Here is a 71,655-nt window from a genome sequence, read left to right on the forward strand (position 1 = left end):
TTTTTTTTGCTTTTTGCTTTTTCGGTTGAGTGTTTTTTGCTTCTTTGTATTTCAATTCTTTGACTTGATTCTTGTGTTCCTCTATTCTGTTTCTGGGTCTCTGTATAATATTTTTTATTTCAGTCAGTGTATGTTTAATTTCTAGTTGGTCCTTTTTCATATCTTCGAGGGTCTCGTTATATTTATCGGCCTTTTCTAGGATATTCTTAAAAAGTCTTATAACGGTGGTTTTGAATTCTATATCCAGTCGTTTGTTTTCCTCCATTTCTTTCGTTTGTGATCTGATTCTTTGACCCCGCATTTTCACTGAATCCCTGAGTTGGTAAGGTAGATATTTGTGCTAGGTTTCCAATATGGCCCAGTGGGTCTGCTTCCCCAGTTAACCTGAGGTGGACACTCTTGGTGCACCCCTTTGTGGACTGTGTGTACAGCCTTGTTGTAATTAAGTCTTTATTGTTGTTGGTATCACTGGGAAGAATTGACCTCCGGGCCAGTTGGCTGTAAGGATCAGCTGTGTCTATGCTGGGAGAAGCCCGGTGCTGGAGACAGCCCTATAGGATTAGACTTGCCAAATTGCAATAGCCTCTGTGCTCAGCTTGGATGGGGTGGAGTCTAAGTCTTGGCTTCCTGTCAGCCCCGCCCCTGCGCGCATGTGCGCTTTCAGTCCTCCGCCTTCCCCAGCTCGAATCTCCGCCTGAGAGTCCAGACTCCCCCCACAAGAGCGTGGGTCCCCAGGGGCTCGCCTGGAACTGGGGTTCACTGCAGTCAGAACTGGGGCTCGGTGCAGTCAGAATCCTCTGACTCCCCTCCACTAGGGAAAGCCTGTGGCAACCCACACAGCCTTTGTGCGCACCGGCGCGGCGCGTGTGCGCACTTTCAGTCCTCCACCTTCCCCGGCTCCCGAGTCTCCGCCCGAGAGTCCAGACTCCCCCTACAAGAGCATGGGTCCCCAGGGGCTCGCCTGGAACCGGGGTTTACTGCAGTCAGAACTGGGGCTCAGTCAGGATCCTCTGACTCCCTTTCACTAGGGAAAGCCTATGGCTACCTCCGCAGCCTTTGTGCGCACTGGCCCGTGTGCGCCTTCAGACTTCTGCCTTTCCCAGCTCGCGGTCCGAGGCTTCCTTCCCCCTTCCGCCAGAGGAAGTCAGCCAGGCTCTCAGCCGCCCTTCCTCTCTGCGCGCACAAAGCCCCTTTGCCGTACCTCCAATTCTCTGTGAGCTTTTCTCCTTCCTTCTAGTTGTAGAATTTTCACTCAGCCTGCTTTCCTGTGGTTCTGGATGGTGTCCGTTCTGTCTTTTAGTTGTAGTTTTGAAATTGTTGTGCGAGGCAGCAGTTTAGGTGTTTACCTATGCCGCCATCTTGGTTTCTAAGAAGGTTTTAAAATATTTAAATTAACTTCCTTGAAACTTAAAGTGTGATATTAAGGACACATTCCCCACTGCCGTGAAGCATGTGTACCTCATAGATAGGATTTGAACTTCAGTTACTGACTCAGAGTGACTTGTCAAGATAACCATTTGAATGAGTGATGTACTCTCCCTAGATAACCACATGTAGCCCCTTGCCCTGTTTGAGATTAACATGTGTGCATGGACGTAATTCATTGATAGCCACCTGGACTGCTGTGGGTGCGGTGCAGGTTTTAAAAATGGGGTCCAGACCAGCCAACGTGATCGCCTGTCAAGACAGCCACAAAGGCACGTCCTTTTATCAGTCCAGCAAGCAACGCCGCTCCAACTCCTCTTCCTGCCAGATGACAGAAGAACAGCTAGTACCTCCTGATAGAGACGCGACCGAGCTTCGGGTGAGGAACACCGGCTCCCTGCATCCAGACCAGAACAGACCAGCTGCCGGACCCCAGAGGACAGCACACAGAGATCCCATTTAAGCCTGTACCTGAAGCACCAGGAATTGTGTAAGTAATAAAGTGCTGTGAGATTTGCAACTGCATATGTTTCATGTGGTGTAATTCCTCCGGCAGTTAATTGAATTATTTTGTGTACGCTTAAAATTTAAATTAAAAATTCTGGTCTTTTTGATCCTAAGCCTGCCCTTGATCCTGCTTGTGTAGAGTAGCCTCTTTGCCAGCAACTTGAATGTCCCACACCTGCATGGTTAAAGTTTATCTCAAAGGACGCCTTAAATAAACACTCCAGATCCTTTCCCGGGATCTACTTGGAACATTTTCCAACTTTGCTTTATCCTGCCTCTCTAATCTATCACCAAAGGATTTCATGTAACCCACCTACATCCCCTCCTTTGATTGCAATGTATAAAAATGGATGAAAAAAACTCCATTCTCTGGAGCATTATCCCAATACGTTGAGATTTTGCTTCCTGACAATTGTCGACAGTTTGGCTCAAATAAACTCACAAAAATTCTTTACAGGTTTGAATGTTTTTACATTAACATCATCAACATCATCTCATTGCCTGATTACTAAATGACAGTGGCTGACTTCTGCAGACCTCCAGGGCTCACCTAGCTGTATTTCATTCCCAGCCTCACCCTACCAGTGGTTGGCAAACTGCGCTTGCGAGTCACATGAGGCTCGCGAGCCGCAGTTTGCCGCTCTGTTGACTAATGAGTTTGCCAACCACTGACCTAGACTCTCGATTCCAATAATTACAGGCTGTTGTTGTTCCTTGTGATTAAGCCCCTATCCCAGTGGTTGGCAAACTCATTAGTCAACAGAGCGGCAAACCGTGGCTCCCGAGCCGCATGTGGCTCTTGAGCCGCAGTTTGCTGACCACTGCCCTAGCCCCTTCTCCTTTATAATCCTGTCCCCTGCATCTTGTGGTAAGATAGGATTTGAATGCTTATAAGCGCACTGTCTTCTTGGTTGGCTAGCCTTCTCAATAAAAGACTTATATGATTTAAAAAAATCACATGATCATATCAATAGATGCAGATAAAGCATTCGAAAAAATCCAACACCCATTTTTGGTAAAAACTCTCAGCAAAGTGATAATAGAGGGACCATATCTCAATATAATAAAGGCCATATATGACAAACCTACAGCCAACATCATACTCAATGGCCAAAACCTAAATCCATTTTCCCTAAGAACAGGAAAAAGACAGGGATGTCTGCTTTCACCACTCTTATTCAACATAGCACTGGAAGTCCTAGCCATAGTGATCAAACAAGAAGAAGAAATAAAAGGCATCCAAGTTGGAAAGGAGGAAAGAAAACTTTAATTATTTACAGACGACATGACATTGTACATAGAAAATACTAAAGATTCCACCAAAAAACTACTACATTTAATAAATGAATTTGGCAATGTAGCAGGATACAAAATCAACACCCCAAAATCGATGGCTTTTTTATACACCAATAATGGATTCCCAGAAAGAAAAACTAAACAAACAATCCCATTTACCATTGCAACAACAACAACAAAAAATTAAGATACTTAGGAATAAACTTAACCAAGGAGGTAAAAGACTTGTACTCCGAAAACAATAGGACATTGAAAAAAGAGATAGAGGAAGATATAAACAAGTTCATAGATTCATAGTGAAGCATTTGGAAAACTGCTGTTTGAAACTGCTATTTCAACTACTCTGTTATTCTTAGACAGTCTCTTATTCTGTAGGTCAACTCTGTTATTTTTAGATAGTCTCTTATTCTGTAAAATAACTGTTTTAGTTTGAATAATAGAAAAGATAAACTTAACTGTCTGACCTTGCAAGCTAGCCATCTAACATAAGGGGCTGATGCACTGATACTGATGCCAGGTGTTTGTATAGATATGTACTCAAGGTTACAGGTGTCTGTATAGATATGATATGTACTCAAGGTTACAAACTGTCTGCAAAAATAACTTACACAAAAAACTAGAAGGATATAAAAAGGAAATACTCCTTTCTGTGTTTGTTCAGAATTTGACAGAGGTAATCTGCTCTGAACCCACACGCAATAAAGATGACTCCTAACTAATTGGCTCATTAAGGGGTCTTACCTAGCTCGCTGATTCGAGATACAACAACAGAATTAACATCATTAAAATGACCATACTACCCAAGGCAATCTACAGATTCAATGCAATCCCTATTAAAATACCAATGACATAGCCCTGGCCGGTTTGGCTCAGTGGATAGAGCGTCGGCCTGCGGACTGAAGGGTCCCGGGTTCGATTCCGGTCAAGGGCATGTACCTTGGTTGCGGGCACATCCCCAGTGGGGGGTGTGCAAGAGGCAGCTGATCGATGTTTCTCTCTCATCGATGTTTCTGGCTCTCTATCCCTCTCCCTTCCTCTCTGTAAAATATCAATAAAATATATATATTTAAAAAATAAAATAAAATTAAATTAAAAAATACAATACCAATGGCATATTTCACAGAGCTAGAACAAATACTCCAAAAATTTATATGGGACCAAAAAAGACCCTGAATAGCCACAGCAATCTCGAGAAAGAAGAACAAAGTTGGAAGAATCACAATACCAGATATCAAATTATACTACAAAGCCACCGTAATCAGAACAGCCTAGTACTGGCACAAGAACAGGCATATAGACCAATGAAACAGAATAGAAACCTCAGAAATCGACCCAAGCCATTACGCTCAATTACTATTTGACAAAGGAGGCAAGAGCATACAATGGAGTCAAGACAGTCTCTTAAATAAATGGTGTTGGGATAATTGGACACATGCAAAGAAATGAAACTAGACAATCAACTTACACCATACACAAGAATAAACACAAAATGGATAAAAGACTTAACTGTAAGTCGTGAAACCATAAAATACTAGAAGAAACCATAAGCAGCAAAATTTCAGACATTTCTCATAACAATATGTTTACAGATACATCTCCTAGGCCCTAGGGCAAAGGAAACTAAGGAGAAAATAAACAAATGTGACTACATCAAAATAAAAAGCTTCCGCACAGCAAAAGAAACCATCAACAAAACGAAAAGGGAGTCCACTGAATGGGAGAACATGTTTGACAATGATACATGTGATAAAGGGTTAATATCCAAAATATATAAGAAACTCACACAACTTAAAGAAGACAAACAATCCCATTAAAAAATGGGCAAAAGGTGCTCGCTTCGGCAGCACATATACTAAAATTGGAACGATACAGAGAAGATTAGCATGGCCCTTACGCAAGGATGACATGCAAATTTGTGAAGCATTCCATATTTTTTAAAAAACAAAAAGAAAAAAAATGGCCAAAGGTCCTAAATAGATACTTCTCCAAAGAGGACATATAGATGGCCAAGAGACATATGAAAAAATGCTCCAAGTCACTGATCATCAGAGAGATGCAAATTAAAACAACAGTGAGGTATCACCTCACACCTGTCAGAATGGCTACCATCAACAAATTAACAAATGACAAGTGCTGGCAAGGATGTGGAGAAAGGGAACCCTAGTACACTGCTGGTGGGAATGCAGACTGGTGCAGCCATTATGGAAAACAGTATGGAGTTTCCTCAAAAAATTAAATATGGGACTGCCATTGGACCCAGTGATCCCACTTCTAGGAATATATCCTAAGAAACCCAAAACACCAATCAGAAAGAATGTATGCACCCCTATGTTCATAGAAACACAATTTACAATAGCTAAGATCTGGAAACAGCACAAGTGCCCATCAGTAGACGAGTGGATAAAAAGCTGTGGTACATTTACACCATGGGATACTATGCAGCAGTAAAAAAGAAGGATCTCTTACCCTTTTAGACAGCATGGAGGGACCTGGAGAGTAATATGCTAAGTGAAATAAGCCAGTCAGAGAAAGACAAGTATCACATGATCTCACTCATTTATGGAATCTAATGAACAAAATAAATTGATCAACAAAATAGGTCCAGAGACAAAGAAACATAGAACAGACTTTGGAATCTGAGGGAAGGTGGGGGAGGGTGGGTGGGTGGAAAGTGACCAACCAAAGAACTTGTATGCATATATGCATAACCCATGGACACAAAAAATAGGGTGCTGAAAGCCTGGGATAGGGGGCGTGGTGGTCTGGAGGGGGTAAGTGGGGAGGGAAAAGGGGACATATGTAATACTTTCAACAATAAAGATTTATAAAATAAATCTGTAATAAAATAAAATTACAGACTATTTGGAAATAATAATAAATAAACTATATATGGGATATGCTCTAGGGACTACACAGAGAATAACAATTAGCCTTACATGTATTTATTAGAAAGCAAGAGAGATACAAAATAAATAAGGTCACAAAATAAATAAGGTCACAGGCATATACTAGTAAATCAAAATGTCAAAACAAGGGTAATGAAATGACCTCCCAAAAAAGTAGAAGAAAAAAAAACAAAAGATAGCCCAGCCAGCATGGCTCAGTGGTTGATCATTGACCTAGGGACCAGGAGGTCACAGTTCCATTCTGGGTCTGGGCATATGCCCGGGGTTGTGGGCTGTATCCCCAGTGTGGAGTGTGCAGGAGGCAGCTAATCAATGAGTCTATCTAATCATTGATGTTTCTATTTCTCTCCTCCCTTCCTCTCTGAAATCAATAAAAACATATTTTTTAAAAAAACTAAAAGATAAACAGATAAGACTGGATACAGAGACCCAACAGCAGACTAGAGGAACGCAAGAATCAAGTCAAAGATTTGAAATACAAAGAAGCAAAAAACACTCAACCGGAAAAGCAAAAAGAAAAAAGAATCCAAAAAGTTGAAGATAGTGTAAGAAGCCTCTGGGACAACTTCAAGCGTACCAACATCAGAATTATGGGGGTGCCAGAAGAAGAGAGAGAGCAAGATACTGAAAACCTATTTGAAGAAATAATGACTGAAAACTTCCCCTACCTGGTGAAAGAAATAGACTTACAAGTCCAGGAAGCACACAGAACCCCAAACAAGAGGAATCCAAAGAGGACCACACCAAGACACATCATAATTAAAATGCCAAGAGCAAAAGACAAAGAGAGAATATTAAAAGCAGCAAGAGAAAAACAGTTAATTACCTACAAGGGAGCACAGAGGATTTGAAGTTCACCCATGACATGGGAAGAGGAATTTTGAGCAGGATCTTGGGGAAAGAGCATGGATTGGCAGACAGAATAGGTGGTTAAGGTGCCACAGGCAAAAACGTGAGGGTGGAAGTGCATGTGTTTTTCTGGTGACAATTTGGAGCCAAGAATAAAAAGAGAGAAGGTAGGAAAAGCTAGGATGAGCACCGAGAGGTGGAGATTGAGGTGACAAAATCCCTGGATGGGTCTGAAGATGAGGGAAGACATTTTATTTTCAAACTCAGGCGCGGAGGTGCCTCTCCAGTCGAAAGCCCACCTCTGTGCTCACTAGTGTTTTTCTTTTTAATATATTTTTATTAATTTCAGAGAGGAAGGGACAGGGAGAGAGGAAGGGACAGGGAGAGGGGAAGGGACAGGGAGAGATAGAAACATCAGTGATGAGAGAGAATCATTGATCAGCTGCCCCCTGCACACCCCACAATGAGGATCCAGCTCCACAACCCGGGCATGTGCCCTGACTGGGAATCAAACTGTGCCCTCCTGGTTCATAGGTCTATGCTCAACTACTGCGCACACCAACCTGGCTCTGTGCTCACAAGTTTATCTTAAGCTGCTCTAACTGCCCGTTTCTTTTGCCACCTTTCCTTGGCAGAAGAGAAAGATTAAGCTCTGCACGGTATAGTTCAGTTGGTTGGAGACTCATCCCATGCACCAGAAGGTCATGGGTTCGATTCCAGGTCAGGGCACATACCTAGGTTGTGGGTTCGATCCCTGGTCAGAGCGTGTACAAAAGGCAACCAATTGATGTGTCTCTCTCACATAGATGTTTCTCTCTTTCTCTCTTCATCTCTCTAAAAAAATCAATAAGCATATCCTCAGGTGAGGATTAAAAATAGATAGATAGATAGATAGATAGATAGATAGATAGATGATAGATATAAAAAAAAAAAAAAAAAAAAAAACAAGAGAAAGATTAAATCATCTACTTGTGAGTTTGGCATGACTGTATTCCGTCTCCACTGGTGCCCCATGCTGTGTGGAGATGGCCTTTACGCTGCCCCTGAATTCCCTCAAATGACTTCATTGTGAGGCTGATGGGCACCAAGGAGAACCTGCCTAAAGGACCCAATGAAGAAGCTGTCAAGGGTGGGTTCTCCATGGTCAAAGGGTAGGAGGGTCTTTCCCTTCCCACTGAGAGCCCCCTGCTAGTCCAGCTTTCGTCGTTCTGGATATAAACCTTTATGCATCTCGTGAGGCCTTGGATGGACGTGCAGGCACTGGCAGGTGGGGTCCCTCTCACATCCCCCCAGGACTGTGTCTGGGGCCGCAGAATGGACTCTGCCTGCTACCTTTGCAATCTTGCATCGGTAGCCTCCCCTCTCCCTGGGAAGCCTGGAGGACCCCCAGGGAAGGCAATGAAAAGCCAGGATTAACATTTCCAAATAGCCCCTCCACACTGTTGCCATCTTTCTTCAGCCTGAATTGCTTCAGGTCCTTCACACTGTCAAAGGGTTCCTGGTTGCTACGAGAACAACGTCCTCCTGCCCCGTGTGGCATGAGAAGACCTCGGTGATTTGGTCCTATCTGTTCTTGTCCAGCCTCCCCTCCCACGGGAGATTTCCATACACTGCCCCAGCAAGCCCACAGCCTGTGCTAACCACATGCTAGCCACATCCCTCCCTCAGAGTGGCCACCTCCTCCTAGGACATCTCTGTGCATGCGTAAGCCCAGGATGCATGCACCAGATGCTTGCCTGTAACAGGTCGCCTACCCCACCTGGTCACCCAGAGCCCAGCACCTGCACAGGCCACCGAACAGCAGACATTTCTGTGAGTCCCTGGGGCTGTGTGTCCTACAGGTGCTAGACGGCCATGTGCCACGACTCGGGCCCGTCCGGAGGAGGATGTCAGTGCGGGTTGCACCCAGGTGACTGGCACCTTGATCCACTGCACTCCTCTCTCACTGATACCGAAGTTGCACAATGACCTCTGGCACAATGGGGCACACTGGGTTAATGGCTGCTTCTTTCCTGAGCTCCATCCTTTAGAGAATTCCCAATGCAGGGCATCATTTCATTTCCAAGTTGTGTGTGACCAGCTCCTGCAGCTTTACTTACAGCAATGACCCCAGTAGTCTATCTTGCGCCCTGGCCCTGCAGAGGAGAGTAGAACTGATTAAGTGTTGGGCACCAGATCTTTCCTAACCCTCACTTAGTGATGTTTCAGGCCAGTCTGTATCTTTTGCTGTGATGATGAGGAGGGAGGGGCCCGCTAGCAAGGTCAGCCTGCCTCCCTGGAGCCCCAAGCCCCAGTCAGCCAGCTGAGCATCCCCCTCCCCACCGCTCTGCAGTCTGCAGTCTCTACAAAACTCCCAGGCACCTTTGCCCTCTTTTTAAGCCCTTGGAATGACGTTTTCCATGGAAATTTCATTCATGATGTGCCTCACAGGGACAGGATGTGACAGGGACTTCCTCCTTTTGTCTATCTTTCTTGGTTTTTGTAGCAAAGGGCAGAGCAAGCAGCGGGTGTCTTAAGGTGGAAGGTGGGTGGGTACTTGCCACACGTGAGCTGCCCCTCAACTGGACCAAGACTCTTCACAGCAATCATCTCCTTTGCCCCAGAGTTGGGCTCGCCAGGACTCGTCTGCCACTTCGGACCCTCCGCTGCAGCCTGCCAGGTACATGGCTCACTCCCAATGCCTGTCTAAGCCTCCACATTTCAGAACTGGGAAGCAGAAAATGGTGGCTTCTTGAGAGAGCACAGGTTGGCCCCATCTTCCCAGCAGGGCCTGGCTGCAGAGAGGGGTGTTTGGAGTGTGGCCATGGGGAGAGGCAGCTCCACCTGAGGAGGCGGAACCGGATGCCTCCCGCTTCCCTCCAGCCTCGCTGAGGGTCCCTTCCTGGGGAGGTTCATGTCTCTCGGAGACTTGGGGTAGAAACTCCCTTGTGGGCCTATGGAAATCAAATCAAAGCAAGCCCGTGAGCATGGATGGATCGATCGATAGCTTGTGGAGGGCCAAGGTGCAAACCCTACTCCTGGGCTCACAGCTTAGGACACGGGGCCTGGGAGGAGGGCGAAGCTCGCCAAGAGACACTCAAAGCTGAGGGACTGGCGATCTCCAGACCGTGGCTGTATTTTAGGAACTGGGCATGTAGGAGGAGCAAACTGGGACGGGTTGTGGGCCGGGGATGCGAGAAGGAAAGGAATGAGGGGGACTTGGGCTCCCCCTGGGCAGAGGGGGCGGCATTGTGCTCCAGTGTGCATGAGCCTTCCTCCTCCCGGGTCCCCAGGAGGGAGCAGGCCGAGCTCCCTGGAGAGCAGGGAGAATGTACCCACCCACAAAACTTAGCTCCTGCTGAACCCTTGTCTGCCCATCCTCTCCCCACTGGCTCCTCCACCTTCCCTGTTCCCAGGCCTTTCCCCAGCAGAACCTCCTCACCCGACCCAGAACCTGGAATCCATGCCCACGGTGGGGGTGGGGGGTGCACAGCTGGGGGAGAAGTGTGCCCTTGCGGGGTCCTTGCTCTCCAGGGAGGACAGAGCCTTAAAGCAGAGGCCAGGAGGGTGAGCTCCAGGCGGCAGGTGGGGGAAGGGTGCCCCCGAGGTGCTGAGTGGGTGGATCTTCCTGAGCAGGGTGCAAGGGTGGTTTCTTTCCCGGGTTCTTGTCCAGGTGGATTTGAAGAATGAAGCCACAGACAAAAGGGGGTAGATGAAAACAGTAGAAATTTATTGGAAACAAGTACAGACTCCCACGTGGGGAGAGGTCCCACGGAACCCCTTTTTCTAAGGTTTATAAAGGCTGCAGTTCTTTGTTTCTTGATGCTGCCTTCCAGGTGGTAGAATATCAACTTCAAAGCTCACACCCCACGCAGTGCCCCCCTTATTCTCTCCCACTTCAGTGGCAGAATTCTCTACCTGCTGTGGAGATCTGTCTTCCTCCTTCTCCCATGTGTCGGCATTCTCTATCCCCTGTGGAAGTTTGCTTCCTTTCTCCCCACCCTGTGGCTTTCCTATCTCCTGAGAATGGGTGTCTTCCTCTCCCCTTATCCTGTGACACCTTTTGTTCTCTGTAAATTATGTCTGTTGGCAGCTCCAAGCCCCCACCTATGGGCTCCAAGCCTTCCTCCCACAAGGACCCTCTTTAGTTCTAAAACTCCCTAAACCCGCCTATTTACCCCTAAAAACTCCTTTCAGTACCACAGGGCATTCAGCCCTCTGAAGTCCCTTCAGGGAATTGCCAGACTGTCTCCCTCTGAGTGAAGGCTTCCCAGGCACATCCTTGTGTGTTGGGAGCAAAGATACCATAGGGCATGTGCCTTCTGTTCAAGAAGGTGCTGCTCACAAGCTCTAAGGGAGACTCGGTTTTGAGGGAGCTTTTAGATTTTTACTCATTGGCTGGTGGTTGGCTGGTTGGTTGGTTCATTGGTCTTTGGGCTGGTGCCTGGGGACTCAGTGCACAAGAGAGGCTGTCAGGGCAAGTGCTGTGGCCAGGGGGTTCCTACAGGGGTCATGATGGGCGGGGACAGGAGACTGAAGGTGCACACAGTCCTGACACATGCACAGCTGATGAGGAATTCAGAGAAACGCAGAGCTTGAACCCCCCACTCCACCACCACCTCTTGCGCAGGCTGGTCAGCTGGCCTCCTTGTGCCTCCATTTCCTTGTCTGTGGCAATAATCTTAATACTCTGGTGTAGGTAAGTGATTGGTAGATACTAAGGTCTCGATTTGTGCTAATTTTTTATTACTCTGAGAGAGAGAGAGAGAGCTCCCCTTCCAGCCTTGGTGACAGAAATCACATGGGTGTATCACAACAGGCACCTGCAGTCCTACAGTAATTTCAGGGTCTGGAACATGCTGATGGCCCCAGCCCGCCCCCCCCCCTCCGCCCCGCCCAGGTGGCAGCCTCCCCTGCCCAGGAATACCGGGGCATGCGTTCCTCCTGTGAAGCACGCCAGCCCACGCTGTGGGCCTGATGAGCCATGGCTGCCACAGAGAGGACTCAAGTCAACAACTACCATAAGACTTGACTAACTCCTCAGAACCCAGCCAATCCAAACAGATCCGTCAAGTGTCCTGCGCCCTCCTGTCCTGAGGCGTTGGCTGCTACTAAGAGACCCTCATGGTTTTGCCTTCCTGCACCTCTAGTTAAGAGCCCAGAAGTAAAGACCGAGGCCCAAAAGAGAAGAGAACAGGGAGGAGAGAAAACGCACCCCTGTTCTGGCATTCTTCGCTGCTGGTTTCCAGGCCTGACACGTACATGTTCCTCCATCAACCAGAAGGGTGAGAAGCTGCACTGTCTGGCCAGAGCCTGGACCCCAGCCCAAGGCATCTGTTCTCTGGTTGTTGTATGAATAGTCATCGCAGTAGCTGCTGGCCTGGAATACAGCCAGGACCCCTCCAGAAGGGACTCCGACTTCCTCCCCCACAGAGGCCCCTCCTGAAGCACAAATCAAACTGGTCCAGCTTGCCTCCCTCTCCCCCTTCCTGTGAGCTCCTGGAGGGCAGGGACCCTCGCCCCTGGCCCACTCACCTCACAGGCTATCACCTCCCACCCCCACTGTATTTTGGTGATCCCAGTCCTTCCAGCTCAGGGGTCACCTGGGGTGTCTCCCCTCTCCCATTAAGTCACCCACACACCTCCTCTGGCCCCTCTTCTGCTGAGTAACCTAGCAGTTTTCAAGTCCTTCATCTAAACCCGGCCAGTGGTATTGTTAACCATTGGTTGTGGCTCTGCGGCCACAGGACCACAGGAGCATGTGCCATGTCACAGGTCTGTGTGAAAGGAAACCAAACAGTGGTGTGGGAGGAAGAAGGAGGGAGAAGGGAGGCTGAGGATGATGAGCGTAGAAACATGGGGCTCCCCCCCGCTATGATGGAGTGAAAGGAGGGGGATGTCTCTCCGGAGGAAGGAGGAGGGGTGCAAGCAGCTGTTTGGAAGGTGGAGGCAGAGGGAGGAGGAGCTGACTTTTTTTTTCTTTTTTTTTTTTTTTTAATATATTTTATTGATTTTTTACAGAGAGGAAGGAAGAGGGATAGAGAGTTAGAAACATCGATGAGAGAGAAACATCGATCAGCTGCCTCCTGCACACCTCCCACTGGGGATGTGCCCGCAACCAAGTCACGTGCCCTTGACCGGAATCGAACCTGGGACCCTTCAGTCCGCAGGCTGACGCTCTATCCACTGAGCCAAACCGGTTTTGGCAGGAGCTGACTTTTATTTAGAGCACCCAGCCAACCTGTGGGAAGCTTAGCGACCCTCTGAGTTGGCATTGGTTTCTTCTATTGTTCAAGCAAAGAAATGAGGTTTAGCCAGTTATAAAATTTGCGTAAAGTCCCACAACTAAACAGAGGACAAATGTGGAGAGGATTATGTATCTCCCAAGATGCATCGCCTGCCCGCACTTTGGCTATAGGACTGTGAGACATGTCGCAAGTCCCTAGGTGGTGTCAGGAGTAAGAGGGACAGCCCTCGCCTGTATTGGGGATGGGTTTCCTGGACCACAGGTGGGGGTTGGTGTAGGTAGATGGCCATCACTGTGGCCTCAATGTTGCCATAGACTCAGGGCCAGTCGCCAGCTAACCTCCTAGAGGCTACACCTGAGGGTCTAGGACTGGAGGGAGATGTCCCAGGTGCAATGAAAGTTGGTCAGCAGCTGCCAGGCATGCGTCCCATTTCTGAGAGATTAGAACTCTGTGTTTGTTCATCTGTTTTGTGGACCTGATGTTCCAGGCCAAGGGGAATGGGAACAGGGCTGGGCAGGGAGAGTGAAAATGCATGTGAGAGTTTTTATAGATTTCCCTTTGTAGAAAGTCACTAAATACTAGCTGAGCCCCAATACAACACGTGGCTCTATTTCTGGCTCTAAAACAATGTGAACCTCAGGAGCTGCTTCCTCTGGGACCCTTGGGACCTGTCACCATGCGGCTCCGTGACTCCGAGCAAGGCCAGTGATGCCATTACCAGTGCTGCCTGGTAAATTTAGAAGCAGCTCTCACATCCGGCTATGGTTTAGAAGAAGCATGTCAAACTCAAAGGCTAACACGGGCCAAATAAATGAGGCATGCGACCCGCAGGCCACTAGTTTGACATGCTCGGTTTAGAAGAAGCCAGGTACTGGGGTTGTTAAGAACCACACAAAAGATAATTAAGGCACTGATAGCCCTCTGGCCTGAGGGGCTGGGTTCCAGCTCTCCTGTGTCACCTCAGCATCTCTTTGTCCCTCTGCAGGTGACCCTACAGCTGAAGAGATGGTAAATTTCCCAGTTTCCCTGGACTCCTTTCAGCGGGTACCTCAGCCCAGCAGTCTCGTCTTCCTCATCCACCTCCTCCTCATCATCATCCTCCAGCCTTGGGAGACAAACTCAGGTAGAGTATCCAATCTGCAGCCCAGCCAGCCAGAACGTGAGCCTATCAGACTCTACCTACCCCTCCTGCAGGTGCACCGGCTGGGATCTGTAGCCATGCCAGGTACTAGTATTTAAGGGTATTTCCATCCCAGTGGTTAGAGCCATTGGCCCCACGCACCAGCCAGCTCCACCCACAGTGTTCTTTCACCATCGCTCCAGCCACCCAGCATATTCCTACACACTCCCCACAGCTCACAAGCATGGCAGGGGCAGAGCAAGAGTGCCCAGAAACTCTTACTGGTCTGGGCTTGGGCTGAACCAGTTGGGAAATACTTTTAAATGCACCTGTCCAGCTGTTTGTGATCAGGGTGCAAGAGAAATGTACCCAAGTTTTGGGAGCAGAGCTAAGAGAATCATTTGGGGTTTTTTCCAGAAAGCCAGAAAGAACCCTAGATAGGAGGAAGTGTTTCAGCAGAGCCTTGCAGGGGACATATATTATGCAGAAAGATGACAGGTGGAGGGTAAACTGAGGGAGGGTGCACCCAGGGAGAGGGCCAGGCATCAGGTGTCGGGGGAAAAGCTGGAGAAGGAAGCTAGTTGGAAGGTTGTTGGGGCTTCACCCGTGGCGACAAGGGATCTCAAATGGAATGAACAAAGAAGGCACTGCCATGCCCCACCGAAGGGTGGGTGGGATCCATGACGGGAGAGCTGGAAGTGAGGTTTTTGTTAAGCTTGGGATGAATGTAGTCTTTAGCTTATCTCCGAGGGAAGGAAAGGAGGCTCACAGAAGACAGAGAGAAGAGTGAGGCATGCCGGGTGGCAGGAAACAGCTCGTGCAGAAGAACTGCAGAAAGAATAGCAACTCTCATGGAAACTGCAGAAACTGGAGGGACCAGATGGATATGCCATGAAAGAGGATGATCAAATGAAAGATCCTGGTGAATAGAAGTCTCTAAGGCAGGGCTCTCTGCCTCCTGTTCATCAGACAGCCTTGTCTTCCAGCGCAGTGCCAGCTGCAACCCTGACACACAGTGGTGAAGGTCGGAGTGAACAACTTTGGCCACCTGTTCACCAGGGCTGCTTTTAAATCCGGGAAAGTGGGCATCGTCCCCCTCAATGACCCCCTTCATTGATCCCAACTGCATGGTGTACATGTTCCAGTATGATTCTATTCAAGTTCAAAGGCTGAGAATAGGAAGCTTGTCAACAGTGGAAAGTCAATCTCCATCTTCCAGGAGTGAGATCCTGCCAAAATCAAATGGGGTGATGCTGGTGCTGAGTATGTTGTGGAGTCACTACCATGGAGAAGGCTGGGGTTCACTTGAAGGGCAGAACCAAGAGGGTCATCATCTCTGCCCCTTCTGCGGATACCCCCATGTTTGTGATGGTTGTGAACCATGACAAGTATGACAACTCCCTCAAGATTGTCAGCAATGCCTCCTGCACCACCAACTGCTTGGCCCCCCTGGCCTAGGTCATCCATGACAACTTAGACATCGTGGAGGGACTCATGACCACAATCTATGCCATCACCGCCACCCAGAAGACCCTGGATGGCCCCTCTGGGAAGCTGTGGTGTGATGGGTGAGGGGCTGCCCAGAACATCATCCTTGCTTCTGATGGTGCTGCAAGGCTGTGGGCAAGGCCATCCTGAGCTGAATGAGAAGCTCACTGGCATGGCCTTCTGTGTCTCACCCACAATGTCGGTTGTGGATCTGACCTGCCACCTGGAGAACACTGCCAAATATGGGACATCAAGAAGGTAGTGAAGCAGACATCAGAGGGCCCCCTCAATGGCATCCTGGGCTATACTGAGGACCAGGTTGTCTCCTGAGACTTTAACAGTGATACCCACTCCTCCACCTTTGATGCTGGGGCTGGCATTGCCCTCAATGACCACTTTGTCAAGCTTGTTTCCTGGTCTGACAATGAATTTGGCTACAGCAACAGGGTGGTGGACCTTATGGTCCACATGGCTTCCAAGGAGTAAGAGTCCCCTGGACCACCAGCCCCAGCGAGAGGAAGAGAGGCCCTCAGCTGCTGGGGAGTCCTGGATCCAGATCTATCCCTCAACACAATAAGAATCTTCTAACTTCCACAGTTTCCATCCCAGACCCCCTGAAGAAGGGGAGGGGCTTACGGAGCCCTACTTGTCATGCACAATCAATAAAGTTCTCTGTACCCCCCAAATAAACATCTTCAGGAAGGATTTGACTTTTTTTAATATATATTTTTATCGACTTCAGAGAGGGAGAGAGATAGAAACACCAATGATGAGACAGAATCACTGATTGGCTGCCTCCTGCATGCCCCCCACTGCAATCCAGCCAGCAACCCAGGCATGTGGCCTGACCAGGAATCGAACAGTGACCTCCAGGTTCATAGGTCAATGCTCAACCTCTGAGCCATGCCAGCTGGGCAGGATTTGACTTTTAGATTTAAAAAAAAGAAGAAAAAAAAATGTAAAGTGCACTAGCTGGTTTGGCTCAGTGGATAGAGCATCAGCCTGCCGACTGAAGGGTCCTGAGTTTGATTCTGGCCAAGGGCCATACCTTGGTTGCAGGCTCAATCCTGTGTGGGGGAGGCAACCAACCTATGTGTTTCTCTCTCTGTCTCTCCCCCTCCCTTCCACTCTCTCTAAAAGTCAATGGGAAAAATATCCTTGGGCCCTAGCTGGTTTGGCTCAGTGGATTGAGCATCAGTCTGCGGACTGACAGGTCCCGGGTTCAATTCGGGTCAAGGGCACATACCTTGGTTGCAGGCTCCCGGCCCTGTTCAGGGGCATGCAGGAGGCAACCAATTGATGTGTCTCTCTCAGATCACTGTTTCTGTCTCTCCCTTTCCTTTCCACTCTCTCTAAAAATCAATGGAAAAAATTTCCTCGAGTGAGGATTAAATACATACATAATCTCCTCAAGTGAGGATTAACAAAAGAAAAAGCAAGGAGCCCCATAGATTATTATTATTATTTTATTAAAATATATATTTTTTATTGATTTCAGAGAGGAAGGGCGAGGGAGAGAGAGATAGAAACATCAATGATGAGAGAGAATCATTGATTGGCTGCCTCCTGCACACCTCCCACTGGGGATCAAGCCCGAAACCTGGGCATGTGCCCTTGACCAGAATCAAACCTGGGACCCTTCAGTCCATAGGCTGACGCTCCATCCACTGTGCCAAACCAGCTAGGGCCCCATAGATTATTTTAATACCCTTTGCTGTTACAGAGGCTGTGTATATGTACACTATAAAAAATATAAAATCAGCCCTAATTGGTTTGGCTCAGTGGATAGAGCGTTGGCCTGCAGACTGAAGGGTCCCAGGTTCGATTCTGGTCAAGGGCATGTACCTTGGTTGTGGGCACATCCCCAGTACGGGGTGTGCAGGAGGCAGCTGGTCAAGGTTTCTCTCTCATCGATGTTTCTAACACTATATTCCTCTCCCTTCCTCTCTGTGAAAAATCTATAAAAATGTTTTTTAAATATATATATATATATATATATATATATATATATATATATATAAACAAAAAAAAAGAAAACATTTATTCCCATTATTCAGAAATTACCAATTCATTTATTTTTTTTGAAACATACTTTTATTGATTTCAGAGAGGAAGGGAGAGGGAGAGATAGAAAGAAACATCAGGGATGAGAGAGAATCATTAATAGCCTACCTCCTGCAACCTCCTGCCTCCTGCACGCCCCCTACTGGTGATCAAGCGGGCAACCAGGGCATTGTGCCTTTGACCAGAATCAAACTCCAGGCCCTTCAGTCTGCAGGTCCACGATCTACCCACTGAGCCAAACCGGTTAGGGCCCAATTCATTTCTTTCATGACAGTAACTTGTTCAAGAAACCTGACAGGCTGTCTTGTAGGGTGTCTCACCTTCCTCATTCGAATGGTTTACTGTAGATTTCTGAGCTGCAAAGGGGCATGACTAAAGCTTATATTTGAGGAGAGCTGTATTTGGCCATTGTTCTGTCTTCTCATCCTAGAGGAGGTCAAGGTGATTGGCCCTGGGGAGTCCATCCTGGCAAATGTCGGGGAAGAGGTGGAGTTCCCGTGCCACCTGTCCCCGTACCGAGACGCAGAGCACATGGAGATCCTCTGGTTCCGGAGCCAGGCCTCCGACGTGGTGCACCTGTACCAGGAGCGGCGGGAGCTTCCGGGGCGGCAGATGGCGCAGTTCCAGAACAGGACCAAACTCATCAAGGACGAGATCTTGGACGGCACCGTGATCCTGCAGCTCCACGGCGTGCTCCCCGCCGATGAGGGCCCTTATGGGTGCCGCTTCCTCTCCAACGACTTCTCCTTCTCCGGGGAAGCTGTCTGGGAGCTGGAGGTAGCAGGTGCGTGAGCTGGCCAAGCGCCAGCGGGGGAGCCATAGGGAAGGGCCCATTGGATGTAACTGCTTGACATCAGAGTAGACCGGGAAGCGCGGAGAACAGGGTAATTACTCTATTTTTAAAAATTAGAAAATGAACAACAAAAACGTTGTTCACAAAAAAAGATACACAAATAACCCTTAAACATATGGAAAGATGATTGATCCCTTTTACTCATCATGAAAGGCAAATTAAAGCCACACTGACACGCAATTTTTTACTTCTCAGTCTGGCAAAAATTATAAAACTGGTGGAATTGCGGGGAGGAGGCCCTCTGCACCACGTAGACAAAGTTCAAGGTCCCAAAGCGCCAGTGCCTGGGGATTCGGCAACTGCAGGATTATCTGTGCACCTCCCTTTGAACACCAATCTCACCTCTAGGAGTTTACCCTGAAGAGACACCTCCCACAGCTAAATAGAAAAAAGGCATGGGGATACGTTTAATCTTTGTAGCATTATTGTAATTGCAAATTGGCGGAAGCAACCTAAAAGAGTGAACACAGGTGCTGAGTGTGGCCCATCATATATGGGGTTATCCATACTACGCAACTGGAGACATAGCTCTATGAACTGTTGTGGAGTGATTTGCAGGTTGTTAAGACAAAAGAAAAGCAAGATGCATATGGTGTTCTGTAGTATGTAAGCTTTTGTGTGAGAAAGAGGGAGAAACACTGCACAAAAGAAAACACAGGGAGGGTGAGTAGAAACTAGTGAAATGAGTTCCCTAAGGCAGGGGCTGCGCTGGCATAGAAAGGTCTGGGCTTTCCTGACATACATCTTTTACAGTATTGGCATTTAAACCACATTAATGGTTTGCATATTTAAAACGTAAAGCTAGCACCACAAGGATAGGATGATAAAGGAGTGTGTATGTCACAGGCACTTGAGCCCTGCTGGGATTCAGGAGAGAGAGAAGACAAGCTGTTGCACTTTGGGGAGGGATTATTCTTCATTCTCGGGGATTGTCCCTTGCATAATATGACTAAATGTCAGTAGCACATTCGAGTAATATGCCCCCTCCATGTTTCCAGATGTTCCAACGGACCCCTTGTTGACAGTCCGTGGGTGGAGGCTATGGGCCCATGTTGTGCTCAGAGCAGTCATAGTTTGTAATACCTTATGGTGACTGCAAATGATAAGCTTTAACCACAACTTCCAGGAAGGCGCCTAATTTTTCCCACTCCTGCCTCTCCCAGGAATGGGGTCAGACCCTCACATCTCCCTTGAGGGCTTCAAGAAAGGAGGCATTCAGCTCAGGTGCAGCTCCAGTGGCTGGTACCCCAAGCCTCAGGCTCAGTGGAGAGGCCACCTGGGACAGTGCCTGCCTCCGGAGTTCGAAGCCATCACCCAGGACGCCCGCGGCCTGTTCAGTCTGGAGACATCTGTGGTCGTCCAAGGGGGGGCCCACAGCAACGTGTCCTGCTCCATCCAGAACCCTGTTCTGTTCCAAAAGAAAGAGTTTGTGGTCCAAATAGCAGGTCAGTGGGTGCTGGCTCACCTTCATTTTCCTAATCGTCACATCCTCCATGTCCATTGTCCCAAAGTCACATCTATAAAGTCACAACAGTACGGGGGCCTGGCTGGGGTGAGCTGACCTTGACATCTGAAAAGTCAGCAATTTGGATATCAGGAACCTACTAAGAATACAACTGACAACCCCACCCGTAAACAGAGAAGGCCCCAGAGAGCCAACATTACAAGGCCATCAGCTAAAACCCAGAAACTCTACTCATGGGAGGCAAATGTTCCTAATGTGATCCCTAACAATATTTACTGAGGACCTACAATGTGCTCCAAACCCCTGTCCTCAGTTCACATTCCGTGGGAGAAACACACAAACAGGTGAATTACGTTGTACATTAGAAGGTGTTAGGCGCTGTAGGGAATAATGAAGCAAGGAAGAGTGATAAGACATGGTGGGGTGTGTATGTGGATTTAAAAGTGGTGGATCAGGGAAGAAGTCAGTTAGGCAATGAGTTGAATAGGCCAATATTTAACATCAAAGTCTTTTTCAGAGCCTCTCACTGAAAGGTTTAATGTTCATGGCTCTAGTTGTTTTTAAGTCTTGAGGACAAACCCAATCTATGGGGCATTTATCCACATAGGTCCAAATCAATAGTTATAATAACAGAAATAAATTTTATCCTTATAAATGATGATTTATCCTCAGGTAAGAGGACTTGACAGTACACACAGTTCATTTAAATATGGCTGGCAATTTGGGTGGCCACCTGTGTTAGCTAATTGTCCTTTTTACTTATTTATCTATTTGAGCGAGAGAGCAAAGGCGGGAAGGAGGGAAAGAGGAAAAAAAAAATCTACTTGTTGTTCCACCTATTTATGCATTCATTGGTTGCATCTTGTTTGTGCCCTGACCAGGGCTCAAACCTACAACCTTGGCATATCGGGATGTTACCAACGGAGCACCCAGCCAGGGCTATGGTAGCTGATTGTATTGATCCAAAGGGAAGATCAAACATTGCATATCTTTATGACAAGAACGCAGTTACCACTTGGAGCCAGGTGCCTCCGGGGAAACTCCCAGGACACAGGATAGAGGTGTTTTCTCTTGGATGTTTACATTTCAAAGAGATGGTTTTGAGCTCCTGAAGAGAAACTGTCCTGGGTTGTAAAACTGGCAGGAGGCTTAGTTAGCTTTCAAAAGAATTTGCATACATCTCAATAGGATAGAGAAAAGATTTACAAGTTTTCCAAAGAAGATGGTCTAAGAAAGGGGGAAGGGGGAGGGGCAAATCTCTTTTCCTTCTTACACCAGGGAAATTGTTTCTTTAGATGTGTAGATGTTTTGTTGATATCAGAAACCCAGTTTGCTTCTCGCAAACACTTTGCTTCTACGTCTCATCACACCTTTGGAAGAATCGATAGCAAAGCCGCACGGGCCTTTATAAAGGGTGTGAGTCACATGGATATCTATTAGGGGGGCATTCAGGTAGAGGGAACAGCAAGTGCAAAGGTCCTGAGATGGGACTGTGTGTGGCTATTGGAGGAGGTGGGAGGGGAAGGAACGGGGACAAGATCAATGGTAGCTGGTCAGGGTGGCATCAGACCCTGAGACTTTGCTCTCAACCCTTAGCTGAAGTGAAGGCCCAAGTCGTATGGAACAATAGTTTTGTACCAGACAATAAAAATGCACCGCTAGAAAAATTAAACAAACAAACAAACAAAAGAGCACATTGTGCTAAGTGGAATGTCAGACACAAAAGGACATATATTGTCTGATTCCACTTTTATAAGGTAGCCAATTCATAGAGACAGGAAGTAGAATAGAGGTTACCCGGGGCTAGGAGGGCGGGGACATGGGAAGTGAGTGTTTACTGGGGACAGACCTCAGTTTGGGAAGAAGAAAAGTTCTGGTGGTTGCACAACAATGTGAACCAGTTAATGCCACTGAACTGTCAGCTTAAGTTGGCTAAGATAGTACATTTTATGGGATGTATATGTCACCACGATAAAAAGAAAAAAATGTTTTAAAAGACCACTGAAATGAAAGCACCGATTTTTTATAATTATCTGCCCCAGACACAGAATCACTCTATTAAATTGCCACACGGGTTTCCCAGGGGTTATTCTCCATTGTGCACCTGCTAACTGTCTGCAGCGACCTCCCTAGCGACCTGGGGAGGAAAGAGTGGGTTGTCCATCAGTCGGGCTTTGCTATCGATTCTTCCAAAGGTGATGAGACGTAGAAGCCGAGTGTTAGCCAGAAGCAAAGGGGTTTCCCATATCAACAGAACCCCTGGGATGCAGGCGCAGGGCGAGAGCGAGAAGAAGCAGAGAGAACTCAGGACGGCGGGCCCAGCAGTTCAGGGCGGGCAGTGGTTCATTTACTCCCCCGGTTCATTTCCTCCGCGCCCGCTGGTCCATCCCCCAGTTTGCGCGCTTTCCCTTCCCGCGGAGCTAGCCCAAGTCCCGCAGTTCCTCGGGACCCTGCCTTCCCAGAGCCTGGGCGGCGCCCATTTACAGGTGGCTGCGCGGGCCCCGGAGGCTCAACTCCCCAGCCGTCGCCCGCGACGTTTCCCAGCGACACGGGGCCCAGGAGCGTCCGGAACTGAGTGCGAAGAGACGCCTCGATCAAGACAACTCCTGTGGGTGTTTTCCAGACGTGTTTTTACCCGGACCCGCGCCGTGGAAGACAGCCTTTCTCGGGACGTTGGTGGTTGGCCTGCTGCTCCTCCTGGCCCTGCTCGCGACGCTGGCGCTATGCTTCTTCCACCGGCAGCGGCGGGCCCTAGGTACCCGCGGGCGGGCCGGGCGGGGCGGGGCGCGGAGGGCGCGGGACCCACCCGGGACTCTGCCCACGCCTGCTCCTTTCCTTTCTCCTTTCAGAAGAGCTGAAGGAGCAGACGGAAAAGGACAGAGGTGAGCGGGGAGAGGCTCCTGCAGAGGGGCCCTGGGCAAACGGGAGGAGTCAGACTGGAAGGCTCGGGAGCAGCGCCGGGACGCGCGGCGGGGGTTTGCGCTTCCGACGCCCTCGCCTCGGAGCCCGGAGCCCGCTCCCCACGCGAGTCCAGGCCAGCCTGGTCCCCAGAACGCGCGGGGACCGAGTCTGTGCACTTTGAGAAAGCGAGGCGTCAGCGTTCGTTGATCGAGATTTCCCCTTTTCTTCGTTTCTTCTCCAGGGAAACTCACCGCAGAGCTGGGTATGTTCTGGGTGCCCCGCGCACGTAATGCACCCCATACGCCGCCTTTGGACAGCGATAGATGGCAAAGATCTGATTCTTAATCCATCCCACTGCGCCTTCCGCGTCTTCTCTCTCAAACGGACTCGAGCAAAGCTGCCCTGGAGGCCCGGCCTCACTCAGACCCTCTGGACAGACCCTCCCAGCCCCTTCCCTGCCACTCACAATTCCACTATTAAAGGTTTATCCCTCTGGCTCATGTTCCTAGGATATGCTTCTATTTTTAATGCAAGTGCCACTGGGGAGGGTGGCACCTTGAGCTTGCAAGAAGGTGATAGAGCATATAGCATAGTCTAAATGAGTGCGAGCTGCGTAGCGCTGACTTGCTCAGGGGCATTCACTTTTAAAAGACACAGGGCGGGCAGATCGAAGGCATGCATTTCTAGTGGCAAATGATCAGTCCTGGCATCCAGCCAGGAGAAACAATTCAGTGTGATGTCCACCCGGCCCTTTAAATAATGCACCCGCGCACCCTGAGGCTCCGGCGGGCTGCACTCAGTGGCTGGACTCAGCCAGGAAAGCCGGTGATTTCAGGGCGGATGAGCAGTAGCTTCTTCAAACCAGACCTGAGCCCTGGGAAGAGGCTCCTCAGTGCCAAGACCTGCTCCCGCTCCCACACCCCTCCCGCTGTGGGGATTTCTGCCCTAAGAGCAAAGAACAGGATGAGGTGTAAGAATCCTCAGGGGAGGGTGCAGAGATGGATGGGATTGAGGGGAGCGGTGGGATAAGACTGAGGAACATCTTCCCAGTGGCCTGACCGCCTTCCGAAGATGGGCCAGCCAGCCCAAGGCTGATGCTTTCTCTGTGTTCTGCTTATAGGGAAGGCGCAGTCAGAGCTTGGTAAGTGACACCTCTTAGAACTGTTTCTTCTTGTCCACCTTTTAGCATCTGGTTACCCAGGTACGTTCTTATCTCCCAACCAGGTATGATGGCCAGGCTGGAACGCTGCTGGCTCTGTGGGCGTGGGCGGCAGGAGAAAGGGGAGGGGGCTGGAGTGGGTGCAAATTCCACCTGTGAGCAGGGAAGCTGCAGGAACCTGGTGTTCTAATTCAGGGTTGTTTTTTGTTTGTTTGTTTGTTTGTTTGTTTGTTTCCTTAACTGCTTCAGACTGGAGAAGGGCTGAAGGCCAGGCTGGTGAGTGAAGTCCATTTCTCCCCCATTGTCCACTTTACATCTCAGCGTCCCAGTCACTTTCTCTGATTAACCAACCACATCTCATCCCATTTATTCCACAGCTTCACTCAGAATAAATTAGTCTATGTCACTGGTAGAGGTTATATTCGAGTTTTTTATATTGTCCTGAGGTGTACGCATACTGTAAACCATTGGTGCCCAGCCTGGCTGCAAATAAGAATCCCCTAAGCTCCTGGTGCCAACCCTCAAAGACTGACCTCTGGGTCTGGGGTGGGCATTTTACCCTACACGTAAACATTTCTCCCTGTATCTCCCTCCATTCACCCATAAAGCAACAGATCTGAAATCTACCTTCTATGATATGTATTCTTGCAAAATGTGCACTTGTTTTGTGCACATGCATTTTAGTTTATGTAAATTACCTTTACAGTCTCATGCTGCTCCTGGCTTTTCTCACCATCACTGTGTTTTAATATCCATCCTGCTGCCACGTGCACATCTGGTCTGCTTCTCCTTGTTGCCGAGCCTCCATTTCAGCCAGCCGCCCTCCTGAAGTAACAGCCAGCCTGCTCTGACCAATACCACCACATGCAACACAAGCATGCCGCCTTCTGGCCTGTGTGGAGACTTCTCTGGGATGTACACCCAGGAAGGGAATTGCTGGCCCAGGGAGTTTGTCGCTAAGTAGGACAGAGGGATCCCCGAAGGCACCGCTATCACCCCGCCATTGGCAGTGCATGGAGCCCCACGTGCCCCCATCCCATGTGAGCCCGCTTGCTAAGCTTGCCCGTCAGTAGAGAGGAGTGATTCTCGCTGTTTTCTCAGTGTGAACTCCTCTGAACACGAAAGGGTTTGGGCATCTCATGTGCTAGTTGGCTGTTGGGGGCTCCTCTTCTTAGGCTGAATGGCTGGGCTCACGTTAAGAAAGGAGGCAAGACAGGTATCTAGAGGATGTGTTAGGACAGGAGCCAGCCTCGCCTGGGCCTCCTGGGGACCGAGCTTGCCAGTCAGAGGTGGAGGCTTCCTCTCCATCCTGCAGAACACCCACACTGCTTGTATTGGGCTCTGTGACCACGTGCTCTGGTCCCCTGCCCGTCGGAGCACGACTTCGGCTTGCATGCAGCGTGGGTAGAACCTAGCACGACACCAGCCCCTTACTCAATCCTGACTCCTTAGGAAAATGGACCAAATCCAGCTGTCATGGTGGGAATGGGCTCATTCAGTGTTACAGTGTCCCTCGTGCATCTCTCAATGTCCCAGGGATACAGACTCAGCTCTCTGAGCCTCATTTTCCTCTCTGTTTGGTTTCAGAGTGGAGAGCAGCGCAACAATATGCAGGTAACTGGAGGTGGGGCCAAGGAATGACATGACTTAGGTTGGCAGGATCTTTAAAGAGGGAGGTGGAGCAATCTGAGATTAGAGGAAGAGTCTGTCCAGAAGCCAAGTAGGAGCCTGCACACACAGACACACAAGTCCACTTGCACAGATATAACATGACCCACATGCCTGCATATGCACATATGCACACATACATGCTTAGATGTGATTAACTCACACATGTATACATTGGTGTGCACATACATACCCCCACAAGCATAGGTCTTTCTTGGTCTTGTTAATCCTCACCAGAGGATATTTTTTCCATTGATTTTCATTGAGAGTGGAAGGGAGAGGGAGAGACAGAGAGAAACATGATGTGAGAGAGACACCTCGATTGCTAATTGGTTGCCTCCTGCTTGTGCCTTGACTGACTGGGGATCAAGGCTGCAACTGAGGTATGTGCCCTTGACCGGAATCCAACCAACAACCAACCCTTCAATATGTGGGGCCCACGCTCTAACCACTGAGCACCTAGTGAGGGATCTTTCTTGGTTTTACTGGGTCTTTCCATCTGCAGGAGCAAATACAGAGTTGTAAGGAACCTTTCAGAGGGTCTGACAGAAGGGGTCCTTTGGGTTCCCATCCATCAGATGAGTGTGTTCTGGCAGTTATGGTGATGACAGGGCAGATCCTCTCAGAGGTCCCCTGCAGCTTTAAAAATCCTAAAATTGCTGTAAAACTGAGGGGGGAAAAAACCACACACGCACACACATACACACACACTGAGGCTCAGAGCTCAGCGATGCTCTCTCTAGGCCACACTGGTGGTGAGATAGCGGGACTAGCCCAGCCTTAGGCTCCCTTCCCTTGACCAAGACCTGAGGGCAGTGAGCCCTCCACCTCCAGAAGCCTGCCTTGTTGCTGTCTCTCCTCTCCATGGCACCGGTGTAGAATTCAGGATCCTTCCAGTTCAGGAAAGAAATAGGATTCCTCTTATCACATTCAAATGCTCCGGGGTGACTTGCAGGCCACTTCAGTCTCCGAGTGTTTGGGGTTGACATGAATATTCCACCAATTGTTCCAAAAATAGAGGTTGGCCATTTGGAGGGAGACAGGTAGGGACCAGCACCATCCAGAGCACTAACTCAGAGCCTCTGCACAGTGAACGTGACCCTGGATTCGGCCTCAGCACACCCCAGCCTGGAGGTCTCCCAGGACGGCAAGAGCGTGTCCTCCCGCGGGGCGGCGCTGGTCCTGGCGATGCCGGGAGACCCGCATCGGTTCACCGAGCAGACGTGCGTGCTGAGCCACCAGCGCTTCCGGACCGGCCGCCACTACTGGGAGGTGGACGTGGGCCGACGCAGCCGCTGGTTCCTGGGTGTCTGCCTGGAGGCGGTGGCGCGCGCGGGGCCGGCGTGCCTGAGCCCGGCCACGGGCTACTGGGTGATGGGGCTGTGGAACGGCTGCGAGTACTTCGTGCTGGAGCCACAGCGCCGGGCGCTGTCCCTGCGCGTGCCGCCCCGGCGGGTGGGCATCTTCCTGGACTGCGAGGCCGGGAAACTGGCCTTTTTCAACGTGTCCGACGGCTCCCACATCTTCACCTTCACCGACACCTTCTCGGGGCCGCTCTGTGCGTACTTCAGGCCCAGGGCCCCCGACGGCAGCAAACACCCCGATCCACTCACCATCTGCCCGTTGCCCGTTCGAGGAACACGCGTCCCCGAAGAGGATGACGGTGACACCTGGGCACAGCCTTATGAGCCCTCGGCGCCCCCCATGGAGCCATGGTGAGGCGCTCTCTGGGGTGGAGGAAGCACCGCCAAAATGCCAGCAGAGGCGACAGCCAGCCAGCACAGCAGAAAGGAAACAGAGAGAGGGACTTGGCCTGCGTAGTGTGTTTATAATTTCTTTTTTTTTTTTTAAAAAGAGGCAATTCCCAAGCTTGTCTGTGTGTATCATAGAATTGAGAAAGTGAGTAAAACATATTGATGTTGCCAGGAGCCACTGTGCTCACTGCAGAGAAGGGGGGAGGGGGGAGGAGGGAGGGTGAAGGGAGGGGGGAGAAGGGAGACATGTGATTGGATTAAATATATCCATTAATTTACATACAGTATTTGTATATGTCATATTTATTTTCTAGTTCATAAGGAATGAATTCATCTAGGGCTCATATCCCAGTTTTAAATGTCAATTCCCACTAACATGAACTTGGGAAATGGCTGGTTCCCGGCTGGACTGAGAAAGCACAAAGCGGACCTGGACCATTTTGTGCCTTAAAGTACAAACGTGCTCAAAAACTGATGGGGCACAGCAAAGGACACAGGCGCTAGGATGAAGAGGCGCCACTGGCCAATGGCGGGACAATTTGAACATTAAAGAGAATCTTGACAAGAATGAATCGTGACAAGAATTGCTCAACAAGGGTCTGAGCAAATAAATGTCACAAAGTCTGCTGAGAATCAGGTTTCTCAGAGAAAGAAAACACACAAAAATACAGAAAGGGGCAAGGAGAGTGAAAGAATGCCTCTGAACTCATGGTTTTTACTGTGTGTACGTGGATGGGACACATGTGTGACAGATGGAGGGATGTGTGTATGAGCATGCATATTGTTCCTGGCTCTGCTTTGAGGGCTTAGAAGCAATAACATCCAGTACCAATGAGCACATCTGGCACTCATAACTTGTTGTTTTTTACTATTTTCCACTAAAAGAACAAGGCTTCTTGGAGAAATGATGGACCCTGGGTCTGGGAAAACAGACAGGTGTGACATTGAGATTTATTATACATTTATATATAGTTTTTTACCTAGATTCTGGTACAGAGGTCCTAAAACCCTTGGAATTTCCAAAATGATAAGAGTAATAAGGGTGTCTTTTGGTGTCTTTAACAAGCCCCTCTCAAATACTCCAGAGTTCATTTCAGTCAATGCGATGACTTTTGGAAAGGCAATGAGGATCTGGTCTAGCTGCCTGGGGAACCACCCAGTACAGAGTTATAACTTGGCCCCTCCCCCATCCCCACCGCAGGGAGGGGCTGGAGATTGAGCTCTATTGCCAGTGGCTAATGATTTAATCCATCATGCAAATGAAATAAAGCCTCCAGAAAAATCCAAAAGGACTGGGTTCCAGAGCTTCCAGATTGGTGAACACCTGGGGATTCAGGGAAAGTGGTGCTCAGAGCATGGAAGCTCTGTGCCCCTTTCCACACTTTGCCTTTGCATCTTTTTCATCTGGCTATTCCTGAATCATATAATAAATAAGGAATCTAGTTGGAGGGTTCTCTCTTTTCCGAGTCCAGCACGGCTAGAGAGTAGGGGGTGCTGAGGATTGAGAAAATGAAAGAAAGAGACAGACACAGAGATGGAAGGAAAAGCTGGGACCAGGTGGGACCGCTGCCCTCTTCTGATGGAGAGACAGTGATCCAGAGCTGATACAGCATGTTTATTTTATACCCCAAATACCAGGAAGTTTTACTAAAAATAAAGACAAATGAGATTATTCGCATTCTTGGGTGGGCCTGAGTTCTATTCATTCCTGGTGCTTGGCTGGATTTAAATAACAAAACCCACCCCCTGGCGCCTGAGCTGAGGGTCAAGCTGAGAACACTCCTGCCGTTTGGCAAAGCATGTTTCCAGGACAGTGGCTTTGCCGACACTACTGGATTCAGCTGACAATAATTAAAGAAATGCCCATGTGCTTTCCCAGGCACTCTCTACATTTAGTAAATAAACTGTTTTTCCTGAGTTCTGTAATTCACTCTAGTAAATTAATCGAACCCAAGTAGGGTGTTGTGGGAACCTCTGAATTACAGCTGGCTGGTCAGAAACACAGGTAATTGGTGTGTGAAGTAGGGGGTAGTCTTGTAGGATCTGACTCTTGCTAAATAGCATTAGAATTGAGTTAATAATTTGGTGAAATGAGAGTGCTCAGAGAATGACAGGGAGATGTCAACTGTACAGAAAAGTCAGCTTAAAGGTACTCCCATTGGCCAAGATTGAATATCAAAGTAATTAATGGCAGTTAAAGATAGAGTAAAATAAAGATCTCAGAGTATGTACATCTACATTGATAAACATTAATAAATACATAAATAGCCTGGCCAGTGTTGTTCAGTGGTTAAGCATCGGTCCATGAACCAGGAGGTCACAGTTTGATTTTCGGTCAGGGCACATGCCTGGATTCCAGGCGCAATCCCCAGTAGGGGGTGTGCAGGAGGTAGCCCATCATGATTCTCTCAAATCATTGATGTTTCTATCTCTCTCTCCCTCTCCCTTCCTCTCTCTGAAATCAATAAAAACACATTTAAAAATAATAAAGTATAAATAAATGCATGAATAAATAAATACATGGCGGGGGGGGGGAGACAAAGCTATACCCTACAACTGAAATCTCAAAGTATCTCCCCTACAAAATATTGACTACTTACAGTATTCAGAGAAATATTGGATTTACAGTTGTTTGTATGGTAAATCTATATATGTAAAAGCCTAAGCGACCATTTGACTGCTCAACCGCTCCCTGGTCGACTGGTAGTTATGTCACACTGATCATCAGGGTGCAGATGCTCAATGCAGGTGCTGCCCCCTGGTGGTCAGTGCACTCCCACAGTGGGAGGGCCGCTCAGCTGACCAACAGGTGCCAGATGCCAGGCTCATGGCTGGCAAGCGTAGCTGCTGCGGTGAGCCTCTCCTGCAGACACTCCCCCTTAAGCCCCTCCCCCATCCAGACCAGGACCAGGATTGGGACCAGGATTGGGACTGACTGGGTTGTGAGCCCACAGCTGCTTCTCAATCATGGATGCACCAGTATCACCCTAGGACGGGTGTGCGGAGACCACAGCGGAGTGGCAGCAAGCCTACAAACGGCAGCGACAGGCACAGTGGGGTCAGGATGAGCGGGAGCAGCACGGCGCCCAGCCCCAGCTCAGGTTCCTCCCTGGCTGCCTGCCACTTCAAGTACTACTGCATCCCTGGAGGGGATGTTGGACTGCCGGTTTCAGCTGATTCCTGCAGGCCAGGCTGAGGGACCCCACCAATGCACGAATCCGTGCACCGGGCCTCTAGTTAATAAATAATAACACAAGAATGAACTCTTGTGTTTCATGTACTCACGACTGTGAACCTACTTTTGCCCACCCCGGAATTAATTTAGAAGTACAAAACACTTATCAAGCATCTTTACAGTGGAGGAGCCTGACAGACACCATCCTAACCAAGTGACCAAAGTTAACTTTAGCAGATATGACATAAATGTATACTACATACCTCCTGATCAATGCAGTGAAAAGAATATAACTGTATCACTGATGGAATGATTGGTCATTTAAAAATAATTTAATGTGCCCTAGCCTGTTTGGCTCAGTGGATAAAGTGTCAGCCTGAGGACTGAAGTATTGTGGGTTCCATTCCAGTCAAAGGCATGTACTTTGGTTGCAGGCTCAATGCCTGGCCTAGGTCAGGGCTCACGTAGGAGGCAACCAATTGATGTGTCTCTCTCATATCGATGTTTCTCTCTGTCTCTCCCCCGCCCTTCCACTCTCTCTAAAAACGTAACTTTATCTTATGAAAGATAAGACTAAAGAATTGTTTCAGATTGAAGGAGAGTAAAGTGACATGAACACTAAACACCACAGGTGGCTCTGGATGGGATCCTGGGTGTATAAAATACATTTTTTTCTGGAGAAAAAGAGACTGTTGAAAAATGGCTCCAGATTGGATAGTGATGTTAGATAAATGTAAATTTCCTGATTTTGATGTAAAAGAAATGTCCTTATTTTAAGAAAATAGACACAAGTATTAGGAGCAATGGACATGATATTTGTACCTTATTCTCAAAAGGATCATTAAAAAATATAGTGATACTAGAGGCCTGGTGCACAGATTGGTGCACCAGTGGGATCCGTCGGCCTGGCCTGCAGGGATCAGGCCGAAACCAGCCCAGTGCACAGATTTTTCTAGGGCATGTCTGGCCCATCTCACCCAGTCCCAATTGGCCGGATCCCAGCAGCAAGCTAACCTACCAGTTGGAGTGTCTGCCCTCTGGTGGTCAATGCATGTCATAGCCACTGGTTGAACAAATGGTCAGACACTTCGCATACTAGGCTTTTATTATATAGGATAGAGAGAATGATTCAGGAATGCAGTGGTGTCTGATAAATGTTTAATAACTAGCTTTCTGGGGAAAAATCTGTAGCATTTGTTGATTTCCATGTTGTAAATATGCTCATGGAGGCTGATTCCAAGCTGCAGGGGTGGCGTCGCTGATGGAGTTGGGGAGATGTGCAGGATGGGCTCTGTGAAGCCCAGCTCCAGCACACCACTGCTCCACTCAGTTCCACACGGGGCTTTTGGCCAGCTATTGTGATGTTTCTGTAGCAAGTACATTTGGAGCTTATAAAAATATGCTCAGCCACCTGTGATGATCAGATTTTAGCCTTATTAACATACCATTTCTAATATTCAGAATAGGGAAGTTTTATTTTCTATAATTACTTTCATGAGCATGCAAATATTTGGGGGTCCTATTCACAAATGTTTTTGTAACATCCTATATAATAAAAGGGTAATATGCAAATCAACTGAACAGCAGACTGACTGGTCACTGTGATGTGCACTGACCACTAGGGGGCAGATGCTCAACACAGGAGCTGGCCCCAGCCTGCAGGCCCTGATCACCTGATTGGGGCCTGCCAGCCAACGTCTCGGTCCCTCCCCACAGCCTTCAGGCTCCAATCACCCAATGGTGAATGGGGAACTGGGGGCAGGTGGCGGCAGACACAGGCCGTTCCAGGTCAAGGCCCCGCCCTGCTGGTTGCCCTACACACAGAGGGCAGCAAGGGGTGGCGGGGGGTGGGGCTGGCAAGCGGGCAGGAATGGCCAACCTCTCAGTCCCTCCCCGCAGCTGGCAGGCTCCTATCGCCCGCCTGATGGAAAACAGGAAACTGGGGGTGGGTAGCAACAGACCAAGCCCTTGCCCCACCTGTCGCCCCCCACACACAGAGATTGACCGGCATCGGGGATGGGCCAGCAAGCAGGCAGGAACTACCAACTTCTTGGACCCTCCCTGCAGGAACCCCTTTCACGTCCAGTGTGGTTCAGGGTTCAGGTTCAGGGTTCGGGTTCTGGAGAAGGCCACACACAAATGAAAGAGACTAGAAAAGTATTAATTTGGGAATATTGGGGGCCAGGTGGGAGCCCACCTCTAGGGGGAGGACTACCACGCTCTCTGGCCTTGCAATCTCTTTAATTAAGGTTTGGGATCCACCCATAGCCAGTAATAGCCAATCAGCAAGGATTTACATAAGATTGACAGGTGGAAGTTGCTTCAGCTACCAATGTCTCAATCAGAGGACAATGGGCGGCTTCTGACACCTCCCCAAGGCTGGCAGGCTCCAATCCCCTGATGCGGAACAGGGAACCAGGGTTGGGTGGCAGTGGGGGGCGGGGCCAGCTGCTGGCAGCCAGGGAAGATGGCCCTGATCTCAGGCCAGGCCTAGAGACCTTACCCATGCACAAATTTTGTGTGCCGGACCTCTAGTTAAATATATGTTCCTTAACTCTATGCAACCATTATCTATTCCTTTAAGATTATTTTTATGTATTAAATAGGAAAAGTAAACATATAGCCAATACAAAAGGCAACATTAAATTTTTAAAAATTTTTTTCTTGTTAATCCTCCCCTGAGAATATTTATTTCCCCATTGATTTTTAGAGAGTGGAAGGGAGAAGGGGGGAGGATAGAGAGAGAAACATCAATGTGAAAGAGACACATTGATTGGTTGCCTCCCAGATGCACCCCAACCCAACCTGGGCCAGGGATGGAGCCTGCAACTGAGGTACATGACCTTGACTAGAATCGAACCCAGGACCCTTCAGTCTGTGGGCTGATGCTCTGTCCACTTCACCAAATGGGCTAGGGCACATTAAATTATTTTTAAATAACCAATCATTCTATCAGTGCATTTTCAATAATAGGAAACCCAACCTGAAGATTGGATGGAATCTTAATATGGCAGGATAGCAAGAAGCTAGGACAATTCCCCAGCAAGTGGAATGGAGAAACAGACAAGAACATTAAACAAGGCCAGTTTGAGCAGCTTACAGACAGTTTGTGAATCACAAGACCTTATCTTCCCCAACCAAGAACACTTGAGAGCAAATGGTTTATACAGCGCTGCTCTAACCAGAGAACACATAGCTTAAATCACCCTGGCCTGGGAAAATAGAGAGCAAAGACCCAATTAATGCCATTTGTGCCTGCTAGACCCAAGGAGAGATATCACTTGAGGGATATTAGGCAGGAAAGATAGCTCTAGGGCAGTGGTCAGCAAACTCATTAGTCAACAGAGCCAAATATCAACAGTACAACGATTGAAATTTCTTTTGAGAGCCAAATTTTTTAAACTTAAACTTCTTCTAATGCCACTTATTCAAAATAGACTCGCCCAGGCCGTGGTATTTTGTAGAAGAGCCACACTCAAGGGGCCAAAGAGCTGCATGTGGCTTGTGAGGCGCATGTGGCTTGCGAGCCACAGTTTGCCAACCACGGCTCTAGGGCATGAGGAGGGGAAAGAGAAAAAAGGGAGTTTATCTCACCCACTAAACAAAGATGTCAGCCATCTTAGGACTTGCCAAACAAGATGACCAGATGTATGTACAAGCAATCCAGAACAAGCCACAACAATGTGGAAGGGGACTTTGAAACCTAGTCTGCTACCCAAGATAATCAGCCAGGGGACTTTGAAACCTACAAGGGGAAGGGTATAAAACTTTTTGAACCCTCATTGGCACACACTCAGACTAGCTGAGTTGCCCACTTATGCTTTATGCCAAGTGTATTCTTTTTTAAAAAATGTATTTTTGAGGAGGATCCAAGATGGCGGCATAGGTAAACACCTAAACTGCTGCCACGCACAACAATTTCAAAACTACAACTAAAAGACAAAACATCTATCACCCAGAACCACGGGAAAGCTGGCTGAGTGGAAGTTCTACAACTAGAAGGAAACAGAAAAGAGCATTGAGACGTGCACAAGCGTTGAAAAGCTGAGGTACGGAGACACGCGATCCGGGCTGGCGGCAGGCATTGCTTTTTTCAACCCGAAGGGAGACAAGCCCTCGATTACTCTGAAATCCAGTTTCTGGGGAGATGCGGGGGACCCAAACTCCTATGGGGAGAAGCTGGACTGTCTGCCATCGGGTCGGAAAGTGAGGGTGGCTTGCTTGCAGAGCTGCGTGCAGGAATAATTGTTTATTGCGCTGGGGCACAGGACGGGGGGATGTGGTCGGAGATGCAGAGCCGGCTAACTGGCAGCCATCGCTGTTTGCCACGCCCTAGCCTAGTGACACCCTGAGACCCCGCCCCGCCCAACCTACAAACCCACCCAAGCTCCAAGCAGCAGCTTTAGCATATGAATGGCCTGCTCTATTGCAGCTTAACCTAGCAAACTTGCAGCCTGGGTCAGACAGCTCCAAAACCTCCAAACCCCAAGCAAAGAGGAGAAAACTAGTTCTCGTTGCAGCTCCTGCTGGGTGGCCTCAGACAGTAGCTGACCTGCACCCCATTGGAGATCCAGAAGCCAGTGTACCTAGTGGTCAGTGTGAGACACCAGATTTCAACTCCTCACATCCATAAGTGACACATTCAAGAGGCAGACTCAGTGAGCACCAAAGCCCCACTGAAACAAGTCCTGCCCCATAAGCGTGTCTCCAGCACAGCAGTTCTTCCATTATAGACACAGCGGGTCCTCATAGCCAGCTGGCCTGGAGGTCAATTCCTCCCAGTGTACCAACAGCAATCAAGGCTTAACTACACCAAGACTTTGCACTCAGCCCACAAAGGGGTGTACTAAGAGCGTCCACCTCAGGTGATTGGGGAGGCTGAGCTACTGGCCCCTATAGGTCACCTACCACACAAAGCCTCTCCATCAACACAGGGAAGCAGCCAAAATGCAGAGACAAAGAAACATGTCACGAGTGAAAGAAATGGAGGAAAGCAAACTACTGGACGACATAGAGTTCAGAACCACATTTATAAGGTTACTCAAGAATCTTCTAAAAACCTCTGAGGAACTTAGTGAGATCTTTAAGGATCTTAATGAGAATGCCAAAAAAATGGAAAAGGACCAGTCAGAAATTAAGCATACACTGTCTAAAATAAAGAATATACAGAAACTCAACTATAGATCAAAGGACCCCAAGAATCAAACCAAAGATCTGAAATATGAGGAAACAAAAAACACTCAACCAGAAAAACAAAAAGAAAAAAGAATAAAAAATATGAAGATAGTGTAAGGAGCCTCTGGGACAACTTTAAGCGTACCAACATCCAAGTTTTTGGGGTGCCATAAGAAGAGAGAGAGCAAAATATTGAAAACCTATTAGAAGAAATAATGACAGAAAACTTTCCCTACCTGGTAAAAGAAATAGACTTACAAGTTCAGGAAGCGCACAGAACCCCATACAAGAGGAATCCAAAGAGGACCACACCAAGACACATCATAACTAAAATGCCAAGGGCAAAAGACAAAGAGAGAATCTTGAAAGCAGCAAGAGAAAAATGGTTAGTTACCTACAAGGGAGTACCCATACGACTGTCAGCTGATTTCTCAGCAGAAACTATGCAGGCCAGAAGGGAGTGGCAAGAAATATTCAAAGTGATGAACAGCAAGAACCTACAACCAAGATTACTCTACCCAGGAAAGCTATCATTCAGAGTTGAAGGTCAGATAAAGAGCTTCACAGATAAGAAAAAGCTAAAGGAGTTCATCACCACCAAACCAGGATTACATGAAATGCTGAAGGGTATTCTTTAAGAAGAGGAAGAAGAAGAAAAAGGTAAAGATAAAAATTATGAACAACAAAATGACATCAAATACATACCTACCAACAAGTGAATCTAAAAATCAAGTGAATAAAAAATCTGAAGAACAGAATGGACTGTTGAATATAATAGAATCAGGGACACAGAAAGGGAGTGGACTGACAATTCTCAGGGGGAAAGGGGTGTGAGGGGTTCGGGAAGAGATTGGACAAAAATCTTACACCTATGGATGAAGACAGTGGTAGGAGGTAAGGGCATGGGGTGGGGTGGAGAATCAGGTGGAGGGGAGCTATGGGGGGATAAAAAAGAGGAACACCTGTAATAATCTGAACAATAAAGATTTATTAAAATATATATATATATATATATACATATATATATATATATATATATATATATATATATATATATATATATTTATTGATTTCAGAGAGGAAGTGGGAGAGAGAGGATAGAAACATCAATGAGGAGAATAATTGATCAGCTGCCTCCTACATGCCCCAACGTGGGGATCGAGCCCACAACCCGGGCATATGCCCTGACCTAGAATTGAACTGTGACCTCCTGGTTCATAAGTTGATGCTCAACCACTGAGCCATGCCAGCTAGGCCCAAGGGTATTCGTAATAAATTTGCTTTCTTTGCTTCAACACTGCTATCTGTCACTCGTCTGAAATCTTTCTAGCAAGATTGACAAGATCTGAGGAGGGAACAGCCCCCACCCCTCTGACTCAGGGGCTGTCAGGGAACATTAACATTCTACTACTTGTTTTGTGAACCATAGAGGCTGCGCCGGAGGCCACCCAGGAGGCCAGACCACTCAGAGTAGACACTTGTCTCCATCCAGCTCTGCCCATGACTCTGACAAGTTTATAAAAACAGGGCATGATATATTTAGTTTTTCCTACTGTTCACATGTTCCATGCAGCTATCCCTCAGTACTGTGACAAGTGAATCCGCACATAGGTACGGATCCCAATCCAGTGTGCAAACACACCTGTGATGTGTCTGGTTGCGAGGCTTCTGCCTGAAGCAGCCTGGGCACAACTAAAGCACAAAGGCTATCAGAGCCGAGAGAGGACCTTGACCTCCACTGGGAGGGCGAGGGGAACAAATCAAGTTATCATTGGCCCTGCAGACAAAGACCCCAAAGATATGGATCAGGCACTCCCACACATTGTTCGTGGGCTTATAAATTGATGCAGCCATTTGAGGTCAATTTTGGTAATGTCAACCAATTTCTAAATAAGAACATCCTCTGACCAACAGTTCCACATCCAGGGATCTGTCCTATAGAAATGTTCACACAAGCACCTGGAGACGCAGAGGATGCTCACTGCATCTGTGTGAAAACAGGGACTGGAAATCACCTACTTGCCAGTAGGAGGATAAATAGATTGAATATGGCCCGTTCATAGGGGTACTACAGCACCATAAATTTTTATGGTGTACATCAATTTTTTCAGGGAGAATGTATTGCTTATGTTATTAAAAAAGTGAGTTAATGCTTCTTTCCTTTCTGCTTCAATGGTAAACAATCACAAGAAAATCCTTTTAAAATATACAAAAGGCAGCCATCTGATGGAAGTCTTAACACTCAGGGGCAGTGACATGACATTTTTATGTCCTTTGAGTGCTCAAATCGCTGCCTTCGATTGCCTCTGTAGAATGCTTTCTTATTCCTCTATAGCATCTTGGATAGAGTCCGTAGTGTTCATATAACTTTCATTGTTCAATGATCTGTCCAGTTTGCAAACTCTTGTTTCCTATTCAATACCAACCCCCAGAAGGTTGGGGACCTCCAGTGAAGAGGGGGTCGTTCTGCCTCTGGAAACCGCTTCTTTGCTTCAACACTGCTATCTGTCACTCGTCTGAAATCTGCTGATGCAAGGAGAGATGCAGCCATAACCTCCCAGGGCCCGCCCCACTGCTCAGCTCCCCAGTGTCGGATGAACACCTCACCTCTACTCCACCTGCTCACAGGACACCCCAATGCTCCTGTGATGCTCAGCCCCTCACTTGCAGACGGCGTGGTTGGGAAGGATGCAGCAAAGTGGCTCCGTTCGGCCAGATTTCCAGATGATCTTTGACCCTCAAGAAACTCCCATTTTGTGTGTGTGCCTGTTGAGTGGGGGTTGGGTGGGTTCTCTACATGGGCCACATCTCCCAGTTTTCTCTTACTCTGGGCAGATCAATGATCCTATCAAACAAGATGCCAAGCTCCTCTTTTTGTAGGCATCCCCCAAAGTTGTATCTGATTCTTTAGGGTCGGCTCAGGTAGTGGCAAGTACTCCCACGTGTGGAGGGCAGGAAATTGCCTCTGGAATGTTCCACCCCCTCAGGTCTCCAACGGACTCCAGTCTCCTCCCATCCCCCACTCCGAAAAGGAAATCAGTTCCTTTGTTGCCACTTATTTCACATATTTATTTCTTTTATTTATAGCTTATGGTCAATGCCAATCAACTCCATAAAGTGAAACATTATTAAAAAATTAAAGCATTATTATGCCAAAAGCATAAAAGCAGGTTCAGAGGCACACACGGCAGCAGGAGACCCAGCAGGCGCTTCCGAGGGCAGCGTGCTTGCTTTCCTCTTCGCGGCCATGGCCACAGCCACGTCAGACACGAGAATGCCTTGGCCACCACTGAGTGTACATGTGAACCAAATTCGTCTCTAAAAATGTTTTTCACATCGCAACTATTGTTGTTCTGATTCCTAAAGGTTAAAGCAGGTATTTTCAGGAAGAATTTAAAAGAATTATTACAAACTTAATCCTGCTGGTGCCCTCCCAGCCTTACTCCGGTCCGGGCGTCTTCACGTCTGGTTTTGCTGCTGAGGCTCCGGGCCAGGCCTTCACCACCACTCCCACCTCTGCTTGCTCCTTCCGGCTCCATGGGCAGCTCCCCGCTGGCTCCAGGCAGCATTTGGGCTGTGGCGGCACCTGCTTCCAAAGTCCTGGCCTGGAACCCCGTCCCACAGGGGCCAAGGCTCAGGAACGCCCCCATAGTGGTGAGACGTGGGGGGCTCCTCCTCCAGCCAGCGGACCCCTGCATACCGGCTGCCACAATCCACATCAGGCCGAGGAACTTTTACTGTCTTTGTCTTTCCCAGCAACAATTTGGAGATTTTGTAGATAAAGGCCCAGAAACATGTCATTGTATCTGTCACTGCCGCTGCCTCCCTGGGATAGTCTCCAAACCTCCCCTGGAGGGTCACCTTGGAGAAGAGCTGGTCAGCGAGAGACCTGGGAGACCCTGAGACTGGGAAACAGAGAAGCAGCAGGCGAGCTGAGCAGCATGCAGGGGAGGGGCGGGAGGAGCAGGGAGGGGCAGGAAGGGGGAGAGGGTGAGGGAGTGAGGGGGTGGCTGGAGTCCTCATGGGGCCTGAAGCTAGTTTCAGAAGGGGGAACACAAACAAGTGGGGGCCCAGCTCTCCTCTGCCTTCTAACCTGGGAGCTCAAGCCTCATTGTAAGACCAGGTACTTACCTGCTTTTTAAGCTTTTTAAGTTGTCACCGTCTTGCTGAACAAGGTGCTTTCAGTAGGTCTAAGAAGCAAGAGAAGGAACCAATAGCATTAAGCTAAGCAAGGCCAATGCAAGGAAATGGGTGTTTCAGTGGAATTAGGTCCCTCTGTGGGCATTTCTGGGAGGGAACCTGAGATGCAGTAAAAAAGGAGCCGACACTTCAGGCTTCTGCTCTGCCATGCAGAGGTGGGAAGCATCACTCTCATCCTTACGACAAGGAAACAACTGGATACACTAAAAACAATGACTCTTCTTAGATCCATCAGAGATTTGGGGTCACAGGGCAAACTGTTGCCTTGAAAACCAGAGACAGGCCCTGGCTGGTTTGGCTCAGTGGGTAGAGCATCAGCCTGCAGACTGAAGGGTCCAAGGTTCGATTCCAGTCAAGGGCATGTGCTGGGGTTGCAGGCTCGATCCCCAGTAGGGGGTGTGCAGGAGGCAGCCAATCAGTGATTCTCTCTCATCATTGATGTTTCTATCTCCCTCTCCCTTTCTCTCTGAAATCAATAAAAATACTTTAAAAAAAAAAAGAAAAGAAAGAAAGAAAACTGGAGACAGAGGTGGATAGAGAATCAGCTTACAGGAGCAGAAGCCCAGAGGAGACACCTGCTGGTGGAGCTAGTACCTGCAGGAACATAAGCTAGAATTGACCGACTGCTGGAGACAGAGTGCCGACGAACTTGCGAGTTCAAAACCCCAGTGGACCATTTTAGTGGGTCCCCATGCTTTCTTGAGTTTTACCTACAAGAGCTCAATCAGGCTCTTGCCGTGCAGAATGGAAGAAACCCCCTCTGCTCCCAGTGGGGGAAGAGGGAAAAAGCAACCCTTTGAAATACAGGGCACTTTGCTCTTCTTCTGGAACAAAAGCCAGCACTTAAGGAAAACTGCTGCATCTGACCTGGAAAGAGTAGATAGGCAACTCCAGCCCCCTTTAGCCCTCCTGTCATATATAAGGGAGGGTGGGGAGGGGCACTGAGAAACACTTGTGAAGGCCAGATCCCAGGGGCTCAGGCCCAAAAAGAGACTGAGACCTCATCAGAGTACCGTAGAATGTACCCCTCCCCAACACCTACCACCTCCACAACAGGACCCTGCACAATAACAGAAGATTGTAGCTGAAAAAAATGGCAAAGCTCACACTCTGTTTTAGAAGGACTTTCTAGGGGAGACAAAAACAGTGACATGAGAAGAAACTGAAGTCTCAAACCACCATAGCTGTGGCAAACAGCATCGCTCCTGGCCAGGTCAGCACACACCATCACACAAAGCCAGCAACCTCGGTTCCTATGACTCAAATACCGTGCCTGGTTTTCAACAAAAATTACAAGGCATATTAAAAAGGAAGCAAAAACAGTCTGAAGAGAAAAAGAAAGCAACACAACCAAACTCAGACATAACAATGGTTTTGGAATGATCAGTCCAGGAATTTAAAACAATGATTAAGCCCTAGCTGGTTTGGCTCAGTGGCTAGAGCATTGGCCTGCAGACTGAAGGGTCCCAGTTTTGATTCCAGTCAAGGGCATATGCCCAGGTTGTGGGCTCGATCCTCAATAGGGGGCATGCAGGAGGCAGCCCATCAGTGATTTTCTCTCTCATCATTGATGTTTCTATCTTTCTCTCCCTCTCCCTTACTCTCTGAAATCAATTAAAAAAAACACACACACACAATGATTAATATGCTAAGGATTGTCATGGAAAAAGTGGACAACATTGCAAGAACAATGGATAATGTAAGCAGAGAGATTGAAACTCTGAGAATTTTTAAAATGCTAGAAAAAAAAGCCACCACTATGACAGAAATGCAGAATGCCTTTGATGGGCTCGCCTGTCTGGACAGGGCTGAGGAAAGAGCCTCCTAGCTTGAGCCTATGTGGATAGGAACTTCCTAAACTGAAATACAAATAGAAAAAAAAGCGAAGGAAAACAGAAACAGAACAGAATACTCAAGAACTGCAGAACAAATACAAAAGGTATAACATACGCATATAAGAACACCAAAAGGAGTATTATGCTAAGTGAAATAAGTCAGACAGAGAAAGACAAATACCATATGGTTTCCCTTGTATGTGGATTCTAAAGAAAAAAATAAATGAACAAACAAAACTATAAAAAAACACCTCATAGATGCCGAGAACATTTTGATGGTTGCCAGAGGGGAGAGGGATTGGCGGCATGGATAAAAACGGTGAAGGGATTAAGATGTGCAAATAAAAACTGTCTCAGGGTTGTAAAGTACAGCATGAGAATATAGTGAATAATATTGGTAACAACTATGTATGGTCCTAGATGGACACTAGACTTATTGGGGGATCACTTCATAAGTTACCTAAGGGTCTAATCCAGGGGTGGGCAAACTTTTTGACTCGAGGGCCACAATGGGTTCTTAAACTGGACCGGAGGGCCGGAACAAAAGCATGGATGGAGTGTTTGTGTGAACTAATATAAATTCAAAGTAAAGGAGCGGAGGGGAGAGCAAGAGAACCGGATAGAACAGCCGGATCCGGCCCGCGGGCCGTAGTTTGCCCAAGGCTGGTCTAATCACTATGTTGTACACCTGAAAATAACATAATATTGTATGTCAACTGTAATTGAAAAATAAAAAAGTTATTTTTAAAAATACCAAAAGGAGGAGAAAAAGAGAAGGGAACAAAAGAAATACTTGAAGTAATAATGGCTAAAATGTTACCCACATTAATAACAGCAAACTACAAATTCGGGAAGCTCAGAGAACACCACGTAAGATAAAAAACTAAAAATCTATACCTAGGGCCCAGCTGGCATGGCTCAGTGGTTGAGTGTTGACCTATGAAACAGGAGGTCATGGTTTGATTCCCAATCAGGGCACATGCGCAGGTTTCGGGCTCGATCTCCAGTTTGGGGGTGGGGGCAGAAGGCAGCCCATCAATGATTCTCTCTCATCATTGATATTTCTATCTCTTCCTCTCCCTTCCTCTCTGAAATCCTATATAATAAAAGGCTAATATGCAAATCGACCAAACGGCCGAACAACTGGTCGCTATGATGCACACTGACCACCAGGGGGCAGACGCTCAACACAGGAGCTGCCCCCTGGTGGTCAGTGCACTCCCACAGGGGGAGCGCAGCTCAGCCAGAAGCCCTGAGCCAGGCTCACTGCTGGTGAACACAGAGGCGGTGGCGGGAGACTCTCCTGCCTCCACAGCAGCGCTAAGGATGTCCATTGGCTCTGGACTGCAAGAGGGCGCAGGCCAGGCTGAGGGACCCTCCCTCGCCCCCGAGTGCATGAATTTTGTTCACTGGGCCTCTAGTCAATAATAAAAATATACCTTTAAAAAATAAAATAAAAATACACACCTAGTCTTAGCATGTTCAAATTGTTGAAAACCAAAGACAAAAAGGAAAATCTTGAAAGAAGTTAGAGGAAAAACATCTTACCTATGGAGGAATAAAGATAAGAATTACATCAGAGTTCCTGTCATAAACCATGCAAGAATTAAGTGAGGCGAAATATTTAGTACGGAAAGACAAAACCACCGACCAAGAATTCTTAATCCACAACAAATAATCCTAAAATTTATGTGGAACCACAAAAGATCCAGAATATCCAAAGCAATCTTGAGAAAGAACAAATTTATAGATGTCACACTCCCTGGTTTTAAACTACATTGCAAAACTATGATAATTAAAGCAGTATGGCACGGGCACAAAACAGACACATAGATCAATGGAATGGAATAGAGAGCCCAGAAATAAACTCTCACTTACATGGCCAATTAATCTATGACGAAGGAGGCAAGAATGTACAATGGAGAAATGAGAGTCTCTTCAACAAGTGGTACTGGAGCCCTGACCGGTGTGGCTCAGTGGATAGAGCGTCGGCCTGCGGACTGAAGGGTCCCAGGTTCGATTCCGGTCAAGGGCGTGTACCTTGGTTCTGAGCACCGCAGTAGGAGGTGTGCAGGAGGCAGCTGATATGATCGATGTTTCTCTCTCATCCATGTTTCTAACTCTCTATCCCTCTCCCTTACTCTCTGTAAAAAAATCAATAAACTATATATTTAAAAAAACAAAAAACAACAAGTGGTACTGGAAAAACTGGACAGATGAATGAAAAAGGTGAAAATGAACCATTCTCTTACAAAATATACAAAAATAAATTTAAAATACTTAAATGTAAGACATGAAACCATAAAAGTCCTAAATAAAACATAGAAAGTAAGCTCTTGGACATCACTCTTTTTTTAAAAATATATATTTTATTGATTTTTACAGAGAGGAAGGGAGAAGGATAGAGAGTTAGAAACATCGATGAGAGAGAAACATCAACCAGCTGCCTCCTTCACACCCCCTACTGGGGATGAGCTCACAACCAAGGTACATGCCCTTGACCGGAATCGAACCTGGGACCCTTGAGTCCGCAGGCTGATGCTCTATCCACTGAGCCAAACCAGTTAGGGCTTAGACATCACTCTAACAACACTTTTTTATACATCTCCTTGAGCAAAGGCAACAAAAGCAAAAATAAATAAATGGAAATATATCAAACTAAAAAGCCTCTACACAGTAAACCACTAACAAAATGAAAAGACAATTTACTGAACAGGAGATAATTGCAAATGATATAACCCATAAGGTATTAATATCCAACATAAGGAACTCCTACAGCTCAGTAACAAAAAAAATAAACAATGCGATAAAAAGAAGGGCAGAGGAAGGAAGAGACATTTCTCTAAAGAGGACACACAGATGGCCAACACACATCTAAAAAGATGCTCAAGCCCTAGCTGGTGTGGCTCAGTGGATAGAGCATCGGCCGCAGACTGAAGAGTCCCAGGTTAATTCTGGTTAAGGATACATGCCCAGGTTGCGGGCTTAATCCCCAGTGGAGGGCGTGCAGGAGGCAGCCTATCAGTGATTCTCATCATTGATGTTTCTATCTCTCTCTCCTTTCCTCTCTGAAATCAATAAAAATATATTTTAAAAGCACAATGAGATATCACCTCACACCTATCAGAATGGCTATTATCAAAAAGTCAACAAATAACATGACTTGACAAGAAGTGGAGAAAAGAGAAACCCCCATGCACTGTTGGTGGAACTGCAACTTGGTGCGGCCATAATGGAAATCAGTGTGAAGATTCCTCAAAAAATTAAGAATAGAACAACCTGATGACCCAGCAATTCCATTTCTAGGGGACTGTGTGAAGGGAGCAGGTGTTACCCAAGGGGCAACAGGAAACCATGGAAAATGAGTCAAACCCACAATTCAAATCAGGTTTTCACTTTTAAGTATTCGTTCAGGATGCAGAAGTTAGAAAATCAACTGTCTGGATATAGAGTGTGTAGGGAGACAGGTAATTTCTCAGGTCTTGGCAAAAGGGATGGTGTCTTGGAGGGTGGCAAGATTAACTGTCTACGAGGTACTGCCAACGTAACCTGAACACAGTGAGCCCATATCCCGCCTCTCACAGCAGCCTACTCCCCCATCGCAGGTCATGGTAACTCCTTTCTTCCTGCCCTCAAAACACAGCCTTTGTGTCATCCCTGATTCCTCCTTCTCACATCCCAACCTAGACTGTCAGCAAATTCTGTCAGTTTTTCCTTCCAAATAAACCCAGAATTGGACCACTTAGACACCATGATCGGCTGTGGAGGGCAGCAGCAGCTCCCCTGGCCTCCCTGCCTCAGGCCAAATCCACTTTGACAAGCTACCCCTCAGGGCCCTGGGACAGGTGCTCAGCCTGCTGCCCGCCCTCCCCTGCAGCCTTAAGTGTAGAGTAGGCGCACCATCACTTCATTCCAAAACAATTCAGAACGTGCCCTGGTCAGTGAGGCCACATTTACATGAGGGCCTTGGTTGCTTGGTCTAAGGAAAGCGAAGCATGTCACTCAACTTAAGTCGAGTTTGTAGCCGGTCTCACCCTGGCTAATATTTGGTCACTCTCCCACTTCCCTGGAGATGTTCAAGTAGTTCTAGGGTCATGTGGACCCTCCAACTGAATCCCATCGCATTCATCTCCAACTTGAACCACTTTCACTGGGAATCCCGATTCTGCTCACTCACATGTTGTATTTGTAGATTCAGCGTCTCCTTCAGACTCTGGCATTGGATGAGGCTACTGGAGAGCTCACTGCAGAGGAGTCCTGAATCTCTGTCAATCAACCAGTCACAAAGACAACAGCCTGCTTTCCTCCCAGCCACCTCAGCACCTCCTCCACAAGCCTCCGCAAGACATTTGGGGGATTTGTGGTTGGTGGGCTGCAAGGGGAGCCCTGATCAGAACCCACTAAGTGCCAAACACTGGGATCAAAGATAAAGGCTGCTTCCAAGGAAGCAGGGACAGAGAGACAGCCAAGCTAAAGAGACAGCAGGAGAGACAGCTGGAGACAATCACAGCGCGTAGCTGAGGCGAGGACAGATGAAGCCAGGGAATAGCAGGGCGGGGGCGGGGCAGGGAGCTTGGGAAGCCCCCCACAGGAGGCAGCACTGGAACCTGATCTCCACCCTTTAGGGCAGGCTTTAGGACCACCTGAGGGCTTGTCAGAAAGGCACGCCACGAGCCCCACTCGAGACGTTCTGGATCCGGAAGGGTCCGGGTGGTACCGACTCAGGTGGACCTGTTTTGGAAGCCTGGAGAATCACTGCGGTGGGGTGGGGTAGGGGAGCAATCAGATGATGGTCATTACCGCTACCTGGGAAGGTCTGGAGCCCCAGTACACCTCCCAGCATTGGCGGTGCCAGGGCACTGGGAGTGGGGGGGTGCAAGAGTGTGGATGGGGACAACCAAGTGAGACCAAAGGGCAGCCTGTGTGACAGAGGTCCCAAGGCGAATGTAAAAGGAGACGCTGTCTTAGATGTTCTCGGGGTGAAGGGTCTGTGCACCTTCTAGGGACTCAGCGAGTGACACCTGATCCCTGAGCACTTCTCTAGAGCAGATTAATTCTTTCTTCACGCGTCCTTCCTGGGACCTGACCATCCGGGTGCCCAGTTCTCATCAGCCCTCATCCCCACGCGGCTCTCTGACTTCCTAATTCAGTCCTGCCTTAGCCTGAGAGCCCCGCCAGCTGCCGCTCTTTGAGCCACAAGGACAGGCAGAAGACGGCCCCTGGGGATTAGAGCTAAGGGCTTGATTTTTTCTTTTTCTAACCTGCACGGCGAGTTTCAGAACAAGGAGCAGAAAGATCTCCAAGGAGCCACCATGGCCAGATGAGGTCAGAACTTGCCGGTGTCAAACTCCAGGACGGACTGACTCCCCCTCCATTGATGATTTTTCTGAGAAAAATAGTTGGGGAAGATGCTCAGCAGGTGGAAGGTGAGAGAAAGGCCGAAGACCCAAGGTCAGCGTGGACAGGGACTGCGGGAGGAGGCCTGTGCTGCTGCAGAAAGACAGGCCGGTTCCATGGAGGGCAGGAGACGCGAGAGCATCATGGGGCAGAGGTGGGAGGCAGTCACAGAGTGCAGGGAGCTGGGAGGGCTGGAGGCTGCGCACCAGAAGCTGCTGGGGGCGCGGGGCGGGGGGGTGGCTAGGGAGAATTCAGAGGACGGGAGAATTTGGTTTACCTTCCTTAGCTTTTACTAAAATTAAAGGGCCGTGAATGGGGCTCTTCCATCAGGAGTTGGTACCTTTTCTTTCTCCACGTGCCCCACCCCTGCACCCCAAGGCGGCAGAAAGCTGTTGGAGGCAACTGCTGTCATCACTGGGCTCACCTGCTCCGCTGTCTTCCCAGAGGCTTCTGGGAAAGTGACTTCCTGAGCCCACACCTGATGCACTACATCAGAACCTCTGGAAGTAAACCCCCAAATGTACTCCATCAAAAAGCAACTGGGCCCTAGCCAGTTTGGCTCAGGGGATAGAGCGTCTTCGGCCTGCGGACTGAAGGCTCCCATGTTCGATTCCCAGTCAGGGCACATGCCCCGGTTATGGGCTCATCCCCAGTAGGGAGCGTGCAGGAGGCAGCTGATCGATGATTCTCATCACTGATGGGTGGCTTATAGGTGTGGTCAATCTGAAGATACCCATGGTCAAGGCCCAGATGGACGCTCTGGGCCTTTCTCCAGCTTCTTGACAATGTGCTGGGGAGAGCACTCTACAGCACTCTGCAGGCAAACCATCTCAGCTTACTCTCCCGCCTCCAGGATTTGAGGGGTGGGTAGAGGTCATCGCAAGCAATGGTTTAAAATGTTGGCTGCCTATCAGAATCATGCGGTGTCTTTCTAAGAGTTGCCGTAGTCCGTAGAGTCGTAGACCAATGGAAGTGAAAGCCTTCAGCTGGGACACAGATCAACACATGAATGGCTTGCAGGTGGCTAAGGGGCAGTTAGGAGTAGACTTGGCACCAAAGCAGGGACCCGGCCCACTTCACCATACACTCCTTCTCAGAATTGGTAAAAACACAAATACATAGAAAATAAAAAGAAAAGCCAGTATATTCACATATAGTAATGAAAAATTAACAGTTTAAAATGAATGTATTTTATTAGGTGAGCCAATTTTCTATGTCAAAAATGACCTAACACCAGTAATTTCAACCAGATAGTATGCTGTACTTATTGTACAGTAAATAAGATATAGCAGTGGGTCTAATAAATGATATCATTTCAAAAAAGTGATAAACAATATTTCAAGATGTCTGCAGCAGCTGCAATGTAATCTCAATGTAATGTGACAGCTGGAGTTTCTTTTGGTGACAAGTCATAGCACTGTAGTGATTTGCTGCTTCCATTCATAACTTCCAGGGAGCACGGCCATCTGCTGGCCTTTGTTATGAATGCAAACCCTCAGGCCCCACCCCCTTTCCATCGAAAGTAGAATGTTTTTCAATCTGTGAGAATTTGACAAGTGAAAGGTTACCTTCATGTTAAAAAGTCAATAAAAAGCCTGGCTGGTGTGGCACAGTGGAACGGAGCAGAGAACCCAGAAATGGACCCAAGCCATCATACTCAACTAGAGGCCCGGTGCACGAAATTCATGCACATTAAAAGGGGATTAATTAGAGGAAATAATTTAATATTGCTATTTGCCCTTTCTCTATAATAGAAGTGTCAGAGATGAAAGAAAATTAGTAAAGGAGAACAAAGTGCTGGAGAAAGGGTAACCCTCCATCCCAGATCACAAACCAAGGGGATATGGTGAGCGGGTAGCAAGAACCTATTATAGCTTCAAAGGTGGTGGGGTGAAGGATATTAGCTTTTCCAGGGCTCAATTTTAAGAGGTTACATTAAAAGTTGCCCCTGGGGGGAGGAAAAATGGCGGCAGAATAGACAGACGTGTTCCGAGCCTTGTCCCGGAGTAGAAAGAAAGAACAGCTGAGGGTCGCACGAGGAGTGTTTGTTGGCAAGTTAAGGGACAGCTAAACTCCAGAAGAAGGTGGGGGACTGCTAGACAGGGTTTCCCTGTCCTGACAGCCCCCACTGCGTCTGGGTCCCCTCCCGGAGCTGTGGGCTCAGACGCAGAGTCTGTGCCATCTTGAATGGGAAAGTGGAGCTTATCGGAAGCCTGAGAATCCACAACTGCAGCACCCACGGAACAGCTGCGAGCCCCAGAACACCAGTGCCCAGTTGGCGCAAACACGCGGATTCAGAGGAGCTCTTCACTCCACCACGGAAAGGTCAGATTTTGCCTGGGATAAGGTGAGGTCTCTGGTCCCGGCGGGAGAGAGGAACGTGCGTTTTGTGGGAGCTGGAGGACCAGGGAAGTCTGAGCCTAGAAAAATCCGTGGCTGTTGGGGCTGGCATGATCCATGAATGTGGAAGGGGGTCCTCAGATCTGCTAACAGAAGGGATCTCTAAAAAGCAACCCATTTTGATCTGACGTGCAGGGACAGCCTAATAATTTCAAGGTGTGCCGGCTGCTTAGACTTACGTGCAGACCCATTGTTCACACACTTGGGCTTTTTTCCTCTTGAAATTCTTGCTTCTGATTACTAAGCCCAATACATAGGATCACCCAGTTGGGGACACCCTGGGAGAATGTAGGGGAAAGTGTTTTTCTGGAACCTGGGGATTGGAGCCAGGAGTGACCATCGGAGAGGCAGCCCACTCCCACAAACCGGTAGTGAGTGCCACAGGGAAAGAAGGCTCTAACACTGCCTAAAGAGGCCATAGATAGACCTGGAAGTCAATCCAGAAACACTGTCACCCAGGGGCTGAATCACAAATTGACTCTTGTGCAATCAAAAATAAAGGAATACGAGAAATTAAGACACACCGCCTGCTTAAAATCAGGACTGGCTTACAACACTGAAGAGTAGTGAAACGCAGGGAACTGCAATACTGTCTGGACTGAGAAAGAGGCGTGCCAAACAGAACAACAGAGGAAGTGAATGACCTTCACTACTCCACATTTTATTTTTATTTTTTATTTTCATTTTTTGCATCTTTTACTCAAGAAACTAATTTTTTTCTTTTTTCCTCACTTGATTTTACTTTTTTAATTATTACATTTTTATTTTCAATCCATATTATTACTATTGCTATTTTATCTTTTTTTTTTTTAAGTGTCATTTTATTTTCTCTTCATTTTACTTTGGGATTAGTGTTCTACATTCTATTTTCATCTTTCCTTTAGCATCGTTTTACTCTATCTCAACTCTACCTTTATGCCAACACACTCTTCCTAACATTCCCCTTTTCGGTGTCCTGTTTATCTTACCCCTTTCCTGCTTTAGATTTTCCCTATTCTTTCTGTTTACCCCCTGTTAAAAACTCACCCTACTTACATATCTAATCTCCAATCCCCTGCTCCAAGTCCTTACCTCTCTCTTCACTGTCTTAACTATCCCAAAAATTGTTTTTCTCTCTGTCCTTTTGTTGTTGTTTGCTTGAATGTTGATTATATCAAATTTTTATGCTTTTTTTTGTGAGATTGTTTTGCTTATTCTTCTTTTGTTTGTTTATTTTTTTGTGTGTTTTGTGCTTCTGTTTTCCCTTGCCTCACTCAATATTAGTTGATGTTGTAGTTTGTATTAATTCCCAGGTACTTGTTGCTGGCATTTGCTGGGATTAGTGATTGTTCTATTGGAGTTTTATCCCCATATATATAGTTTGTTCCCCTTTCTCTCTTAGTCTCTTTCTTGTCTCTCTTACTTTTTTTTTCCCTTTTTCCAATTTCATTTTGACACTCTTTTTTTTTCCTTTCTTTCTTTTTCCTCTTCTTCTTTCTCTCCTATCCCCTAATTTGCCTTTCTCTGGTGGTCACCTTTATTGGAGGTTATTAATATCGTGAATACATTTTTGTTCAGTGCCTTGTGTGTTGTACCTGATAGTGTTGTATTTTGTGCCTTTAAATCAACACAGGAGAGAGAGAAATACATAACCAGACATCCAGAGAAGAGAGACCATGGGGAGACAAAGAAACAGCCCGCATATGAAAGAAAAGCAGGCATCACCAGAAAAAGAAGTAAATGAAATGGAGGCAAGCAACCTTCCAGAGAAAGAATTCAGAGAAATGGTCATAAGGTGGCTGAAAAGAATGGAAGACAAATTCGACAATATGAGCAAGAACCAAGAGGAAATGAAGAAGAACCAAGAAGAAATGAAAAATGACATCACTGCTGTAAAGAACTCAATAGAAAGCATCAAGAATAGACTAGAAGAAGCAGAGGACCGCATCAGTGAGCTAGAAGACAAGATGGGAAAAAATACCCAAGTAGAGCAACTTCTAGAAAAAATAATTAAAAGGCAGGAGGAGAGTCTAAGGGAACTTTGGAACAACACGGAACAAAACAACATCCGCATAATAGGGGTTCCAGAAGGAAAGAAAGCTGAGCAAGGAATAGAAAACCTGTTTGAAGAAATAATGACAGAAAATTTCCCTGATATAGGGAAGAAAAAACCCACACAAATCCAAGAAGCTCACAGAGTCCCAAGCAAAATGAACCCCAAAAGACCAACGCCAAGGCACATTATAATTAAATTGGCAAACACCAACAACAAAGTAAGAATCTTAAAAGTGGCAAGAGAGATACAGAAAGTTACATACAAAGGAACCCCCATCAGACTACCAACTGATTTCTCAACAGAAACTCATCAGGCCAGAAGGGAATGGAATGAAATATACAAAGTCAGGCAAAGGAAGGGTCTGAATCCAAGAATACTGTACCCAGCAAGGCTATCAATCAAAATTGAAGAAATCAGGAGCTCCACAGACAAAAAAGGACTAAGGGAATTTATTACCACCAAACCAGAAATGCAAGAAATGCTAAAGGGTCTGCTGTAAAAAAAAAAAAAAAAAATAGGAAGCGAAGAAGGAACACAGGGGTAAAGAATAAAAATGGCAATAAATAAGCACCTATCAATAATAACTTTAAATGTAAATGGATTAAATGCCCCAATCAAAAGACATAGGGTAACGGATTGGATAAGAAAACAAGACCCATATATCTGCTGTCTACAGGAAACCCACCTCAAAAAAAAAGACGCACACAGACTGAGGGTGAAGGGATGGTTTTCCAGGTAAATGGAACTGAAAAAAAAAGCTGGGGTAGCAATACTTATATCTGACAAATTAGATCTCAAAGTGAAGGACATAACAAGAGATAAGGAAGGCCACTTCATAATACTAAAGGGAGCAATCCAACAAAAAGAAATAACTCTGGTAAACATATATGCACCCAATACAGGAGCACCCAAATACATAAAAAAATGTCCTGGAGGATATCAAGGGAGAGATTGACAGCAATACAATCACAGTAGGAGACTTTAATACCCCACTATCACCATTGGACAAATCCTCTAAACAAAAAATCAGCAAAAAACATCAATCCTAAATGACTCACTAGATCAGATGGAATTAATTGACATCTTAGGAACATTTCACCCCAAAGCCACAGAATATACATTCTTCTCAAGTGTACATGGGTCATTTTCAAAGATAGACCATATGCTGGGACATAGGCAAAGTCTCTTCAAATTCAAGAAGATAGAAATCATATCAAGCATCTTCTCAGACCACAGTGGCATAAAACTGGAAATCAACTACAATAAAAACAATCCAAAGAAGTCAAACACATGGAGACTAAACAGCATGCTATTAAACAATGATTGGGTTACCAGAGAGATCAAGGAAGAAATAAAAAACATCATGGCAACAAATGACAATGAAAACACTACAATCCAAAATCTATGGGACACAGCGAAAGCAGTCTTGAGAGGGAAGTTCATAGCTCTACAAGCCTACGGCAAAAAACAAGAAACAGGGCTAATAAATTACCTAACCCAACAACTGAAAGAGTTAGAAAAAGAGCAACAAGAAAAGCCCAGTGTAAGCAGAAGGAAGGAAATAATAAAGATCAGAGCAGAGATAAACAACATAGAGACCAAAGAAACAATACAAAAGATCAACAAAACCAAGAGCTGGTTCTTTGAAAGGATAAACAAGATTGATGAACCTCTAGCCAGGCTCACCAAGAAGCAAAGAGAGAGGACCCAAATAAACAAAATAAGAAATGAAAGAGGTGAAATAACAACAGATCCCGCCGAAATACAAAAGATTGACTCTATTCCAACAAACTGGACAACCTGGAGGAAATGGACATATTCCTAGAAAAATATAACCTTCCAAAACTCAATCAGGAAGAATCTAAATAGCTCAATATGCCAGTAACTATGGAAGAAATTGAAGCAGTCATCAAAAAGCTTCCGGCAAACAAAAGCCTGGGGCCAGACGGCTTCGCAGGAGAGTTTTACCAAACATTCAAGGAAGAACTAAAACCTATCCTCCTCAGACAATTCCAAAAAATTCAAGAGGAAGGAACACTTGCAAGCTCCTTCTATGAAGCCAGTATCACCCTAATACCAAAACCAGATAAAGACAACACAATGAAGGAGAATTACAGGCCAATATCCCTCATGAACGTAGATGCCAAAACCCTCAACAAAATTCTAGCAAATTGGATCCAGCAGTACATCAGAAAGATCATACACCATGACCAAGTAGGGTTTATCCCAGGAATGCAAGGATGGTACAATATCCGCAAATCAATAAATGTGATACATCACATAAACAAATTGAGAGATAAAAATCACATAGTCATATCAATTGATGCAGAAAAAGCATTTGACAAAATCCAACACCCTTTCTTGATAAAAACTCTCAACAAGGTGGGAATAGAAGGATCATACCTCAACATAATAAAAGCTATATATGATAAACCCACAGCTAACATCATACTCAATGGGCAAAAACTAAAACCATTTCCCCTAAGAACAGGAACAAGACAGGGATGCCCACTCTCACCACTCCTGTTCAACATAGTACTGGAAGTATTAGCCATTGCAATTAGACAAGAAGAAGAAATAAAAGGCATCCAAATTGGAAAAGAAGAAGTAAAGCTGTCCTTATTTGCAGATGACATGATATTGTACATAAAAAACCCAAAAGACTCCATCAAAAAAATAACAGACTTAATAAATGAATTCGGCAATGTAGCAGGATACAAAATTAACGCCAAGAAATCTATGGCATTTCTATACACCAATCGTGAACTTACAGAAAGAGAGACTAAAAAAGCAATCCCATTTACCATCGCACCAAAAAAATTTAGATAGTTAGGAATAAACCTAACCAAGAAGGTAAAAGACCTATACACGGAAAAATACAGGACACTGAAAAAAGAGATAGAGGAAGATGTAAACAGATGGAAGAACATACCATGTTCATGGATTGGTAGAATCAACATCATTAAAATGTCCATACTACCCAAAGCAATATATAGATTCAATGCACTCCCCATTAAAATACCAACGGCATATTTCACAGACCTAGAAAGAACTCTCCAAAAATTCATGTGGAATAAAAAAAGACCCCAAATAGCCACAGCAATCCTGAGAAAGAAGAATAAAGTAGGAGGGATCTCAATACCAGATTTCAAGCTGTATTACAAAGCCACTGTCCTCAAAACAGCCTGGTACTGGCACAAGAACAGACATATAGATCAGGGGTGGGCAAACTTTTTGACTCGAGGGCCACAATGGGTTCTTAAACTGTACTGGAGGACCGGAACAAAAGCATGGATGGAGTGTTTGTGTGAACTAATATAAATTCAAAGTAAAGGAGCGGAGGGGAGAGCAAGAGAACCCTCCGCTCTTTTGGCTCCGTGGGCCAGATAGAACAGCCGAACGGGCTGGATCCGGCCCACGGGCCGTAGTTTGCCCACGGCTGATATAGATCAATGGAATAGAATAGAGAATCCAGATATCGACCCAAACCACTATGCGCAATTAATATTTGACAAAGGAGGCATGAATATAAAATGGAGTCAAGACAGTCTCTTCAATAAATGGTGTTGGGAAAATTGGACAGATACATGCAAAAAAAATGAAACTAGATCACCAACTTACACCATACACAAAAATAAACTCAAAATGGATACAGGACTTAAATATAAGACGGGAAACCATAAAAATACTAGAGGAATCCACAGGCAGCAAAATTTCAGACATATGCCGAAAGAACTTCTTCACTGATACTGCCCCTAGGAAGCCAAAGAGAAAATAAACAAATGGGACTACATCAAAATAAAAAGCTTTTGCACAGCAAAAGAAACCATCAACAAAACAACAAGAAACCCCACTGTATGGGAGAACGTATTTGCAAATGTTATCACTGATAAAGGTTTAATCTCCAACATCTACAGGCAGCTTATACAACTCAATAAAAGGAAGATAAATGATCCAATAAAAAAATGGGAAACGGACCTAAATAGAATCTTTTCGAAAGAAGACAGAAGGAAGGCCAAGAGACACATGAAAACATGCTCAAAGTCACTAATTATCCGAGAGATGCAAATCAAAATGACAATGCGATACCATCTCACACCTGTCAGAATGGCTATCATCAACAAATCAACAAACGACAAGTGTTGGCGAGGATGCGGAGAAAAAGGAACCCTCGTGCACTGCTGGTGGGAATGCAGACTGGTGCAGCCACTGTGGAGAACAGTATGGAGTTTCCTCAAAAAACTGAAAATGGAACTCCCATTTGACCCAGTAATCCCACTCCTAGGAATATATCCTAATAAACTAGAAACACCAGTCAGAAAGGATATATGCACCCCTATGTTCCTGGCAGCACAATTTGCAATAGCTAAGATTTGGAAACAGCCTAGGTGCCCGTCAGCAGATGACTGGATCAGAAAACTATGGTACATCTACACAATGGAATACTATGCTGCCATAAAAAAGAAGGAATTGTTACCATTTGTAGGCACCTGGATGGAATTAGAGAACATTATGCTAAGTGAAATAAGCCAGTCAATGAAAGAAAAATACCACATGATCTCACTCATTTGGGGATAATGAAAAACAGTATAAACTGATGAACAAAAGGATAGATACAGAGGCAGTAAAGCATCAAACAGACTGTCAAATTACAGCGGGAAGGTTAGGGAGAGGTGGGGGAAATAAGAGATCAACTGAAGGACTTATATGCATGCATATAAGAGTAACCAACGGATGCAAAACATTGGGGGGTGAGGGCATGTATGGGAGTGGGGGGGGGCAATGGTAAGATATGGACACATATAATACCTTAATAAAAAAATTTTAAAAAAAGAAAATTAGTAAAATGCATATGAAAACCTTCCTCCTGTCAGAGTCTGGGGCTCACCACCGGACCCAGAGTCAAGTCCCCGCCCACCCACATGCACCTCAAAATCGTGTGAGACCCAGACCTAGCCGCCCGCCCCCCCCCCACCTAGGGCTAGATCCAGACCCGCCTAGTCCCACCCTTGTCAAGCCCTGCAAGGCAGGGGGCATAGCCTCAGGTCCCCTGGCCTGGCACCAGGACGGGGGTGTGTGGCCTGAGGTCCCCCAGCCCAGACCGGGGTGGGGGGTGTGCCTTGAGGTCCTCCTTCAAGCCCCACCAGGTGAGGGACATGGCCTGAGATCCCCTGTCAAGCCCCGCTGGGTGGGGGGCATGGCCTGAGATCCCCCATCAAACCCCACCAGGCAGGGGGTGGAGCCTCAGGTCCCCCGGCCCAGCACTGGGAGGGGGGCACAGCCTCAAGTCCCCCATCAAGCCCCGCTGGGTGGGGGCACAGCCTGAGTTCCCCCGACCCAGCACTGGGGTACACCTTGAGGTCCCCCGTCAAGCCACGCTGGGTGAGGGGCACGGCCTGAGGTCCCCTGTCAGGCCCCGCCAGGTAGGGGGGCGCAGCCTTAGGTCCCCTGGCACAGTGCTGGGGTAGAAGGCACCGCCTGAGGTCCCCTGTCAAGCCCCACCAGGCAGGGGGGCACAGCCTCAGGTCCCCCCGGCCTGGTGCCGGACTGGGGGGCACAGCCTGAAGTCCCCTGTCTAGCCCCATCTGGTAGGGGGCATGGCCTCAGGTCCCCTGGCCTGGTGCCAAGGCAGGAGATGGGCCTGAGGTCCCCCAGCCTGACACGATGGCGGGGGGCACGGCCTGAGGTCAGCTGTCAAGCCCTGCCAGGTGGGGGGCATGGCCTGAGGTCCCCTGTCAAGCCTCACGGGGGCGGGGAAGGGCGTAGACTCAGGTCCCTGCTGATTGCTCGTTAAGGCTCCTTAAGGGAACTTGGCCTCAGCTGTGGTTGCAGCCATCTTTGTGATGGAGTGATGGTCAATTAGCATATTCCCTCTTTTGTTGTTGTTAGTTTCATCTTATTTTTTAAAATAAATCTTTATTGTTCAGATTATTACAATTGTTTCTCCTTTTTCCCCCCATAGTTCCCCTCCACCCGGTTCCCACCTCACCATCTGCCCTTACCTCCCCCCCACTGTCCTCATCCATAGGTGTACGATTTTTGTCCAGTCTCTTCCTGCACTCCCCATACCCTTTTCTCCCTGAGAATTATCAGTCCACTCCCCTTCTATGCCCCTGATTCTATTATATTCACCACTTTATTCAGTTCCTCAGATTTTTAAAAAATATATATTTTACTGATTTTTTACAGAGAGGAAGGGAGAGGGAGAGAGAGTTAGAAACATGGATGAGAGAGAAACATCAATCAGCTGCCTCCTGCACACCCCCCACTGGGGATGTGCCCACAACCAAGGTACATGCCCTTGACCAGAATCGAACCTGGAACCCTTGAGTCCGCAGGCTGACTCTCTGTCCACTGAGCCAAACCGGTTAGGGCCCTCAGATTTTTAATTCGCTTGATTTTTAGGTTCACTTGTTGATAGATATGTATTTGTTGTTCATAATTTTTATCTTTACTTTTTTCTTCTTTCTCTTCTTTAAGAATACCTTTCAGCATTTCATATAATACTGGTTTGGTGGTGATGAACTCCTTTAGCTTTTTCTTATCTGTGAAGCTCTTTATCTGACCTTCCATTCTGAATGATAACTTTGCTGGGTAGAGTAATCTTGGTTGTAGGTTCTTGCTATTCATCACTTTGAATATTTCTTGCCACTCCCATATGGCCTGCATAGTTTCTGTTGAGAAATCAGCTGACAGTCGTATGGGTGCTCCCTTGTAGGTAACTAACTGTTTTTCTCTTGTTGCTTTTAATAATCTCTTTGTCTTTTGCTCTTGGCATTTTAATTATGATGTGTCTTGGTGTGGTCCTCTTTGGATTCCTTTTGTTTGGGGTTCTGTGTGCTTCCTGGACTGGTAAGTCTATTTCTTTCACCAGGTGGGGGAAGTTTTCAGTCATTATTTCTTCACATAGATTTTCAGTATCTTGCTCTCTGTCTTCTTCTGGCACCCCCATAATTCTGATGTTGGTACGCTTGAAGTTGTCCCAGAGGCTCCTTACACTATCTTCAAATTTTTGGATTCTTTTTTCTTTTTGCTTTTCCAGTTGAGTGTTTTTTGCTTCTTTGTATTTCAAATCTTTGACTTGATTCTTGCGGTCCTCTAGTCTGCTGTTGGGTCTCTGTATAATATTTTTTATTTTAGTCAGTGTATGTTTAATTTCTAGTTGGTCCTTTTTCATATCCTCGAGGGTCTCGCTAAATTTATCGGCCTTTTCTAGGATATTCTTGAAAAGCCTTATAACCGTGGTTTTGAATTCTATATCCAGTGGTTTGTTTTCCTCCATTTCTTTCCTTTGTGATATGTTTCTTTGTCTCCGCATTTTCACTGCTTCCCTGAGTTGTTAGGGTAGCTTTGTGTGCTAGGTTTCCTATATGGCCCAGTGGGTCGGCCTCCCCAGTTAACCTGAGGTGGACACTCTTGGTGCACCCCTTTGTGGACTGTGTGTACAGCCTTGTTGTAGTTAAGTCTTGATTGTTGTTGGTATCGCTGGGAGGAATTGACCTCCAGGCCAGTTGGCTGTGAGGATCAGCTGTGTCTATGCTGGGAGAAGTTCGGTGCTGTAGACAGCCTTATAAAATCAGACTTGCAAAATTGCAAAAGCCTCTGTGCTCAGCTTGGATGGGGTGGAGTCTCAGGGCAGAGCAGACAGTCTTGGCTTCCCGTCAGCCCTGTCCTTGCACGCGCGCCTCCAGACCTCTGCCTTCTGTGGCTCCCCTGAGTTTCCGCCTGACAGTCCAGATTCCCCCGTAAGAGCATGGGTCCCCAGGGGCTCGCCCAGAACTGGCGTTCAGTGCAGTCAGGAGCTTCCGACTCCCTTCCACTAGGGAATGCCTGAGGCATCCTCTGCATTCAGTCTTCTCTGTGAGCACTCACGGCGTGTGCGCACCTCCAGACCCCTGCCCGCCGCGGCTCCCCCGAGTCTCCGAGTCTCCATGTGCCTTTCTCTCTACCTGGCAGTCCAGACTCCCCCTGTATGAGCCTGTGTCCATGGAGTTTCACCCAGAACTGGGGTTCAGAGCAGTTGGGGCCTTCCTTCCACCTCCCACCAGAGAAAGTCAGCCAGGCACTCAGCCGCCCTTCCTCTCTGCGCACGTGTCTCCGTACCTCAGCCCTTTGCCGTTCCTCTGATTCTCTGTGAGCTTTTCTATTTCCTTCTACTTGTAGAATTTCCACTCAGCCAGCCTTCCTGTGGTTCTGGATGAGTCCGTTCTGGCTTTTAGTTGTAGTTTTGAAATTGTTGTGCGAGGCAGCAGTTTAGGTGCTAACTTATGCCGCCATCTTGGTTTCTCTCCAGCATATTCCCTCTTTATTAGATAGGACTAGTGGCCCAGTGCACGAAATTCATGCACATTAAAAGGGGATTAATTAGAGGAAATAATTTAATATTGCTATTTGCCCTTTCTCTATAATAGAAGTGTCAGAGATGAAAGAAAATTAGTAAAATGCATATGAAAACCTTCCTCCTGTCAGAGTTGGGGGTGCACCACGGGACCTAGAGTCAAGTCCCCGCCCACCCACATGCGCCTCAAAATTGCATGAGACCCAGACCAGACCGGCACCCCCGCCATTGGGCTAGATCCAGACCCAGCCAGTCACCCCCTTGTCAAGCCCTACCCGGCAGGGGGCATAGCCTCAGGTCCCCCAGCCCAGACCGGGGCAAGGGGCATGCCTTGAGGTCCCCCATCAACCCCGCCAGGTGGGGGAAATGGACTGAGATTCCCCTATCAAGCCCTGCTGGGTGTGGGGCATGGCCTGAGGTCCCCCATCAAGCCCCGCCAGGCAGAGGGGCACAGCCTCAGGTCCCCTGGCCCAGCAACTGGGAGCATGCACAGCCTCAGGTCTCCCATCAAGTCCCATTGGCAGGGGGGCACAGCCTCAGGTCCCTCATCAAGCCCCGCTGAGCGGGTGGCCCGGCCTGAGTTCCCCTGACCCAGAACTGGGGGTGCACCTTGAGGTCCCCTGTCAAACCCCGCTGGGTGGGGAGCATGGTCTGAGGTCCCCTGTCAAGCCCCGCCAGGCACAGGGCTGCAGCCTCAGGTCCCCTGGCCCAGTGCTGGGTCGGGGGGTGCGGCCTGAGGTCCCCTGTCAAGCCCCACCTGGTGGGGGGGTCACAGCCTGAGGCCCCCTGGCCTGGCGCTGGGGTGGGGGGAGCAGCCTGAGGTCCCCTAGCCCAGCACCAGGATGGGAAGCACAACTTGAGGGCCCCTGTCAAGACCCCCGGGGGCGGGGGAGGGCGTAGCCTCAGGTCCCTGCTGATTGCTCATTAAGGCTCCTTATGGGAACTTGGCTTCAGCTGTGGGTGCAGCCATCTTTGTGATGGAGTGATGATCAATTTGCATATTCCCTCTTTATTATATAGGATTAGTATTTGACAAAGGAGGCAAGTACATACAATGGAGAAAAGACAGTCTCTTCAATAAATGGTGTTGGGATAATTGAACAGGTACATGCAAAAAAAAAAAATGAAATTAGACCACCAACTTACACCATACACAAAAATAAATTCAAAATGGATAAAAGACTTAAATGTAGCCCTGAATGGTTTGGCTCAGTGGATAGAGTGTAGGCCTGCGGACTGAAGGGTCCCAGGTTCGATTCCTGGTCAAGGGCATGTACCTCGGTTGCGGGCACATCCCCAGTGAGGGGTGTGCAAGAGGCAGCTGATCGATGTTTCTCTCTCATCGATGTTTCTAACTCTCTATCCCTCTTCCTTCCTCTCTGTAAAAAATCAATAAAATATATTTTAAAAAAAAGACTTCAATGTAAATCATGAAACCATAAAAACCTTAAAAGAAAACATAGGCAGCAAAATATCACACATTTCATGTAGTAGAATTTTCACTGATACAACACCTAGGGCAAGGGGAACATCCTATCTAATAAAGAGGGAATATGCTAATTGACCATCACTCCATCACAAAGATGGCTGCACCCACAGCTGAGGCCTAGTTCCCATAAGGAGCCTTAACGAGCAATCAGCAGGGACCTGAGGCTACGCCCTCCCCCGCCCCTGTGTGGCTTGACAGGGGATCTCAGGCCATGTCCCCCACTTGGCAGGGCTTGACAGGGGACCTCAAGGCACTCTCCCCGCCCCAGTCTGGGCTAGGGCACCTCAGGCTACACCCCCCGTCCTGGCGCCGGGTAGGTGACCTGAGGCTATGCCCCCTTCCCGGCGTGGCCTGACAAGGGTGGGACTGGCCAGGTCTGGATCCTGCCCATTGGGGGCGAGGGGGCCAGCCAGGTCTGGGTCTCACTCAATTTTTTTTTAATATGTTTTATTGATTTTTTTTAACAGAGAAGAAGGAAGAGGGATAGAGAGTTAGAAACATCGATGAGAGAGAAACATCGATCAGCTGCCTCCTGCACACCCCCTACTGGGGATGTGCCTGCAACCAAGGTACATGCCCTTGACTGGAATCGAATCTGGAACCCTTGAGTCCGCAGGCTGACACTCTATCCACTGAGCCAAACCGGTTAGGGCTGGGTCTCACTCAATTTTGAGGCGCATGTGGGTGGGCGGGGACTTGACTCTGGGTCCCGTGGTGCACCCCAGACTCTGACAGGAGGAAGGTTTTCATATACATTTTACTAATTTTCTTTCATCTCTGACACTTCTATTATAGAGAAAGGGCAAATAGCAATATTAAATTATTTCCTCTAATTCCATGGTCGGCAAACTGAGGCTCGTGAGCCACATGCAGCTCTTTGTCCCCTTGCGTGTGGCTCTTCCACAAAATACCACGGCCTGGGCGAGTCTATTTTGAAGAATTGGAGTTAGAAGAAGTTTAAGTTTAAAAAATTTGGCTCTCAAAAGAAATTTCAATTTGTTGTACTGTTGATATTTGGCTCTGTTGATTAATGAGTTTGCCGACCACTGCTCTAATTAATCCCCTTTTAATGTGCACGAATTTTGTGCACCGCACCACTAGTAGAAAATAAAACAAATGCGCCCTGACTGGTTTGGCTCAGTGGACAGAGCCTTGGATTCCAGTCAGGGGCATGTACCTTGGTTGCAGGCACATCCCCAGTAGGGGGTGTGCAGGAGGCAGCTGATTGATGTTTCTCTCTCATCCACGTTCTCAACTCTCTATCCCTCTCCCTTCCTCTCTGTAAAAAATCATTTAAAATATATATATATATATATATATATAATAAAATAAACAAATGGGACTATATCAAACTAAAATTGTTCTGCACAGCAAAAAAAAATAACCATCCTCAAAATGAAAAGGTTTGGAAGATCATATTTGCCGGTGATAGATCTGATAAGGGGTTAATTTCCAAAACATATAATGTAGAGAACACCCGGGAAGGCACATGAGCTGATTGTCAGATATGTTGTCAGCCTGACCCTTAGCTCAGGTGCCAGGGGGTGGGTTTCATTATCTAAGTTCAGCCAGGCGCAAGGAACGGACGCAAATATCCGGGCTCAGCCAGGAGTGACAATAACAAAGAAGCCACAGGAATGAAGAATTACAGCTTGATCTTTAACCATGATTTCACATAATTTTCTTTGTTCTTTAAACTCTAGTAAAACTTCCTGGAATTATGCTGTATATAATAAACGTGCTGCACCAGCTCTGGGTCACTGTCTCTCCATCAGAGGGCAGCTGTCCCACCTGGTCCCAGCTTTCCCTACTGTCTGTGTCTGTCTCTTTCTTTTTCTCAATCCCCAGCCACCCCTACTCAGGAACTCGTCCGCTCTCTAGCTGTGCTGGTCGAGGTCCACAAGAAAAATACTTATACTATAAAGTACTCACACAACTCAACAAAAGGAAGACAAGCAATCCAATTAAAAAATGGGCAGAAAACTTAAATAGACACTTCTCCAAAGAGGACATACAAATGGCCAAAAGACATATGAAAAAATGTTCAACCCTACTAATAAGAAAAACACAAATGAAAGCAACAATGAGGTACTACCTCACACCTACCAAAATGGTTACCATCAATAAATCAACAAACAAGTACTGGTGAGGATGTGGAGAACAAGAAACCCTAGTACACTACTAGTGGGAATGCATGGAAAACAGTATGGAGTTTCCTCAAAAAATTAAAAATGGAACTACCATTTGACCCACTGATCCCACTTCTAAGAATATATCTTAGAAGCCTGAAACACCAATCAGAAAGAATGTATGCACCCCTATGTTCATAGCAGCCCAATTTACAATAGCTGAGATCTGGAAACAGCCCATGTGTCCATCAGTAGATGAGTGGATAAAAAGCTGTGGTACATTTACACCATGGAATACTATGCAGCAGTAAATTCCGCCCTCAGTCTGGAAGGGTGATGTGGCTGGGGCTTCGCCAGCCTCACTATGTCTGCCATTTTCAATTTTCAGAGTCTGTTGACTGTAATCTTGCTGCTTATATGAACCTGTGCTTATATCCAATCCTTGGCACCCAGCCTCCTGGACAGAAATAAAACTGGATTGTTGGGTATGTTTTGGAAGTGCGCCAGAATTGGTGAACGGAAGAGTCCTTATGTTGCAGTATTCTGTATAGTGATGGCCTTCAGCATCCTATTCATGCAGTAGGTCAGAAAAATACCTGAATTTAATTTCCATCAGATTTCAATATAAAAAGGGGACTTATCTGCAGAAAATAATGCAAAGAATAAGGTTGTTTCAACATTGAATGAGATAAATTCCCAGCTGCTGTTCTCTATTTTGTTATTGGACCAATGTTCTATATAATTAGGATGTAACCATTTAATACTCAAAGAGTTTGTAGCAATCAGTCTCAGTACTGTCACTACAATATTACATGCTGCAAATGTCATTATGTTGTGTCCAATACCAGTTTTTAGTGAGGTATCTCTAAGGCACATAGTAGAAAAATTTGGTAAATTATTCAAGTTCCTTCACTGTGACTTGGAAGTGATATATCTTTATAGAATGAGACCATATATTGAACTAGCTTTCTTTTTTTTTTTCTTTTTTTTTTTTTTTTCCAGTTTCAGAACATTTTATACAAAGTCACAGTGTCAGAACTCTGGTAGAAAACGGGGAGGAGGGGGAGGGGAACATCAGCTCAGGAGGTATCCATAGTCTCGCCTTTGAGCTCATTAAAGAGGAAGGCGTCCTGGTACTCCTTCATGTACTGCGTGGAGCGCGACTCGTCCAGAAAGAGTGAGTAGACCCGCTTGATGTCGTCTACCTGCACCTCCGTGCCCTTGCGTTTCCGGCACACCAGGCTGGCAGCTGTGATGAGCTGGATGGCATAGCGCAGGGAGGTCTCCAGCCCAATTCGGGTCAGCACCGTGTAGGCGTCCTCGCTCATCTCCACATCTTCCTCCTCACACCGGATGCGGAGGATCTGCTTCGTGTCCTTCTCACTGTAGGGGGAGGTGGAGACAATGAGCAGCCGGTCCAGTAGGTCGATGGGGATGCCGTGGGGGCTCTGGTAGCTGGTACCCCGGATCCGGGTGATGCCGCGGTTGGTGGCCATGATGAGGACGGGCGCCATGTCGCTCTCCAGTGCCCGGTTGAGGAAGGAGAAGCTCTCGATGTCCAGCATGTGGACCTCATCAATGAACAGCACCCCAGGGATGATCTCCGCCTTGCCCTCCTCGCGCCACTCGGCCACCTTGGCATTGATTTGCTCTCGGACTTCTGACTTGATCTCCCCTGTGTCACCTGAGAAGAGGGCCAGGAAGCCCTGGGTGCGGGAGTTGATGACATCGATCTCGTGCAGGGACACGGTGTGCACCACCTCCTTGCGCTTCTGGAGCTCCCCGTCTGGGCACTGCACGAACTTGGTCTGGGAGCCCATGGCGTCGTAGTCCCGCGCGCGTGTGAAGGAGCGGCCCAGCTTGGAGATCTTGCCCGTGGCCTTGTCGATGGTGATCACGTCCCCGGCCTGGACCTTGTCCTTGGTCAGGGACTCGATCATCTTGGTGCCCAGGTCATATATCGTCTCCATCTCGGTGGTCTTGAGGGTCAGCTTGCCCACCTTGGAGCCCGTCCCCGTGGCCGGCCGGTCGATCTGGATCTCCACCACCTCCCCTTCGATGATCTCCGTCTCCTCCTTGATGCGAACGCCGATGGACCTGCGGAAGGCCTGCGTCAGCGCCTCTGTCTTGCTCATCTCCAGGGAGAAGATCTCGCTGCCCGCAATGGCTGTGAATGGGGTGTCGGGGCCCAGGGCCTGCGCCATGCCCATGGCGATGGCTGTCTTCCCGGTGCCCGGCTGGCCGGCGATGAGGACGGCCCGGCCCGCGATCTTCCCTTCCCGGATCATCTCCAGCACTACGCCCGCTGCCCGCCGGGCCGCCAGCTGGCCGACCATGCCCTGGGACGCCTGCCGCGGCTCCAAGGCATCGTCCAGCCCCAGCCCCCGGATGTGGGAGTGAGCGCCAATACGCTCAATTCTTGTCACATCACGGACTTCTGGCACTTTGGTTGTGGCCGTCACGGTTGCCATGATGCTCACCAACCGCTAATGAACTAGCTTTCTTTATTGGAAAAAAAAAAAGGTTCAATTTGTGTTGCTAAGTGTTGCATTCATACTTAATAATACTGGCTTTACCTCTGGCCACACCATTTTGAGCATTAACCAGAGTACCTCTACTCTTAACGAACTATGTGGTTTATAGCAGGTTTTTAAACTATTTAAAATAAGCCTATGCAGTTCTAAGGAGAAAGATAAATGAGATGTGACTTGAGTAGTATTGAGAAAGTGTTCATATTTAATGTGAAAGGATTTAGAATAGCTGATTGGTGTAGTTGCTTCTGCAGCCTCTCTGGTTAAGTATGGATAAATGTCTTAAGTATAAATTTGACCAGCTGTCATTCTCTAAGTAAAACTACATTCTTAGAATAAAAAGAATAAAATAGAACAATTAAAAAAAAAAAAAAAAAGAAGGATCTCTTACCCTTTTAGACAGCCTGGAGGGACCAGGAGACTATTATGCTAAGTGAAATAAGCCAGTCGTAGAAAGTCAAATACCATATGATCTCACTTATATGCGGAATCTAATGAACAAAAGAAACTGACAAAAAAAAACCTGATCCAGAAGCATGCAACAGAGTGACTATTCTCAGAGGGAAAGGGGAGGAGTAGGAAGAGAATAACCAAAAAATTTATATGCATATATGCATAACCCATGGACACAGACAATAGTGCAGTGAAGGCCTGGGGGCAGGATGGGAGTGGGGAAGTGGGAGTCAATGGTGGGGGAAAGGGAGACATCTGTAATACTTTCAACAACTAAGAGCCCAATTGGTGTTGCACAGTGGTTGAGCATTGACGTATGAACCAGGTCAGTTTGATTCTGGTCAGGGCACATGCCTGGGTTTTGGAGTAGATCCCCAGTCAGGGCTGTCCAGGAGGCAGCCGATCAATGATTCTCTCATCATTGATGTTTCTATCTCTCTCCTTTTCCCTTCCTCTCTGAAATCAATAAAAAATATATATTTTATAAAAACAATAAAGATAAATAAATAAATAAATAAATAAATACAATGTGGTATCACCTCACACCTACCACAACAGCTACCATCAATAAATCAACAAACAGCCCTAACTGGTTTGGCTCAGTGGCTAGAGTGTTGGCCTGCGGACTCAAGGGTCCCAGGTTTGATTCCAGTCAAGGGTATGAACCTTGATTGCAGGCACATACCCAGTAGGGAGTGTGCAGGAGGCAGCTGATTGGTGTTACTATCTCATCGATGTTTCTAACTCTCTATCCCTCTCCCTTGCTTTCTGTAAAAAATCAATAAAATATATTAAAAAAATTAATCAACAAACAAGTGCTGGCAAGGAAGTGGAAAAAAGGAAACTGCTGGTGGGAATGCAGACTGGTGCATTATGGAAAACAGTATTGAGTCTCCTCAAAAAAGTAATAATGGGACTGGCATTTGACCCAGTGATCCCACTTCTAGGAATATATCCTAAGAAACCCGAAACACCAATCAGAAAGAATATATGCACCCCTATGTTCATAGCAGCGCTATTTATAATAGCTAGGATTTGGAAACAGCCCAAGTGCCCATTAGCAGATGAGTGGATAAAAAAGCTGTAGTACATTTATACAATGGAATACTATGCAGCTATAAAAAGATGGATCTCTTACCCTTTGTGGCAGCATGGATGAACCTGAAAAGTATTATGCTAAGTAAAATAAGCCAGTCATAGAAAGTCAAATATCATATGATCTCACTTATATGTGGAATCTAATGAACAAAGTAAACTGACAAACAAAATAGGACCAGAGATTATGGATACATGGAACAGACTGACAGATATCAGAAGGGAGGAGTATGGGGTACTGAAAAGATTAACCAAAGAACTTATATCCATACTAGAGGCCCAGTGCATGAAATTTGTGCACTCAGTGGGGGAGGTCCCTCAGCCCAGCCTGCGCCCTCTCGCAGTCCGGGAGCCCTCGGGGGATGTCCAACTGCCATGGAGGCCAGAGAGGCTCCCACCACCACTGCTGTGCTCACCAACCATGAGCCCGGCTTCTGCCTCAGTGGCACTCCCCTTGTGGGAGCACTCTGACCACCAGAGGGCAGCTCCTGCGTTAAGTGTCTGCCCTCTGGTGGTCAGTGCGCATCATGGCAACCAGTCGTTCCGCCATTCAGTCGATTTGCATATTAGCCTTTTATTATTTAGGATATGCATAGTCCATGGACACAGACAATAGTGTGGGGAAGACCTGGGGAGAGGCAGGGATGGGAGAGGGGGAAAGAAGGGGAATTTGGGGGTATCTGTGATATTATCAACAATTTAAAAACAAAACAAAATGGGGGAAATAAGCCATCCTAAATGTAATGAGAAGGGAGTGATGCAAAGTTTGATTGATGTTATCATGCTTTTATAATGAATCCAATGTGTATAATTAATTGACATAGACCTAAAAAAAAATACTATACAAACATCTAAACATTTGGATAACAGAAATGATCTGACAATTTATAGATAATAAAGTGCTACTGAGTAATAAAAAATCCCCTCCTTTACATTCCTACTGCCAGCACCTTGTCGGAGCGTAAGTAAAGGAGGTTATAGACATCATCATAGGTACCACTATAGATTTATGTGCCAGGCACTAGAGTAGGAATACATTATCCTATTTTACCCTCATGGCCACCATAGATGGATGGATTACTCCATCGGATACATTTCTTCATCTTGTCTCCTTTTCCTTGATATTTTCTCATTACTCCTTTTATGTCTCCCTTCCTCTCTTCGTCCATTGTTAGTTTCTCCTCCTTCCTCTCCTTTCTGATCCCTCCCCCTCTGTCTCTATGAGAGTTACTGCTAGGGTCGCCATGTAGGCGGTCCACTGAAAATTAGGTGAGGTGGTTTACTGGAAACTGAAAGCCATTAATCATGTCTTTCACCAGCTGTAATGAGAATAATAGTAAAACTGCAGGGAGGAGAGAGCCCCAGGCAGGGCATAATGGAGTGCAGGGGAAAGGCAGAGAATGTGCCTAACATTCCAGCCTCCCGCCCCTCTCCCCCCGCCCCCCATAAGCAATCTGGGGGTCTAACATTTCCCTCCTCAAGGATTTTTGATAATGAATTCTTTTAGAGAAAAAGGGGCATTGGGTCTCCTCTATAGCTGCTTCCTGCTGGAAGGGGCAGCATTTTCCTTCAGACCAAAAATCCTTGCTCTTGTCTGAGGGACGATGAGGCCTGGGCACTAAAAGAGTTGGTGATGGTGTCTAGGGGTGGTATTTCCTGAATATAAGTAGGGCTTGTTATCTGGTGGAGACAAAGTATTTATTACTGGGACAAAAGCTACAACAATAAGAATTATGACAAATGGCCCATGACCGGTTTGGCTCAGTGGATTGAGCGTCGGCCTGCGGACTGAAAGGTCCCAGGTTCGATTCCGATCAAGGGCGTGTACCTTGGTTGCGGGCACATCTCCAGTAGGGAGTGTGCAGGAGGTGGCTGAATCGATGTTTCTAACTCTCTATCCCTCTCCCTTCCTCTCTGTAAAAAATCAATAAAATATATTTTTAGCCGAAACCGGTTTGGCTCAGTGGATAGAGCGTCGGCCTGCGGACTGGGGGGTCCTGGGTTCGATTCCGGTCAAGGGCATGTACATTGGTTGCGGGCACATGCCCAGTGGGGGGTGTGCAGGAGGCAGCTGATCGATGTTTCTCTCTCATCGATGTTTCTAGCTCTCTATCCCTCTCCCTTCCTCTCTGTGAAATATCAATAAAATATGTTTTAAAAAAAATATATATATATATATATTTTTAAAAATAAAACTTTGGAGACAATTGAATTAGAGTCTAATATCAACAACTGTGTATTAGAGTCCTTTGAAACACAATTTTCCCCCTAAAAACCACCCTCAATGTTATTAGAGCCACATTAAGACCAATTTATTTACTGTATTAAGTTTAGTTTCAATTTGGCCTGGTTATTTGCATAAACATAATAAGTATAGCAATGAATTGTATAAGCTTTTAAATTTTTTTCCTTTGCTGGAATCTCCTAGTTGAGCTTTAATTAGCCCCTCAAGTTAGAGAAGCTGAGCCACCTAGTTGCCATCAGGTTTTCTGGCAATACCTATAGACTTGGATGAATTCCTCAAGTTCTTGAGGTTCTCAAAATGTCTTGAGGTTCCTTCCTTGCCATCTTTTAGGAAAGCAACCTTCGTTCCTTATCTGGAAAGATTGCCATGAACCACTTGACCAAGCAAAGTACCAGGCTTTCTCCAAGGGGCTCTCATTGGCTTCAAAGTCAGTTTTCATTTCTTGAGGCTTCTGGTGACATCCAGAGTCATGCATATCTCTTTCAGACATAACATGCCAGCCAAAGTCTTGATTAATAAAACTACAGTTGAAAGCTTGTCTTATTGAATTCATGGAAAGAAATATATTGCCATGACTCAGTCATTAAGAATTGCTAGCCCTAACTGGTTTGGTTCAGTGGATAGAGCGTAGGCCTGTGGACTCAAGGGTCCCAGGTTCGATTCCGGTCAAGGGCATGTACCTTGGTTGTGGGTACATACCCGGTGGGGAGTGTGCAGGAGGCAGCTGATCGATGTTTCTCTCTCATCGATGTTTCTAACTCTCTATCCCTCTCCTTTCCTTCTGTAAAAAATCAATAAAATATATATATATATATTTTTAAATATATTTTATTGATTTTTTACAGAGAGGAAGGAAGAGGGATAGAGAGAAACATCGATGAGAGAGAAACATCGATCAGCTGCCTCTTGCACACCTCCTACTGGGGATGTGCCCGCAACCAAGTTACGTGCCCTTGACCGGAATCGAACCTGGGACCTTTCAGTCCACAGGCTGATGCTCTATCCACTGAGCCAAACCGGTTTTGGCAATAAAATATATTTTTTAAAAAAGAAATCCCCCCCCCCAAAAAAAAATGTTTGCCAAATTCTGGAGGGATAAGGTAGGGAGAAATATATATCATTTACCAAATTGCTTTAAAAATGTCTTCTTATATTTGAAAAGCAAGAGTAAAATCCTTATCCTTTTAACAGTGTAGAAAAGAACCAAATTTTAATTGTATTAGCTTATTTTTATTTTTTAATTTATTTCATTAAATTTATTATTCAGGAGAGTACATGCTAGGCAGGGTCTTTTAAAGACTGAGAAGCCCTAGCTGGTTTGGCTCAGTGGACAGAGTGTCAGCCTGGGGAGTGAAAAGCTGGGGGTTCAATTCCAGTCAAGGGCACATGACTGGGTTGAGGGCTTATCCCCAGTAGGGGGCATGCAGGAGGCATCCAGCCAATCAATGATTCTCATCATTGATGTTTCTCTCTCCC

General features: G+C 47.0%; 2 protein-coding genes and 1 pseudogene across 4 annotated transcripts; 2 read left to right on the forward strand and 1 right to left on the reverse strand.

Moving 5' to 3' along the window:
- Positions 1-9,482: 9,482 nt before the first annotated feature.
- Positions 9,483-27,965, forward strand: BTNL9 (butyrophilin like 9). 2 transcript variants are annotated; one of them, XM_080673857.1, is made up of 11 exons: positions 9,483-9,642; positions 12,113-12,247; positions 14,196-14,333; positions 18,313-18,666; positions 19,899-20,180; positions 22,824-22,955; positions 23,050-23,082; positions 23,343-23,363; positions 24,510-24,536; positions 25,848-25,874; positions 27,019-27,965. In XM_080673857.1, exons 3-11 carry the CDS (start codon positions 14,216-14,218, stop codon positions 27,645-27,647), a joined length of 1,623 nt encoding a protein of 540 aa, XP_080529983.1. In that variant the 5' UTR covers positions 9,483-9,642; positions 12,113-12,247; positions 14,196-14,215; the 3' UTR covers positions 27,648-27,965. The 2 variants fall into 2 exon arrangements, with proteins under 2 accessions (XP_080529983.1, XP_080529982.1); XM_080673856.1 differs by lacking the exon at positions 12,113-12,247.
- A 36,254-nt stretch (positions 27,966-64,219) lies between these two features.
- LOC308250996 (protein kish-A-like) lies at positions 64,220-64,438 on the forward strand (annotated as a pseudogene). The gene has a single exon. The product of its transcript is annotated as a protein kish-A-like (transcript).
- Positions 64,439-64,934: 496 nt separating this feature from the next.
- On the reverse strand, positions 64,935-66,326 carry LOC308251804 (ruvB-like 2; the record flags this gene model as incomplete). The annotated part of the gene is made up of 1 exon (XM_080675490.1): positions 64,935-66,326. The coding sequence occupies one exon, from the start codon at positions 66,324-66,326 to the stop codon at positions 64,935-64,937; it is 1,392 nt and encodes a 463-aa protein (XP_080531616.1).
- Between the last annotated feature and the right edge of the window lie 5,329 nt (positions 66,327-71,655).

The sequence above is a fragment of the Plecotus auritus genome (genome assembly GCF_963455305.1).
Source record: "Plecotus auritus genome assembly, chromosome: 6".
Classification (NCBI taxonomy): domain Eukaryota; kingdom Metazoa; phylum Chordata; class Mammalia; order Chiroptera; family Vespertilionidae; genus Plecotus; species Plecotus auritus.

Excerpts from the sequence above, each read along its gene's own strand:
- BTNL9 (XM_080673857.1), top strand. The coding sequence starts at position 14,216 with ATGGTAAATTTCCCAGTTTCCCTGGACTCCTTTCAGCGGGTACCTCAG. Across the intron at positions 14,334-18,312 it reads GCCTTGGGAGACAAACTCAG|AGGAGGTCAAGGTGATTGGC; the intron begins GTAGAGTATCCA and ends TTCTCATCCTAG. Across the intron at positions 20,181-22,823 it reads GTTTGTGGTCCAAATAGCAG|ACGTGTTTTTACCCGGACCC; the intron begins GTCAGTGGGTGC and ends GGTGTTTTCCAG.